Genomic DNA, 72,089 nt, shown 5'->3' with positions numbered 1-72,089 from the left:
CCTAAGAGCTAAAGGCAATATTTTATTATTCAAAACCTACTACTCCAATAACCAATTTTGATCCATTTCTTTTTATAATAATTAAATAATTAATTTGTTTCAACAACTAACGTTGTTATATTTGACACGCATGAATATTTGTAGATAAATGTCATGTATTTAGTATTTGGACCCTTTCTATAGTAATAAAATCTTTATTATTAAGCCGTAAACTATCAAAAACCAAAATGATCCCTAAGAGTCATGCTAGAGAAATGATGGGAATCTTCTAACACGAGCTTAAAACGGTTAGGACGGTGTTTGGCATTAAGGAAGATCCAAACTGTAAAATCTATCCATCAACCAAATCTTAAGAGATAGAGAACACGTCATCAAGAAAAAATATTAAATAATTAAGCTGTTGTTGAACAACACTTGCCCACCTGTCACTCACCCATTACTCTGTGATGAGGATGATTTTGCTAGGACCTACAGCTACCCTTCTACTCCATGATTCTCCAACTCATTCCATGTGATGTTGCCACCTAGATTTCACCCTCTCCACCCAACATTTATTCTCTCCCCCTCCATTCTAATTGTGAATTCTTTTTTTCTTTTTTTTTTTTTAAATGTTTTGATTATATATAGATCAAATTTCCACACTATAGTTTAAATTTTTAGGTGATATAATTTTTATCATATGATATTAGAGCATTTATAATTAGATAAATTTAAAATTTGATTATTAGTTGCTTTTACATTATTACATAAAAATATCTTTTGATATATTTTCACATATTATATTTAAAAAAATTAAACTTAAAAAAATTAGAAATAAAGATCAATTACACATCATTATGTCCTAAATATTTCATTTTTTGGTTATAGTTAATGGATTGGGTAATAGAAATTTTGAGTAAATATTTTTGTATATATGATATAGATTTATATTGAAGTAAAATATAAGATTGGCACAAATAATTAGCTTAGATTATTAAGAAAAGTATAAAGACTACAGAATTAGAAGTTAGGAAGAAATCCAAGGATGTCTCTAGTATAATCACTATCTTCCTACCCATTCAATTCTTTTCTTTGAGATTTGGCATAATCAAGTTGTTTTGATGTATACTGATTAGGAATCAATATACACACACACACACACACGAGTATATGCGATTGCATAATTAGAGAATCTGGCAATGTGAGGTTTATACACATATACTCTTCTCATTCATTTATTAATCATATTAAATAATTATTTGATATAGTATTTCTTTTCTTGAAAAATAACTCAATATATGATTCCTCGAATATTCATTTTATTTTTAACTCAATAAAATTGATTATATTTATTTATCTCATTTTACTCAAAAAAAAAAAGATAAGTTTATTATATAGACCAATTATATATTTATATTTATAAACTTGTATCAATTAGTCAGATTAACATTTTAACTATTAATTTAATTTAATATATATATATATGAACTTTTATAATATTTAAATATCTTCATACAATATACGTGAATGTATTAAATAAAGACATATGTAAAAAGTATTAAAATATCATAAAAAAGATAAATTTTAATTTTTATTAAATTATATTAAACGTTAAAATATTAAACTAAGCAAATGATTAAAGTTTAAAAATATAAATCTGTATTTAGGGGTGATTATATTTATAGAGAAAGTACGATGGACTTTCGTGTGTCGATATGGACAGGAGAGGAGCAGGAACAGGGTTAACCGAATCATGAATGCATTATTTTTTTGGTATAAAAATCTTAAGATCGTAACTTAAATTGTTTTAATTGATAAATTGGTCTTAAATTAATTGCTTAAATCGGATTGAAATTTAAATTTATAACCAATATATTTATGTCTGAATTTTTATATTCATGTAATAGTATAATTATAGTTAATTTAAATTTTAGATTCACGCCATAAGTTTAATATTTAACCAAATTTCTATTACAGTTCATTTAAACTTCTATATGTAACAAAAATATGCTTAACAGTTCTAATAAATAAATGACTTACTTCTATAAAAATACATAAAATTATTAAATATATTTTTATTTGTTTGATTAATTTATCTAATTTTAACATAGAAGTCAAAAATTAACAAATTATATCCATTATTTCAGTTAATTGTAAGAATTTAATTTAATTCACTTTAATTGGTGTCTGTTAGAGATTCTATATTGCTAAAGAATAAGAAACACAAATAATTTATAAGAGTTAAAATATAATCAACCAAATGGCTAGTTCTAGTCATTTTGATATTGATCGGATCCAATTTTATTTTTTTTTATAAAAATCATGAATTTTCTATTTATTAAAAAATAAAAAGTACAACTTAATGAATAATAAAATAAAGATCACTAGTACAAAAAAAAAAAATCTCACTTGAATAGTAAAAACTTATGTCTATATCCTTCAATCGGGTTGATAATAGCTTGGCGATCTGTGTGCTTCATGATTTATTTAAACTACAGATTAATTCCTTAGTATTTAAATGAGTCCAATTGTGAGAACATCAACAAATAAATTCTTTCTATCACCATTGTACCTTTATGAAATTTCATAACTGCATTCATTAAGAAAAACTTAAATCTCATAAAGGATGTAACCAAAAGTTCCATAAAGAAAATTAAAATCTATATTTATTGGTCAAAATAAAATGTTATAAAAGAAAAAGATCATTGTCGATTTAAAAGGTAATCGACGGTGGCTAAAAAAAAAAAATATAGAATGAAGAACAATTAAAAAAAATAATCAAATCCAATTCTACTAGTCGCTCTACACTCTTTAATTTATTTAACTCAATGTTACCAATATGTTTCAAATAAGTGTCAAGAATTTCACATCACAACTAGTGAATAAAAAAACACAAACAATAAATAAGAATTAAGATCCAATAAACTAAGTGACTAAATCTAGTCATTTTGGTATTAATTAGATTCAAGCCCAATTCTATAGTTGGATCATACACTCTTTAATTTATTTAACTCGATGTTACTAATGTGTTTCAAATAAGTGTTAAGAATCTCACATCACTAACTAGTGAATAAAAAAAAACACAAACAATAAATAAGAATTAAGATTCAATAAACTAAATGGGTAAATCTAGTCATTTTAGTATTGATTAGATTCAAGCCCAATTCTGTAATCGGATCATACACTCTTTAATTCATTCAACTCTCACTCTACTCAAATTAATTCAATTTTATAATAATTTTAATTTAAATATTAGTTTAATATGTTACTTTTTCCAGCCCCACCCAGATGAGTAGTACTATTCATTACCAAATATTCATACCAAATAAGACAAAAGTAACGATCATAATTGATGACTTCTCTAACAAGTGGGTGAATAACGGTTTTTCTTTTTCTCCTATAAATACATGAAAGAGGATATTAGATTTTATGTCTAAAAGTATCTTTACATAAATACTAATAGTTTATTTATGCTAATGTGTAATTATTGATGATTTTATAATTAAATTTTTAGTTTAAAATATATTATCCAAATTATAAATATATTGTATTATAAAAAAATAATTATATTTAGTTATTATTTTATTTTAATAAGTACTTAATATTATAATTTTATTTTAATAACTTTAAAATTTTAAAATTTTCATGAAAATAATAATAAAATAATAGATATATAATTACTAATTTTCTTATTATACTTAATTATAATTTTATTTTAATAAGCACTTAATTATTAGTATTTAATATTACAATGTATTTAATATTATGATTTTAATTGATTAGTATTTAATGTCATAATAAATTATTATATGATAAAGTTAAAGCCATATTTCTTTTTTTATTCAAATTCTAAATGATGTGACTTTATAAAATGTTGCAAAAATGGAGCCTCATCAAAAATTTGGCCTACTATATATATATATATATATCAAAATCAAATTTGAAACCTTACAAGATACTGAAACAAATACTTGTAGAATATTAATTTGTTTTTCGATATATTTCTGTTATATATATATATATATATATATATATATATATATATATATATATATTATATGAATTTTTAGATTTAAATTTTTTTGATATGTGTGTTTAATTTCTTAGATACATAGAATTTTTATTTTGACATGTGTATTTATTTTGACACATGAAATTCAAGTTTGTGTATAATTTTATAATTTTTTATATTAATTTATAAATTAATAAGTTGCATTCATAATTAAACACTGATAATCCTAAGAAATAACATATTAATAATAAATTATTTTTCTAATTATATAATGATTATTCTAAAAAATAGTATATTAATTATATTTTAATATTTTATTGACTAATAAATTAGTTTTCTAATTAGATAATAGTTTTAACTATAAAAAATAATATTTTAAATATTATATTCACTATTTAATTATATAATAATTTATAATTATAATAAAATAATAATATGAATTATATTGATAGTATTAATTTATATAATATTAGAATTAATTAATAAATATTTTTATATTATTATACTATTAAACTTTTAAAATTTTAAAAATAAACTAAGGAATCTAATAATAGTTAATTTATTATTATTTTTTAAAATATTATAAATTAATATTAAATATTAAAAATTTATTAAATTATAACTTAATTTTTTTATAATTGAAATAATAATAACAGAAATATAGTGTAATACATGAGTAAACGATTAGTTAATATTAATAATTAAAAAATTAAATAGTATATATTAGAAGTGGAGCCGCGTAAATGGTGCTATTATTGATATTATAATTAATCTAAGAGTACTAAATTTAGCTGAAAGGACCACCAAAAGAGCAAACTTGATTATCATAAGACAAAACAATTAGGAGAAGCAATTCTAGTGTACAAAAATCTTCATGCGTGCTTTTCTTCTGGAAAAACATGCCTTCTCTTTTATGAACCATTATGTTGGAGGAAGGGACCATTAGACCATATCATGTCTGCTCTTAACGTGAACCCATTTGTACCCTATTTATAGCCTCCATTGAGCTTTACGCAATCCCTAAAAAAATAAAAATGTTCCAAGTTTCTCGAGCAAGCAAAATTTGGAATCATATGTTATTATATCCTTTTGCTTCTTGCCAATTGCCATGCATGACCACTCTAGTGCACCAAATCCCTGCCTTTCTTTTTTCATTTTTTCTTAAAAGGAATTAAAAAAAAACAAAATTAGATATTGTTTGATTAATTTTATGCATATCTCGATTAGTTTATTTGCTACATAAATTTAGATTTTTAAGTTTGTTTTATGCCCTTAAAAAACTATTCTAAAGAATCATAATCCTTGTAAAGTTGTTAATGAGATTGTAATTGGTGTAATTGGCTTCTCACTTTAATAAACATTCGAAGATCTTTTGGCAAAAAAGAAAAAGAAAAGAATTGCCTCCGAGTGAATCTAACTTTTTTTTTTTCTTTCAATGGCCCATATAATCTCATGCTCTCTTTTCATGATCCTCAGAACCCTTAAGTTATGGCTACTTTAAGCTTATCTCAGTGAAGAGTAACTACCACATTAACTAACCTAACCACCATATAATCTGGCCAAAAGTTTCCAAAAGAATGATTTCTAATGAGCATAGAATGTGAAGGGAAGTAATGAGGGAGAACCCTTTTGTGATTTAGGCCACATTTGCAAGCTACAACCTCCTCCTTGTGCAATTTTTGATTTAAACGGTAGGGACCAAAATTATTGCACTGATGTGCGACAAGTCGTAACTAGGGATGGCAATGGATCCTGGACCCGACCCGGATCCGTGGATCCAGATCCGTTTTCACGGATATAGATCTTAAAATTTTGGACCCGACGGATCCGAGTCGGATCCGGATCCTAATTTGAAAGAACGGATTTGGATCCGGATCCACATATTGAATCCGGATCCGGATCCGTTTACCCGTTTAATTTATAATTTCAATATCTTTTTATATTGAATCTGATTGTCTGAGGCTCTAATAACAACTCTAATTTAAGCCCAACATCTCAAAGTTGTTTTGTATTATTGGATTAGTATAACATTTGAACCTGTACCCTTTGAGGGAGGCTTGAAAAGTATAACGTATGCGTTTTTTTATGTGAATTCTATAACTTTTGAAAAAAAAATAGGTAAAATCAGCAAGATCCGTTTAGGATCCGTTTTGGACCCGGATTCGTAGGATCCAACGGATCTGGATCTGGATCCCAACTTTTCAGACTCGACGGATCCGGATCAGATCTGGATCTAGGGTCCAAAAACGGATCTGGATTTGGATCCAGTCGGATCCGGTCCAGATCCGACCCGTTGCCATCTCTAGTTGTAACCTAACATATTTGCGAAAGTCATAAATTCTATCAGCCATTTTTTTTTTTTAAGGTTCGCCATAATATAAAATAATATTTTATAAATGAGACTTTAGTTATATTTAGTCTATCACACCATCCATGAAACAAAACTAATCATCAACTCACCTAACTAATAATTTTGATTAGAATACTTAAACTATTATAACCAATAGAATAAGATTAATTCGACTAATCAACTCAACAAATTGTAAATTCTAATTAATTTGCTATCGTTTTGTTTAAAAAATATATTTTATCAAAGGAATAAGAAATTTTAATAAAAGTCCTGACGTTTGGATTGAGCAGTTGATTAATAAAATATACAATGCTTGTTCCACTTAAGAGTTTGGTAGCCTATATAATTATCCAAAAATAAAAGGGTTTGGTAGCCATTAATTATTGAGGGTTAATTCTTACTTCCTCAGTTGAATACTTAAGAATGTTGCTGTAGTAGTGCTCTATAAACCATGATTGTTTGTCGTCTTTATAATATAAAAGATGAGATCACTTTTATCTATTATGTAACTCGCAATCTATTAGGCAATTCATTTCTAAGAATACCCTTTAATACTAAAACCATGACAAAATTCACTTCTTAAAGATCAGCTTGATACCATTGCTGTGTATTGATAATGAATAAATCTTAGATATATTGATTCTTCATTTTCTGTTCTAAGAAAAAAGAAAATGATTTGAGTTTGACTACCAAAGATTACAACAATACAATATAACAACAGTATATATATATATATTTAATCCATATATATATGAACATGTTCAAGTCATTTAGTTTCCTTTCTACAACAAAATAATGACTTGAACTCATCAAATAGAACTTGTTTACATTCAAAAGAAGAAAAGAGAATTTGTTCCCTCATTAAATCAAACTTTAATTGAATATGGACATAAGAACAGAGGTGTATTGTGAAGTAAGTTTTCGCTTTAGCTTTTAACTCCCAAGATCTTAAGTTCATTTAAATTAACTTTATGGTATATATTCTAAGATTTTGACCTGCTTTCTTACACAACTGCATAGCAGTTCCTTCCTTGCATCCCAAAATAATTAGTGAGAAACAGAAATATGCCAATTGAAATGTGAATAAATCAAATCCAAATGGGCACAAAGAGACTGATTACTGTATGGTTGATCAATGGTACTGGAAAAATTCAATGCAAAATATGTCATACTGTCATAATTACAGCAGTAGCCAACATAGATCACTCAAAAGAGTTTTTTCAGCTAAACTCCCTGTTAAGTGCTAATTTGAATGACGCTTGGCTTTCGTCATACAATTTCAACAGGACGTATGACTCTTGCAGTGGTGACTAGTTACACACTGGCTTTACTGATGGCAGGAGAAGAACAAACCCAATCATTTTTGTTCAGGTGATCCATAAAGAGTGAAACTGTATAAGGTACCCTGCTGTTCGGGTGCAGCAAAATAATTATGTATGATGACATTTTGTGGCCTTTTGGGCCCTGAGGTAGTGCAATATCTTCCGTTGGGTCACTAACATTTGCTTTTCGGATACTAATAATTGGACAGGATAATCATATTACCCCCAATTCCTGCACTACTTGTTTTGTTACCTGCAGTTCTATTTTTTGTATTTATATCCACTTACATGTCAACTCAATGTTAATCTGCTCTGTTACTTACAGTTTTGTATTTATATGCACTTGCATGTCAAGTCTATTAAATACCATATGAACAAACAATTGTCCTGCATGTATTAAGTGGCGCCTGGCAGTCCACATTGCCAGTCCAGGAACAATACCACCTGCATTGAATTGAACATGTTACTGCTAAAACCCTTTTAAGATTAGTTGATCTTCAGCATAATAAAAAGCTCAATGTGAAATGTTTTTCAATTTTTCAATTCTTAATTATAACAGTATAGTGCAACTATTACAAATTTTTATACTCCGGGTTGGGTTTCAGTATTACATATTATCACAAATAAATTTTATTATCTTGATAAAATAAATAAGTAATTCAACTGCTTCCATATCCATATCTAATACAAGCTGTAAACCTAAACAATTCTGGTGCATCTCAACCATTTTCCAAATTGATTCATTAAACCGATCTCTTCAATATATATATAATTCAAACTGGAATCAGCTCATTCGATCCAGGTCAATTCTAAATTGAAACCGAACTTTTTTTTTTTAACAGGTTAGAATCGAACTAAAATTAGAAACAAATTTTTAATTTACATATCATTTTTACCAATTTGGGCTGGTTCGAATCTGATTCCAAACCGGCCCATAGTCAGAGATACAGAGAGGGCTAGGATTTCTCTTTTTTTTCTTTTCTATTTAAAGAAAAAATAATTAATAATAACGAATTGTAGAATAGATATTGGATAGGGTAAGGCAAGTAGTAAAAGGCCACACTACTCTTAGCCTGGGCTTGAAGAATGATAATGGGCCTATAATGGACTCGAGATTACCACACTTTCTTGGTGATCGAAAGTAAATGATTGCTGGGAATTTGGATAAAATTCGATGTTTTATATAAGTAGAAAATAATATATAAATTCAAAACCTTCTGAAAAAAATAAAAAAAGGATATTTTAAATTAATCAACAATTACAAAATGATGACTCAAACGTTAATCTCCTCTGCGTATACGTAAAGAAGACAAAATTCATTGACTTTGCATGACTCAATGTAAATGTATAGCTGGCCAACCTCAGATCTGACTCTGCTCATCTTTCCATAAAACCAACGGTTTACTAATGTGCAAAGCCAAATACATGAAATATCAGCTCATAATCTTATATCATCAAAAATATCTCAACAGAATGTTGATTAAGGCTGATTTGCTATTGTTGTGTTGTGGATACCTATTTATATTAATTTTAAATTTCTATTTTAAATTTACTATTCTCTTCTATTTTTAATTTATATTTGGTGAAAGAATATATATTTCTTTTAGAATTTAGATTTTTTTAAAGCAACTGAAAAAAAAAAATTATTTTTTAATCTTGATGTATTTCTCCGTTTATATACTGAATTTATAAATAATTAATATATATTTATTAGTTCTAAATAATATAATATGTGTCAATTATCTTATATTAAAATGTAAAACAGTTATTTATATGTCTTGTTCTCCTATTCATTTTGTGAAAGAAAGTATATATATAGGGGGCAAAAAGTGACATTAAACAGGCCCTTAATAAATAGGTGGCAAAGAGCAAATTAGTCATTAGTAACATGGATTGGAAAAGCTGTAACAATAATTGAGCAAGTGATCTAGACAGGCACTTATACATACTGTTCCAAATTTACTTCTTAGTTATTGCATTTCTTTTTTTCTTCTAAGAAAAATTGAGACAGATACCCCCTGTTTCTTTTAGCATATAATTTATCTTAAAATTGACAGTTGTTCTTGGGTGACAATTAAGTTGTAAAGTCTGAGACATAATAAATTAATTAAGGGTCATGCTTGCCTTCTATCTTTTGGTAAATTTTGCATTGTCACCTTCACATTTTCTTTTCACTTTGCAACCTATTAAAAATTTATTTTAGAATTCCCTTTTTACTCTACTAAAAAAACACATAAAATCGATGGATAATTGATATATATTTATTATTTTTAAATAATAAAATATATATCAATTAATCAAATGTTTTAAAGTATTATTCTTGTATTTATTAGAGTGCATAGAGCGAGAGTTGATGGATAAGAATTTCCCTACCCTACATCCCATCTTAGCTTATCAGCTTTCTCATTTTCTCTCTCTTAAAGAGACAACTAGCAGCAGCATGGACTAGCTAACATAGACATGGCTGTACACCCGCAAAGCCATCACATGTAGTTACAACAAAATGCCCTCCTACAATAACCACATGGACTCTCCCCTTATCCTTGAATCTATCATGTGAGGGTCTTATATAAGTAACTGCCACATATATATTTGATCAACTCTGTTATCTAATTATTAGATGCATGACCTAAAGGCCCCATTCTACATTTATGCCTTTTTTTATCTCACAAAGAAGAGAGGGTGACCCCCAGAACTTTCAGAAACACAGAAGGAACTTTGCTTTGTGGGTCATCACTCTTAATGTGTTTCTCCCTTGATTCATAATTTAATATTGGGGTATATCTCTTTCAAGATTCCCTTGCCTTGGAAGTTTCCTTTCACCATCTTTATATGCTTTCTAATTAATTACCTTATGTTCACTGTTCTATATATCATCACATGATTTGAGATTCCATGTCTTGTTGCTGTGAAGGGAGGAAGTTTTTCATTTCACTTTTCACTAAAATATATGAATAATAATATAGATGGGTATCCAGCAAATATATAAACTCATGCATGGTTTCATAAGTTAGATCTAAAAAAACTATATATATAGTATGTGTGGATAATTATCCATTATTATATGCTGTCTTTTTAATCCAGAGGATAATTTTCCATTATTATATGTTGTCTTTTTAATCTTGAACAATAATGGAGGATAGATTGCAGTGGATGGGATGATTAGGGACAGAAACTATTATTTGACTTCCTTATTATATATTGATATATGAATGGAATTTTTACTTATATTATAGTTATACATAGCAACAAATAAAAAAAAATGTATATATATTAGTGTTTTATTTTTTAAAATTAAATTATTTTATATTTTAATATTAAATAAATCAATATAGATATATATATAATTATTTAGATATATATTTATCGGTCTTATGTGCAGATTAAAATATATATCTAAATTAAATAAGAATTTTTATAGGTGTGAAATTGCTCTAATTCAATAACAGCTTTAAATTATGAATTTTATATCTGAAAAATAGATGAATTATATATTATATCCTTCATTACTTATATTATGAATATGAATAGTTAACAGTCCCTCGATGAATAAATTATAAACTGCTGTTGTCATTTTATAACCCTATAATTTGATAAGTTTTTATAGAATGTATTTGTAAACTTATATTATTATGTTTGGTATAAATAAAAATTTATTTAAAATTTTATTTCATAAAATTCATGAAATTAGTTATAACTAAATGAAATACTAGAAATTTGGTAGAATTTTCAAATAGTACCTTTGATTTAAATAAAATATTGATATCTTTTATTTCAATTTTTCTTTTTTTTTCTCTTTTTATTCTATTATTTTTTTACTTTATCTCTTTTTAATACTTTAATTACAACATGATATATGTGAAGGATATTTCTTTAGAAACTAAAATATTAAATTAAATTTTATTTAAATTACAACAAAAATTCATTTAATGATTGGAATTGAGTGTCACAGTTATTATTAAATTAATTGAAATGAATTTCATATAAAGTTTGGATGATGTATAATGGAATGTGAAAATGAGATAGATAAAAGATATACTTGCTAAAATTTAATTATCAATTTTAGTTACGACTAGACAAAACAAAACACAATTGTTGAGCAAATTATTCTCTTTTTTTTTTATCAGTTAAACTGAATTTGTATTAATATCTTTTAAAATAATTATAAAGTACACAGTAGGATATTAAATGAGCCGAGCCGTTCACGAGATATTCAAAATTTAGCTCGATAAAAGCTCGTTCGAGCTTGTTCGCCAAGATGAACGAATAGAGCTTGAACTTAGTAGTACTCGGCTCATTTAAGCTTGTAAGCTGGCTCGTTAATAAGCTCGCAAGCTAACTCGTTAGAGCTCGCGAGTTGAATTTATTTTTTATATTAAAAATTTAATTTAACAATTTAGATTTTAAAATTTAAATATATATATATTTTTTATTTTATATACAATCCTTTTTAAATTATAAAATTTACAATTGCATATTTAATAAGCTTGAGTTTACTTAACAAGTTTTATTCTAAATTTGAGTTTAAGCTTAAATGCGATCTTGTATACTAACCAAGCTTGAATTTAGTTTATTTATATAGAATATCGAATTAATATACGAGTTAAACTTGAATTTAACTCGTTTATATAGTATATCAAACTAATTACAAACCGAATTAGAGCTTATTAAATATGAGTTTGAGCTGAACTCGAATTTTAAAATAAAAGAAATAATTAAATTTAAACTCGATTAATTTTATACGAACCAAATTTAAAAATTAAAAAGTTCAATTTCGCTCGACGCTTTTGCACCTTACTTGAAAGATATCATTAGTTAATAAAAAAAAATGATGAGAAAATGTCACTTATTATTTGATCCGCCACTCTATATATCATATATTATTTTATCAACAAAATAAAATGGACCATATCAATCTCCAAAAACTCTTAATCGTATTATCAAAATAAATAGCAATTTAAAAACACATCCTTAGTCAATTCTCAAAGATCAAATATTAAATTAAAGCTTTTTTGGTGTAAATTTTGACTCATGAATAGTAAGTACATTTGATATTTTAGAAAGTTCAAAATAAATATCATATGGAAGAATTTTCCAAATGTTTTCCATAACATTTTGGTCATATAAAAAGTCCTAAAACCATGGGTTATGAATAAACTAATAGCTTGGACCTTCGTTACGAAACGTGTAAAAATTAAACAGAGAACCCATTCAACAACCGGAAAGTACCCAAGAAACCACTAAAAAGGATATTCCAGCGACCCGGAGAGAGAGAGAGAGAGAGCTCTCTGTTTTTGACTGGAACCATAACTGACACGTGTAGTCAGCTACATCAGTTAAACCAGATAACTGACACTTGTCAATAGAACAAAAAAAAGAAACTAGTAAAAATAAGTCGTGTCGGACAACACTAAAATAGACACTTATTTTACGGGATAAACCAGTTATCCACTTTTGTCCACTCCTTCCGTTATTATCTAGGCATTTCTTTACACCACACGTATTTCCCTTTTGCAAATAAAAGAGACTCGTTGAAATAGCTAAACAATATTTAATAATACCAATAATTATTTCTTAAAATGAAAAAAATAAAAAATAAGTCATTATTAAAATAGCCAAAAAAATATTTAATTACCAATAACTATTCGTCTCCCATTTTAATAACTTAGTTCTTTTTCTGGCCATCTAATTCTTATATTATTTTATAAAAAATTAAAATTTAATATTTTTATATGAAAAAATATATAAATTAGTATATTTAATGTCTAATTCAAATAATAAGAATATATACGAGCGCTTATTTTCAAAAGTGGTAAATCTCATATTTAAATTATTTCTTTGTATTATATAAATTTTTATTTTTATAATAAATTTAAAAAGATAACTATCAGTTTTATAGTCACAGTATATTAGTTTTTTATTTTTTGTATTTTTTTGCAATAAAAAAAAATGATTGGTCCATATTTTTTTAACGGAAATTGAATGGGACCAAGACTGAGGATGTTAGCTCAATTGATAAAAGTGTTCTCCATCCTTATCAATCGGACTTCAATCTTTACTAAAAGTATTTTAGTTATTTATTTCAAATATATCGTATGATAATATAAAAATATAATTTCCATTGATTCTCAATTTAATCCAATTAAAAATACTTTTTCCATTTAAAAAATTTAATGGCTAAAAGATTATTTATTTTTAATAATATATACAAATGTATATAGTTAGAATGAACAAGAATTGATATTACAAAGGAGTATCGACAAAAGACAAACACATAATTCTGCATATGGATACGTTCATAATGCTACGATGGAAAAAATAGAGTAAACAGGAATCTTTAAAAAATAGTAATATTCCATCTGTAATAACAATAATTTTCCAAACTTATCAGGTTAATAGTAAAAAAGGAAAATGCTTTCTTTTAGTTTTTTGAATTTAAAATCTTAGTATTTTTCTATGAATTATAATATAACGTGGGAAACACTTAATTAAAATGAATTAATCAAAATAATATTAAATAAATATGAAAATAATAAAAATAGTAAAAGAGACGGCTGAGCATAAACTTTTCTTGTTGACGACGCCGTCTATCGCCATTTGCACAAAGCAAAGTGATACATTGCCACTTAGTTAATATATATAATAATCTTGTCATTTTACTATTTAAATACTGCATACTTATAAGATAACCTATTTTATTATTTACCTTCTACTTGTTGACATGATAAGTGTTTTAATTAAATAAAACTCTCTGGAAGTTTGTACGAGAAAGTTTAGATTGTTTTTTTTTTATTATTATTTAAATGCCATTAAATTCAACTATTTATTGATAAAAAATATATCACAATTATTGAAGGCTTTAGATAAAACACACTGGAATTTGAAGTCTAATTTAAATATTAATAGCGTTTGTTCTTTTTGAATGTGTACTAAATAAATTTCAATAAAGAAAGGACTATTTTTCGTTATTAGTGTAAAAAATTAAAATTAAAAATTTTCAAATGAGTAAATTATGTGTTTTCTATGACACTTTAGTTCCACATATATATCTAAGTGATTTTTTTATTGCATCTCAATTATATATGTACAAAGATGGGGCTGCTCACTTTCAGTACAAATCTCGCATACTTTATTAATATGGAATTCGAATAAGGTTGTAAAGAGCTGTAACTGCCCCTATAAACAAAACTTAATTTGTTGTAATTAATTAAATGAAAATGACAAAAACAAAGGACTAGTGCCTAATTCTATAAAGAAAATAAGATCATGTTAATAATTGAGAGTACAACGTGAGAATTTGCTCGAATTATTACTAGACTAAATTTATAAATATGTTCACAACTTACTTTAATTAACTAGAGTAATGCTAAAGGTAATATGAGATCAATAATTAAATCATTTACTAAAAGGGAAAATGGGATTAATATCTCATCGAAGTCCACTGATTAATCCCCTCAGACATTGCAACAATTTTTATTTAAGATTGTAATCCAAATGGGAAACCAATTAAATCATATGGGGAAGCCCAGTGTAATAATTAAAGAATAAAAAAATAGATTAAAAATCAGAAGATTTACACATTTTTATGAAGAGGACTTGAGTAAGTATACTTTAGTATCTAGAATTTATTCTGTTCCCTCTTAACATGTTTTTACTTTGGAAATGATGCGATCATTTAGATGCTTACGGGTCTCAACTTAAGATCTCTTTGTCAGCTGACGAACTGCGAAAAAGTTAAGAAAGAAAATACATTGAGCAACGGTTTCGTTATCAAATATTTCTTTTTCAGTAAAATTGGGAGGGGTTTTCCATTCTAGTATTTTATCCATCTGATTATTTTTTATTTTTTAATAATTTATTTAATTAACTTACAAATTTTAAAAATATCTTTTAGTGATAAGTTTTGAAATTTTATAATAAAATATTAATTCTACTTATTAAAATAAAAATTGATGAGTCAATAAAAAATAAAAATGTTATTTGTATTTAGATAAAAATTATATGAAAATATGCACATTATGATATTTTTAATGATTATATTATTAAATTTAAATAAATTATTATTATTGATTTATAATAATTATTATTTTAATAAATATAATTGACTTTCCACGTCATTTTCTTACCTTAAAATTTTAAAATTTATGATATATTTTATACATGCTAGTATTTTTAAAAACTCACAAGTCAACTAGCTTAACTAAAAGTGGATAGTCAATTTAATAAAAAATTAAAAACTGAAATTTTAATCAAATAGAAAGTAATTAGTTGAATAGGATAGTTTAGCCATTAATTTAGTTACAAAATATTCAATGAAATTAAAATAAATTAAAATTTTATAAGGTTAGTTAAACTATAATATTTTGGTTAAAATTTATAAAATTTATGTGTTTTGAGAAATAAAAGTTAATTTAAAAATTTATATAATAAAATTTATGTGGAATTGATTATAGCTAAATTAAATTATAATAAAATATTTAAATTTTTAAATAAATTTATATTAATAAATAAATATATTTAATAATATTAAAATATCTTCTTCAATTTTATTATTTTTATTTTATTTTATTTTATTTTTCATATTTTTTAGTAAATCATATGGGAAAGCCTAGTCTAGTAATTAAAGAATAAAAAATAAATTAAATCAGAACATTGTCAGGAGATTTACACATTTTTATGAAGAGGTCTTGAATAAGTATACTTTGGCATCTAAAATTTATTTTTAGGTTTTAACCAAAAAAAGCATAACCGAATTTCTAATTGATTTAATTACTGGTTTAGTATTTAAGAACCCACTGGACCTACCTTCCTTGCATAGTTTGATTTATTAAGATTTCTCCAATCTTCATGTCTGTTACACAGCAGATTAATGAACGGAGGCAGTAGAGAAAGTTTTAAATAAATCTATTATTTATAAATAAAATTAATAATATATTAATATGTGATACTAGTTATTAAGTTGAATATTTATATTGGTTGTTTTCTAATAAATAAATTTATCAATATAAATATTATATTTCATAAATAATATCACATGTCAATTTGTAATTAATTTTATCATGAAAAACATGATAGAATAAATATATTTAAAAATATCATATACCAAATAATGAGAGAATGTAGAGACCACCTAATTTTTATTGTGATTGGGTCCAACCAATACCAAAATGACTGAACTAGTCATTTGATTTGTTGGACTTACCATTATAAATTATTTATTTTTCCTATTTTGTAGTGATATGAGATTTCTAACACTAATCTTAAGTGCAATTGAGATTTGACTTTCAGCTCAATTGATACTTGAAATTGAAATTTTCGTGAATGAAAAAATGTAGAGCTTAATTAACAGATTTAGACTTATATCCAATCAATACTAAAATGACTATAACTAGCCATTTGATTAGTTGAATTTTTATCGTTATAAATTATTTATCATTTTAATTTTTAGTGATCTAACACATTTTGTATAATTTTATCTAATTAATTTAATATTTGATTGCATGTCATTTTACTTAAAATGATTACAAAGTTTTTTTCAGAAAGATAAATAAAATAATATGATTACAAAGTAAGAAAAAAAAAAAAGGATAATATAAACCTTATGTAATTTATTGAATAAAGAATTTGTTACAAAATAAATACATAAGAATTTTCACCATTAATGCATTTTATGTAGAATTTGTCTTCAATAATTAGAGGGGTCAGCTAATTATCTCTTTGTTGTTTTCCCCGTGAATTCAATGGTGATTTTGCTTCGTTGCTAAAGTTAGTAGGGTGAGAATTGGGTTTTAAGCCACTAATTTGTACTTCTATTCCTATAATTGCTCCGGTTATTAACATTATTCTCAAGTGTAATTTTGAGTTATTTTATCTCTCTCCCAATTATCAATATTACCAAGAAAAAGAAAAATAATTACTTCAAAATCTTAGAGCAAAATAATAGAAAAATAAAATTTTACTTTATGTATAAAAACTTATTTATTATTTTTGTAAATAAATATATTTATTAAATATTAAAAATAATATTAAATATATCTTTATTTATACATCAAATCGGATCAATTGGTTGATATATATGTATATATTTTATAGTTATTAAATAAGTTTTACTGTTTTACCAATTTCACTTTCCATTTGATACAAATATTTAACCACACACATAACTTGATGGTAAAAGCAATTTGATGATAGAAGATCTCAACACAGAATCATAGAGTTTAGAATAAGAATATTCCATGGATTCAATCAAAGAAGGTTACCCTCATCAGATCACAAACTTCACTTCATCAGGACCTCATATTTAGGCCCACAGCAATTAGACCAACAAAAGAGCAACACGTCGCCAAGTCGCAAAAACACAAAGAAGTTACCGCCTGCACCAAATCATACTCTCCCATTTTCATGTCTCATTTCTTTTCTCTCTCTTTCTTTTTTCTTTCCTTATCCCCAAAAATTTAGAAATCTGACATGGTTTAATACAATCACAAAGCCTGCCGCGTGTCAAAAACCCATCTTGCCTTGAACAATTCATTCACGTTGTGAGAGAGAGAGAGAAGAGAAGAGAGGTTTTAATGGTTTATGGTGGGTGACCGGCTATTGTCGGTACATTAATGGGATTTAACTGGCTAATCCGGTTTTGTGGTCAATATTTTATAGAAGGATATAAGGGAGGTTTAAGCCACTGTTTTCCGGTAGTTTTACTTTTTTTGTTCTAATTCTTATTCTTATAAAGGAGAAGAAAGAAAAAACAGAGAGAAAGAGAGGTTTTTGTGCATTTCTTTTACAGAAACTTTTATAGATCATATTCAAGACCAATAATGAGAATTGAATTTCAATTCTGTTGAATTGATTTCTCCGATCCTGATTCTGTTGAATTCTCAAGGAATTTGATCTTCATTTGTGAAGCAGAGTACTCGATATTTTCTTTACTGTACATAATAGCTTTGTAGATTTTTAACTGAAGAGAGGTTTTGTTTCAGGTGAGTCAAATTGAAATCCGTGGAATTTAATGTCCTTGAATTTTGCTTCTTCTTCTTCTTCTTCTTCCTATTGAATTGTGGTTAAAAGCAAAGTTGAGATCCATTTGGAATTGGGAATATAAGGAGTTGGAGTTTCGATTCAAGATCTGATCGTACAAGTTTTGTCTTGATTTGTGTTTTCTGGGAAATTGAATTTGAGAGGGAATTGGAACTTTTTATTAGAATTTATTAAATTTTGGGTTATGATTGTTGATTACTATTTTTCTTCAATATTGTACTGATTTTGGGGTTTAAGAGGTTTCAGGTGTGGGTTTCCATTTTTGGTTTTTTTAAAGAAGAAAATTGCAATTGGATTTGATGAATTACATATTGGGAGTTTAAGTTATTTGGATTTAGTTGAATTGTGTGGTTGGTGAGGATTTACGGAAGTTTTTTTCTAAATCAATTCTAACTTTGTGATTATGTTAAAGCAAAAAACAATTTCTGGATTTGGAATTTGCGCCTTGAATTGTGATTCCTGAAACACAACAATCGCAATTTGATGTGAATTTTTTTTTTTGGTGTTTAACTTGGATCATTTATGTTAGATTGATAGTTACCTTGTGTTTGATTTCTGTTTGAGAATTTTGAGATCTCTAAGTTGATCTGATGATCCCAGCAGGTCTTTTACTTTTTTTTTTTTTTAAAGTTGATTTCTTGTTGTCAGGATTTCTATTCTAATTGGGTTGAGATGAAAGTTTAGATGTTTTTCATTCCTTAGGATATTTTGGAATAGAAACATGCGTCCTTTGATCCATTTGCTTGATTATTAGGACCTATGGTATTCTACTCAGGTTGCCGTCTGGTTTTTTCTAGAATATTTTTACTTCACTTTTTCCGCCTCTGATGAAGCAATAATACATGGATCTTCGTTTCTAATGGTGGCTGGTGGGTCACTATGATAATCATTCGATTAAAGTGCCAAACCTTTTATTGGGCATGAGTTTAATGAGTTGGCCATGTCTTTTGATCCCTTCTCTTGCAAAGTTTTTCATTGTATATGTGAATTTACCAAATTGCATTAATGCATTTTTTGCTTCAGGAAGATTCTAGTAAATAATTCCTTCTCAATTCCCGTGGAATGATTAAATTGCATCTATATACTGATTTAGTTATTTCTCGTCTGAATTTGATGACAGTGGAGAAATGCAGGCAGCATAATTGTCATGTTTGTAAGATATGGTGGTGAAGAAGAGGCAAGAATATGGTTTCAATACTTTCCATGTCCCTTTCGTTCCTAGGGCTCCTAGATCAGCCAGGGTAAGTATCTAATGCAATTTCAGGTGTTCCAGCTTTACAACCTCCATTCTTTCTAAGCATTTTTTCTAACTTTGTTTGTCTTGGTTGATTCCAGCGGAGGGCTCTGCATAAAAAGAAAGTTGAAGTATGTGCATTTGAATTACTTGCTTCTTTAGCAGGCAAATTATTGCAGGAGAGTGAAAGTTCTTCTGCTTCTAGCTTTGCATCTGGAACAAATGATCAGCCTGCAATTGGTGATGTTGTTTTCAGACAGGACCAAGGTGCTGATAAACTGCCAAAAACTGAGTGCATTGATCAGGGAAGCTGTGAAGAAAGCGTTTTTCCTGACTTCACATCAGCTAACAGCGATCAAAAGTGTCTTCTGAAGGAGTCCCCACATACTGAGAGTGATTCCATTGTGGAGCGCTCTTCAGTAATCACAATTTCTGGTTCTTCAGAGAAAGCTAGTAATGATGCTAAGTCTGTGATTAGCAACAGCAAGACTTCATGTAATAATTTCCCTTGTAAAGTAGAGGGAGGCTCTCCTGTTTCTGGGGGGGATTGTTGTGTAGAAAATGGATTCAGCAGACAGCGAGATGTTCAAAGTCTGGAGACTGGAGGTTTGATTATGGATAACAAGCCCTGTTCAAAGGATTCTATGGAATTGTGTATGAAAATTCCTGCATTGGCCAATATAGATAATAATGTCAAAATGCCATCATGCAGGAATCCTGTTCCTAATGCTTCTATTTTAAAGCTTAGGAATAATATTAAATTAGGTATTAGAGATGATGATGAAAAATTTTCTAGGTGTACTAAATCTGGCACCAAGCCAAGGGCATTTAGGCATCCGTCCCGAATTGGAGACCGGAGAATAAGGAAATTATTGACATCTAAGTATTGGAAAGTTGCTCCAAAATTGAAAGATTGTGAACTTTCTAACGGTGGTAAGCAGCTGTTAAATAGTTCATTTTATTATGCCTTAGATTACTTTGACAGTATGTATATTTGTGTTTGTGTTCCTACAGAGGTAAATGCAATTATTCTGATATTTTGTGCTATCATTTTTAGATGGGGGTATGAAGCCTCTTTACCGCAAGAGGAAAATATGTTACAGTCGCGGAGCATATCAACATGACTTCTTTTATAAGAGGCGGAAACTTTCTGACCATAGCTTAGTTGTAACTTCTGATGGAGGGTTCAGTAGTGAGAGTGTTTGCAACTCACCTGAAAAAGGAGTGCATATGAACAAGAATGGCTTAGCTGCAATGTTTCATGGAGGTCTTTTTCTACCTTACTACTTGATTGCCTCTGTATTTTCTTGATGTTCAAGTCATTGATTGCTAAATGGTTAAATTTTTTATTCTCAGAAAATGGGATGTCATCTTCAACTATTGGTCATCAAGCTTCTTTCAATTCCGTGGATTCTCATGGTACTAGAGCTAGACAACTAGCACCGAGTTCGATGGATAATTGTTGATGTAATCTAATTGTGCTGTGTCATCCAGATATTCTTATAAGATTCATTTCTTTTGTACAGTGAAGTTTAGCATCAAGTCCTTCAGGATACCAGAGCTTTTTATTGAGGTCCCTGAAACCACGACTGTTGGTTCTCTGAAGGTATAGATATGGATTCTTTTCTTTATTCTGTTAAATTTAGGTTACCCCATCCTAGATAGCAATTTTCCTCTCTGAAGGGCTGGGTCCTTGGTTTTTCATGCTTGTTGGTTTCTTTACTATTTTTCTATTGATAGATTTCATGTGCATGTGTTTCTTATGTGCTAAGCACATTCAGTAAATAGGTCATTAATTGCCATTGCAATTCTAATGTTGGTTTTCTTTGGAAATTGTTGCAAAGGCTTACTGATTGCTGAATTTCTGATTCTTCGTTACTTGACTTTCTATAGAGAACTGTCATGGAGACTATGACAGCTATACTTGGAGGCGGTTTACGTGTTGGAGTGGTTTTTCATGGGAAGAAGGTTAGGGATGACAATAGAACTTTGTTACAGACTGGTATAACTTCAAAAGAGAATCTTGATTCGTTGGGTTTCACATTGGAACCTAGTCCCGGGCAAGCTCTTTTAGCTGTGTGCACCGAGGATCCTCCAGTTCCATTATCATGTGATATTTCTCAACTTGTGTCAAGGTAGTTCTTTTTCCAATTTATGGTTTCCAAAAGTTGGAATGTTTCTTGGGGCATTTTTGTGAACTTAATGTTGTGAAGCTGATGTATTTTTCTTTATTCCCAGGTCCCCAGCTGCTCCTGTTTTAGATTCAGATAATTCAGATGCCTTACCTGACCCTCCTCCATTGACTAATTCAAGGGATAACATTGATAATAATCATGAACTAGCTTCCTCCTATACTGACAAGTTAACTGACCAAACATTGTCAGATTCTAGAGCTCTGGTTGCAGTTCCACCAGTGAGTGTTGATGCACTTGCTATGGTTCCCATTAACCAGAAAACTAAACGATCTGAACTTGTACAGCGTCGAACCAGGAGGCCATTCTCCGTTTCAGAAGTAGAAGCACTAGTGCAGGCAGTTGAGGAACTTGGAACTGGAAGGTATAGTTTTATTTATGGCCCAACTTTTTGAGTTGTTTCCGTGAAGACAGAAGCCTTGAGAATGTTCTCATTTTGCAGGTGGCGGGATGTGAAGTTGCGTTCCTTTGAGAATGCAGACCATCGAACTTATGTGGATTTGAAGGTAATTTTATATCATTTTCATGGGAAACTACGTAGCATTTGTGAATGCAGGCGAATTTTTTTTAAATCTCTATGGAGTTTTGGGTTTTGATTGGGAATCAAGAAGGTTATGTCTGGAGGCAACTTGTTTGGCTCAACTTGTTGCCCATTGATAGCATATACATTTAACATAGCTACAGTATGTGAATGCTTTAGCCATTGTATATTTTGGCTGGATGAACTCCAGCTACAGGCTCACTAGGAATGTTGTGTTTTTGAGTGAAACAGCTTTTGTCACTTCAATTAGGGGCTAAGAATAACACACTTCTAGAGTGCTTTGCTTCAGTGTTCAAAGTGTATGAATAGCCACGCCATACTGTTGTTTGTTTTCTGTTTTTTTTTTTTCTTTGGAATTGTTCTGTCACTTATAGCATCAACTTGTGCAGGATAAATGGAAGACATTAGTTCACACGGCCAAGATTGCCCCACAGCAAAGAAGGGGCGAGCCGGTGCCGCAAGAGCTCTTGGACAGGGTTCTGGCTGCTCATGCATACTGGTCTCAACATCAAGCTAAGCAACATAGCAAGAATCAGGCTACTGTTTTAAAGATCACAGAGGAAGGTATTATGATGTAAAAAGGAAAGGAAAATGTCGACAGGAGCAAGGAACAAGAACTTGTACAAAAATGATTCAAATTTTATGTAATATTTCTCACACTCACACGATTCATTGCCAACCTTCCCAATGTGGAGGGATTGGCATCTGTAAATGATTCCATCCAATAAAGAACACTAACAGAAATTTACAGTGTTTTTTCAATTCATTTATTATTTGGTGTAATACATGTTGAACTGTAGAAGAATCCAATGAAATGTAGTTTTTATTATTCTTTTTTCGCGTTCACTTTTCATTGTTCTTGTTTTTATTGGCCACTTATTCTGATGCAAGTATCTGTCATTTTCGCTATTTTGAATCGAATGTCAGCTTTTCTTGTTAATGTAGTTCTCTCTCTCTAAATAATAGAACTTACTAGCTAAGTGATTTAGTAGGGTCAATATATTTATGATGCCTCATCTATTAGGAGGGGCTTTATTGATATTTTTATTTTGTTTGTGAGATTTTGAGTTTTATTTTATTATCTTTTGATATAGTAATCTACAGCTATTTGTGTAAATAACTGTTATACAGTTCATAGTTTATTAAAATTGTTTATTAATTTTAAATATATAGTTTTTTTATTAATCTTAAAAAATATGGTTTTTTTGATTGATTTTTTTATCAATCTTAAAAAATAAATGTGACAAGAGAGATGACTTGTTTAATAAAGGAGGCCATGGATAGATAGTTAAGCTTGGAAGCAAAGGTTGGTCAAAAATCAATCAATTTAGGCAGTGAGAGAGAGAGCATTTATGAGAAACTACAACTAGTAGTATTCTAAACTTTGCTCCCTTCCCTGCACTTGACCACCATGTGATTATGAGTCTTTTCTAATATTGCAACAAAGACTTTATTTGCTTTCAAAGATGGCTAAACTTGGTAGCTTTCTTGTAATTCAAGTCTCCCACTATTCTCATTACAGCAGCAACCAATCTGGATCATGTCACGTGCCTTCTACATGTTCATATCTATTCTAACAGACCTGTCTGTCAAGTTTTGTATTCTTTCTCTTTTTCACTTTTGCTTTTCTTTTCTAAAGAAAAATTTCACTTTGTTGTATTTTCCAAAATAAATTATTACAAATAGGTCCAAAATTGAGGGTTAGGAGGGGTGTGGAATCTGGATCTAACCAGGTGCATACGATCGGTGGGTCTATTCTAGGCATGTGGTAAGGTGTGGATGAGATATAATTATATGATATAAAGTCATGATTAAAGGAATAATATGAATTTTTGTTTTGTTTTTCTTTTTTTTTATCGGTTGGAGGGCTAAAAAGTTATCATTATTAAGAAACCAAAAAATTTCATGTTCTCTCATCTGAAGGTGAAAGAAAATAACTTCTAATGATGGGATTGTTACCCTCTTTTTGGTTTTCTGCAGTAAAGTTTGGAGTATAATGCTGATTCGGATTTGAGATATATACTTTTACCTTATTTATGGGTATAAATGAAACATTGCAAGATTGTATTAGGCTAGTACTTGTATGTATTTTGATAAGTCACATAAAACTTAATATGGCACAACAACTAGATTATGACCTTTCTGTCGTAACTAAGGAGAGCATTTATTGGACCAAAAGCCCATGGGCCGAACTCCACTAGCCATGGGACTCCGGTTCAGAAACAGATTAATGGAAAGAGTTGGTACGCACCCACCCACCACCTAATCATAACAGCAAAGCCTTGGATTACATGAGAAGTTGGCCACTTTCGGTTTACCCATTTTTCATCTCTGGATTAGGTGATGGCGAATGGTGATACTTTGACAAGTTAACTTTTACAAATCAAAATTTTAGCAAAAAAGAAAAAGAAAAAACATTTATTTTGAGCTATAGTTCAGTGCATCAATTTGAATTCTGATACTCACTACTAAAGGGATTTCAATTTACTACTAAATTAAAATACTAGATAGTTTATCATTATAATTGCTGATAAAGATTATAAGTTCTTCTAACTCTCGATAATTCGATAATTTATTAATTATTGTATTACTAAAGTAGAATTCTCAGTAATTTTAAATCTATGATTGCTCGATTATATAATTATCAAAATTTTAATGTCGTTTTCTTATGCTATCTTCAGTTATTGACCTTTTCTTTTGGACAAAATATCATGACATGATGATTTTGCAGGATGGACATAGCAGCTACTTGATTCTTACTCATGCTACAAATCATGATGAATAATTTGTTCTTTTTTCTAATGGGAGCAGAAAAGGAAAAGGAATTTTTGTCTATAATATAAATACTTAATTAAATTATATAATATTACCATTAAAAAGTTACGTAATTGATATTTTTCACCTGAAAGAGTTGCTATATGCAAATAGTAATTAAAGGATGTATGGTTCAGATCCATTTCAAAATAATAATAAAAAAGATTACATAATATTTCATAATTCAATTTGAGTGGCAGGTGAAGTTAGAAACAGAAAGATTTAGGAAAAGAAAGAAAGAAAGAAAGAAGAACAAAAAAAAAACAGAATATTCTAAGGTAGAAACAAGAGGGTTGGGTCCAAAATGATCCCGATTTGATTGAGTGGGCCTCATATATGCTTAAGAACAGAAATGGGTCTGAAGCTTGACCATACATTTTAAAGGACCCATCATTTTCTTCATCAGTTCATTGTACCTGCCTAATTTCAATTATCTCATGGTGTAATTGGTCAATTGGATAATCGTGGTGTCACATTTAGACTAAATAACTATGACCTTCTTTTCTATAGTTTGAATATTGTATATTTCTTCAAAGGTAAATAGTTAGACCTTGAATTCTTTTTTATCACATGTTATAAAGGAATAGCCAATATTTGGGACTTATGTACTTTTATTTATTTTGGATTGAGTCCTTAATCTTTAATTTGTTGACATTGTGTCCTCAAATTTTTATTTTCGTGAAATTTAAGTTTTTTCTTGACGGAAGATATAAATAGTATTGACTCGGTATTCTTATATGTTAAATTTTAAATAATAACGTAAATAGAATTAATATCACCAGAATAAAAAATAAAATAATTAGAGAAAATATAAAAGTACAGAAATTTAGTGTATAAAACTTAAATATTGCTCCTTTCATAAGAAGAAAAATTGCTTATATGCACATTAACAAGAGTGTAATGTACGCTCTTCACTGCCTTTTAAATTTTTTTATAGAAATAAAAATAACTCAATATCACAGAAATAGAGGGCCAATTTTGGGGTATTCCTATTATAAAACACAGGTATATTACGCCATTATTAATAGAATCACATGGCAGTGGACCGTTGTATATAATTATATATTATTAATTTGATTAAAATTAAAATTAATTTGTTTTAGTCACAGCTAAAGTTGAGATGGTCAAAATTTCCTTTTTTTTTTTCCATAAAAATACTATATTTTTAGTTTTATTAGTCTATTAATTATATAAAATAAGGTCATCTAGAATCTTTATTTTTAATATATCTAGAAGGAAAAAGCATATACGGATGAACCCATAATGACATTGACACAACCCAACAGGAGATCTTATCTTAGTGGACAAGCATGTGGTTTATATAGAAAACATATGGATATTACATTAATTATTATCAATAAGTATATTTTAATATAAAAAATAAAAAATATATATTATATGTAAAAAAATATACTCATAACAATCATTAATCGTATTTATAATTACACCGAAAGAACACTTTACTCGATAACACTGAGCCATATATCGACTTTATAAAAGTATTTTGATGAGTACGATTATTTGAATGTTAGATTTAATTTTTTACTTCACTAATTTTAGAAAAAAATAATTCAATACCTTTGTAATTAGAGGATCATAAAACTCCTAAAAAAGTATTAGTATTTATTAATTAAAACTACTTAATAACAAAAAAAAAATAGATCATCTTTAATCTAAAAGTGACCGGGGATTGGCAAAAAAATGAAACTTTCATAAAAAGCGAGAAAAATAAGAAAAAAAGAGAAGAGATGACGGGATTTTTTTTTACCACAAGCGACCTGGGCAACCATATGGTTAATACTTAATATATGGCTACTAAAGAATGATATTTACTTTTTTTTTATAAGTATTAATTAATAAAAAAAGATTTTTCTTCTTTGATCTATAACTGTAATAGTAACAACTTTTTAAATTTTAATTTCTATATTTATGTTTTTGCTATTATATTAATTAATTAATTAGTTTTATTTTATTTTCATATGAAATTTCTTGCTATATTACAAAATCTTTTTAAATAATGATTATTTATTTGATATATATATATATATATTTTTTTTTTCCTTATTTACTTATTTAAATTTATTAATGAATTTTGTGTTTTCTCTTTTTTCTATAGTTTAATTACTTTTTTTGTTGCTTTTACTAATATAAATGTAAGATTTACATTTATTTATACTTTTTATTTTTTTCTTTCCAATAATTTTTTTTATTTTCATTTATTAATTATAGAACAAATTCTAAATATTATATAATTCTATGATTTTACTTAGAAACAGCTCTAAACAAGAAAATAAAAAATTTTATTTTAATAAAAAGGTATGGAAACTATTTAATTTTTTCTTAAATCGTATTAATTTTTTTTTCTCTTTATGCTTTACTTCAATTTTATCTTTTATTTATTTTATTTTATTTTATATTACTGAAATTTAATTAATAATGAATAATCAATTATATTTGATCTACATATTTTATATTATCATAAAACTATAATTTAAGTAAGGATTTTGACTTTTTTTTTATATTTTATAGATTCTCACATTATTTATATTAGTTTTTAATATTCAAATTAAAAATTTATAAGTTGGAAATCAGAATAGTCAAAACAAACTAGAACTGGTTAAAATGAGAAGTCAGTTAAGATTGGTTTTCCCTCAGCTAGAATTAGAATTATTATTTCCAATTCCAACTCTTAAAAAATTCAATTTAATTAATTTATATTTTAAAAATATAATTGAATCGAGCTGGAATTGAAACGAGTCGGCTCTATTATCATCATGATGTTTACTTATATTTATATATATATATGATAATTATTATATATGTATTTGATATATAAATTAATATCAGTAGAGAATATATAATATAAATACTCTATTAATTATTTAATTTATATTAAAAATTATAATAATTTAAATAAAAATTAAGAAATATAATTATTGGTGGGGGCGTCAGAGGCTGTTGCCCTGTGACCAACTCGAATGACTTGCCCACTAGGGAACTCCTTTACAATCATTAAGAAAAAAATCAATGCCAATCAAATCATATATATATATAAAATATAATAAATCTATTAAATTCTGCATAAAGCCCAAACATTAAATTAATTAATTAATTAATTATTAAATATAAAAAAAGAGATGTTAAGTACCATTGATTGACATGGCACCGCATGTAATGCCAATCATCATTGCTACTTTTTAGTATTATTGTTTTATTGATCAATGATAGTTTTAAATTCATATTTTAAATAATGGTTTTATGCTGTAAATACAAGTACTCTACCATTCAATTATTAATAGATAAAGATGCACTTTATATGTATATATATATCAAAATCTTTTATTATAGAAATAATTAAATAATAAAAAAATATATTTTAAATATAAAATAAAGAGCTTAATCTATTTTATTTTATATTTTAATGAAGTACATTATTTTTTATTATTTAGCTGTCATCCTTCGAGTTATCAATTACCAAATTCCACTCTATATTTTAATTTTAATGGAAGTACATTATTTTAGTTGTCATCTTTCAAGATATCAAATCTGTTTTATTCTTCTTCTGATGGAATTCAGTTTACTTTTGTTATAATAACCTTTTAATACCTTAGCTCATGATCTGATCTAACCTCAATTTTGTCTTTTGAGCCTTGGACCATACTTGCTTTGGTGCGTTGTACTTTGTGTGACTTTACTTTTGAATGAATTTGCTCTTTGATATTAAAAAAAATAAATAAAAAAAGTACACCAAAAAAGAACAAAATTTAAATGATTAACACTTAAAAGGAATAAGTAATAAAATAAAATATAAAAAGTATATTCAATTTAAATAATTTTTTTACATTTTTATATTTTGAATATTTCTTTAAAATATATTATTATTTTTATTATACAAACTATGCTTTTTAAAATAATAAAGAAACACAATTAGAAATGATGTTAAATCAAGGATCAAAATATTTAATTTTATTTCATGGATATATGATTTGCTTTTATGTTATGTTATGTATACAACAAGATTTTGAATATGAATATGAATATGAATATGACAGAAAGCTCTAATTCACATGGGATACATGAATGGAGTAATTGCTTACTATCTGCCATTTTATCTATCTCCATTGCTAGAGAGATTTAATCTCAAATTCCTTTCTACTTCAGGAACACTATGATTCAATAGTGAGAAGGCACAAAGAAGATAGCCATGGAAGCTTTTTCTCCAACCTCCTTGTTGTTAATGGGTTGTCATTTTATATGTTATTTATGACTTTTAATTCATGAATTGGAGTTACATATATAATTAGCCATGGAGCCAAATCTCAAAAAGAAGAGGGACTAAATAATATTTTTCCAAGTTAAGAGGGATTAAAATGAAAATAATCTAAAGGATATAAAGAAAATTTCGAAAATATGAAACTTGAGGATCAAAATAGAAAAAAAAAAAATCTAAAATAAAATTGATAGCTTTTTCGGCTGGACCAAACATATTTTGAACCCATAATCTCCGTTTCCTTGTTTCATGCAATCCAATGAAAGTTTTTATTGTTTCTAAGAAAATATTAATACAATAAATATTAAAAAAAATTAATTTAAAAATAGAGCCTAATAGAAAAGGAAAACTTATAAGTTGATTATTCATTCCTTTCAAAAAAACAAGTTAATTAATTCATATTTAACAGCAAATTTTTAATTCATAATACTTTAAGAGGTTTTAAAGACCGTGTAATAACAATTGATTACTTATTAAAAGAAATTATGCAATATAATTATTATTTATAATCACCAAAAGCATTAATTACAGAATTATAAATAATTTATCATATATAAAATACAGATTTTATGTTTGACATATGACTTTTATGTTGATTATAATTTTATATTTTTAGATTACATTTTCTACTTAAATTAATATATTACTTAGTGTATTAATTTTGAAAAATAGCATTTAATAAATTTATTTTAGTAATTAATAATAATATTTAGTTTTAGAAATATTATTATATTTTTAATATTAACTTATGTAATTAATATGTTAATTAATAGAATTTTTAATTTTATGCGATGACTAGCCTTTATAAAGTATTTAAGCTATTTTATACAATTCTTTTGATTTACCATTATTTGTAGCTTATAATCAGTTTGCAACTGTAAACATTTCTTTCATTTAATGGCAGACAACAAAAAGGGCTGAGATTTTGCAGCCGCGACCCACCTAAATTCGTGATCACGCCGGCATCCTTTTCCTTTTTAGCTATCCTTTCCTTTTTGTTGCTAAAAAAGAAGCTTTTGTTTTTGATAAAAAAAAAATCCTGCAGAGCTGGACCAGAGAGCATTTTACCTCTTCACCTTCTCCGTATGCTATCTGTTCATTTTCTTTGGACAAGTAACTCTTTTGATTTATTCCCAAGTTTTTAATTTATTTTCCTTCCTTTTTTCTTGTTATGAATCTTTGAAGCTTAAAAAAGTTCAAATCTCTTTGTACCCACGTCTTGATTTTTGGTAGTATAGCTGTGATCAATATGTATGCATTGATTTTTTGACTTTTGTTGGGTTTACATTAAATTCAATCATTTTTAATAAATTTTTCTTATATATGTGGCTATTGATGGCTTAAAGATCTCATTCTTTTTTTGCTTGTTTTTGCGTATTCCTTTTGCTACTTTTAGGTTTCGGGTTTTGTTCTTTGATAAATTTGGACAACTGATACTAGTTCAGAAGCTATGCCCTGGAGGGGCAACTCTGAACTAGTGAAAGAGATAACATAACTGAAGTACCTTCTGGACTTTTGGATGTTTGATTTATTGTTGGAAGTTTGATATTCTTATGTTGGAGGTCTTGTGTAGTGGGTATACTGAATGTTAAAGAGCTGGATTTTAAATTTAGTTTGGGGTATCAGTTATTTTGGTTAAGTTGCACTAGATGGTCATGGATCAACCTTTAATAGGACTATATGGTTCTGTCAGTGGCTTGAAGCTCAATGATGAGATACTGTCTGTTTTATCAGGTCAGGAGCTTGATAATGGGTTACAATTGGACAGGGATTTTGTCAACCAAAACTATGTTAAACTTCCTCCTTATGCAACCCCTAGTTTTTCAGTCTCGTCTTCAACTGCAAGCCAAGATGGTGATTTGCATGAGGACTTTGATTTTAGTGATGTGGTTCTTAAGTACATTAGCGATATGCTTATGGAAGAAGATATAGAAGAGAAGACCTGTATGTTTCAAGAATCTTCAGCAGCACTGCAAGCAGCTGAGAAATCATTGTATGAGCTTATTGGGGAGAAGTATCCCCCTTCAATTAATTATGACTCTGCAGCTCATTTAGTTCATAACCACAGAAGGTCAGATGAAAATCATGACTTGAACTATGTTAATTGTACAAGCAGTTCAAGTAGCACTAGTGGTAGTAACTTAGTTGATCCTGGTTTGAATTCTGATTTGAGCGAGTACAAGTTCTCGAGATCTGTATCGCAATCAGCCTCCCAGTCATCCAATAGCTCTGGATACAGCATAGGTACTGCTGCTGATGGGCTAGTAGATTCTCCATTGAGTACAATTTCTGAGATATTTAGTGACAGCGAGTCTATTCTGCAGTTTAAGAAAGGATTTGAAGAAGCAAGTAAGTTTCTTCCAAATGGTAGTCTGTTTATTGATTTGGAGAGTACTGGTTTGTTTCTTAAAGACCTGAGAGAAGAAACTAAGGATGTGACAACTAGGGCTGAAGAGAATCACGAGAGTGAGTATTCTCCAGATGAATCAAGAGGAAAGAAGAATCCTCATCCTGATGGTTTGATTTTAGAGGGCAGGAGTAACAAGCAGTCTGCAGTTTATACTGAAACAACCGTCAGTTCAGAAGATTTTGACACGGTATTGCTCAACTGTGGAGAAAGTGAATCTGCTCTTCGTGTAGCCTTGCAGAATGAAAAAAATAAGGATGTCCAACAGAATGGAACAAAAGGATCAAATAGTGGAAAAGGTCGAGGTAAGAAACAAAAAGGTAAGAGTAACGTGGTGGATTTGAGAACTCTTTTGACTCTTTGTGCACAAGCTGTGGCAGCAGATGATCGGCGGAATACGAATGATTTGCTGAAGCAAATTAGACAGAATGCTTCTCCTACAGGGGATGGTATGCAGAGAATGGCCCACATTTTTGCTGATGGCCTCGAGGCACGCATGGCTGGTTCAGGAACCCAGATATACAAAGCATTTATGAGCAGGCCTACAACGGCTGCCGATGTTTTAAAAGCTCACCATCTGTTTCTTGCTGCATGTCCATTTAGGAAGCTATCCAATTTCTTCTCAAATAAAACAATCATGAATATAGCTCAAAATGCAACCACACTTCATATTATTGATTTTGGTATTCTTTATGGTTTCCAATGGCCTTGCCTTATTCAGCGTCTCTCATCCAGGCCTGGTGGACCTCCCAAGCTGCGGATTACTGGGATTGATTTTCCACATCCAGGTTTTCGACCCGCAGAAAGGGTCGAGGAGACAGGACATCGCCTATCAAACTATGCAAAAAAATTTAATGTTCCATTTGAGTTTAATGCTATAGCACAGAAGTGGGACACAGTTCAAATCGAGCAACTCAAGATTGATAAAAATGAGGTTCTTGTTGTGAACTGTCTGTACCGGTTAAGAAACTTGCTTGATGAGACTGTGGTTGTGGAGAGTCCAAGAACTAATGTTCTCAATCTTATCAGGGAGATGAATCCAGATGTTTTCATAACTGGAATTGTGAATGGAGCGTATAATGCTCCATTCTTTATTACACGATTCCGAGAGGCTGTTTTCCACTACTCTACTCTGTTTGATATGCTGGAGACTAATGTGCCTCGTGAGATTCCAGAGAGGATGCTGATTGAGAGAGAAATCTTTGGATGGGAAGCTAAGAATGTCATTGCATGCGAAGGGGCCGAGAGGATTGAGAGGCCAGAGACATACAAGCAGTGGCAGGTTCGAATATTAAGGGCTGGGTTTAGGCAGCTTCCCTTGAACAAAGAGATCTATGCAGCAGCAAAGGAGAAGGTGAATGCACTATATCATAAGGATTTTGTGATCGATGAAGATAGCCGATGGTTGCTTCAGGGCTGGAAGGGTCGGATTGTTTATGCACTCTCTTCATGGGAGCCTGATCATTGAAAATTCCTCTTGCCCTATATCAAAGTGAGGATCATAAGATTCTACTTGTGTCCAATTCCCGGTCCATGTGCCCATAAGAGCTTCTGTCATGGATTTCTCATAAATGAATTCTCAAGGTAAAGGCATTTTTCCTTGTAAAAAGTAAAGGCATCTTTGCTAATAAAAAACTAAACTTTTGTTTGTTTCTTTTCCTCACCTTGCCATTGCTCTATATATATATATATATATGTATATATAAGGGGTTTTATAACTCTTGAATCCGATAATAGTTTTACATATTCGTTCAGCAGGAGACTGGGAGTGGAGTTTTGCCTGCTGCTGTTGATTATGCTATTACAAGCCTGCAGTTTCAGTTACGAGGTAGCAGAAGCAATTGTTAATTTGTTAGGGGAAAGATTCATTGTATTCATGGCATTCAGCTTGTCTTAAATCTGGGGTGAGAATGAATTAGTCTATGTTAATTACATGCATGCAGGAAAAAAGAAAGGAGACAGGAAAAGCAAAAGAAGAACCTAAAAACTGGTTCAAGGTGGCCATGAATATTTATCAATTCAGACCTTATCAATAACATGTGTACATTGCTCTTCTTTTTTCTTTCTCTTCTTCAATTCGTCTTTTTTTTTTTTTTTTTTATAATAGAAATTGTAACATGTGGTAGTCAAATTTGCCAGTCATTTTCTTATCTGCGAAGCAAGATGATGTATCGTACCTAATCTATGTCTAGCTTATATTATTGTAGAGTTCTGTGAAATGGGGTCCCATTCTGTGAAGATTCAGAACTCTTGAAATACATGGTATAGGCTAGCATTGTCCGGTTGTATATCAGTAATTGAATTTAAAAAACCTGTGGACATGGTCGTCTGTTTTTCTGCTTACTAACTTCGCTCTGTTTGATTATACTTGGAATTAAGTGTCCGTCTATTAGTTGACATGTTCATATATTACCACCAAAGTATACATATTCTTTAAACTTACTACACTCTAATTATATCTTGACTTTGCTTGTCATTTTGTATTCATTCATGTCAGACTGGTTTAAACTAACAGGATTTCTGTTGGACACTCAGCAAATATATACGTATGTGAATGAAAGCAAAGAGTTTCCACCACTCAAATGCATGAGAGCGACCCTTTTATTTATTTATTAATGAATTGCTTAACCTTCAGCTTCTAGTTATTGTGAAAAATGATTGATTGTATTGACACCTCGATCCGGAACTATATCAGCAGCTTGTATCTACTATTTCCGAACTCGGGTTTTTAAAGGGTATCTAGAATCAGATCGGTCCCTTTACGGTTTTGAACCAGATTAAAATCTGATTAAAAATTTATATAAAAAAAATCGAAGCAGGTTCAGTTTCAAATTCAGGTTCGGATAATTCGGAAGCAGCACAGGGTGAGGGCTTGTATTATAATAGTAGTGGGGATGGGGGAATTTTTATTGGTGACCGTAGGATTCTGATGGGGCACTAGATAGATAGTCTGGCCTTTGCCAAAGTAAAAGCTGAAAATGCGGGTGACTTGGTTGGTTGGGGTCTGGCAGATTTCTAATGTGGAAATGGAATATTCATAGCACTGACGTGGTTATGGATTGGCTATATTGTAACCATTCTCTTCATCTGATTGGATATGGCATCCTCAGCATATACAACTTAATAAACTTATTTTTCTGATAACATTATTTATTGAATCCATAATTGGAACCACAGCATACTATATAATATATGTCTTTTCTATTTTTTTTTATTTTTCCTGATACTCACAGATAATCAATGCTGATACGTTCAGATTATGTTCACATGTATTTGCTTGGTGTCATGTGTATGTATTAAACAAAATTATAATAATGATAGCGTGCGTACAAACCCATATAAACCACTTTTAGATTCTTCTTTTTCTTTTTTGTTCAGGAATCAGGAATAAATTACTCCTTGGAATTCTTATATATTTGTGCCAACAATAGCACAAAAGATTTTAAAATTAAAATCTTGAAACAATAGAAACTTTAATGTTATTACATTGGACTTGATGTCATGCATTACCAAAATGCAAAGATTAAGCAATCTTAATATGAGAGTGTATTTATTATATAAATAGTCTAACAAAACTACCTACTACCATAAACTATGACAAGGTATATTTCTTTTTCCTGGTAATGTGTTAAGGGTGGAAGATTTTTTAATATGTGAGCCTTTTGAACTTGATAGTAATATAAAGAAACAGTAGATGTTTAATTGTACCGAATATTGTCTACAATTTTAATGTAGTAGTTGATATGAATATAAGACAATTATTATTTTACTTATAATGTTATAATCTTTTTTCCATATGAAGAGAAAACAAATGAAAGAAAAAAGAGCTATACAGTTTAAATTTTATGTTTTTCGATGCCCGATTAATTGAATTCTTTCTTTTTATGAATAAAATACAGCGACATACCTTTTTTTTATAACTAGAAAAAATAAAAATAAAAATTAATCATGCGTCTTCACTCGACTTCTCTTTTTTATAATTATTTCTTAACTATCATTTTTAACTAAATATGACTTTATTTTACTAGTAGTGTTGAACTTGAAACTAGTAATAAATAATTAATTATCACATTATATATCAGGTACTAAGCTACGTATTTTGTAAGTTTTAAAAGTTAAGCTAGAATTGATTAGGATCAAATTGTTAAATTTCAAATTTTTGTTAGGTCAAAATTATATTTTAATTAGTGGAGACATTAAGAAAACGTGTGTACAAATATAATATATATTAATAAAAGATGAAAATATTTTACAAAGTTGAGTGGGTCACTTGATCTCACTCAACAACATTGCTTATTATTGTTTGCAAATTGAATTAAATAATTTTTGAATTTATTTTAAGTTTTTTCTCCATGCCTAATGATATTTCACTTTTCTTGACTATATACATTAGGGGTTAAAAATAAAATAAAAAAGTATTTATTTATCCCCTATTTCAAATATATTATAAATGTATTACCATCGCAAAATGAATAAATTAAAAATTTATTTATATTTGTAATTATTTATTTATAATTTCTTTATAGTCGAACACTTTTTTAAAAAAAAATATCTTTTTATAAAATTGAGCTTAGGAGGTAAAATATGATTTTTAGTTTTTTTTAATTATTTCACAATAATAAATGATAAATAGAGAATCTAAGAAGTAAATTAGAGTTTTTAAGTTAAAAGGGTTTTAGAATTTTTAAAATAATTTAAAGAGACCCTTGTTAGTTCTTCCTCAATAAGGTTTATCCAATCTTATAAAATCTTCATCAAATAAGAAAAGATATATGATAAAACAAATACATAGAGTCTTAAAAATAAATTATTTAGGTTGTATGTCCATTATTTATAGGTGTACATGTAATAAAACTGAACTTGGCAAATTCCACATATTACAGATGGAAGAACGCAATCATCAAATCCATTGTCGTCTAGTCCGGTTAGGATACCTGGCTTTCACCCAGGCGACCCGGGTTCAAATCCCGGCAATGGAATTTTTTCTTGCTTTTGTTGGTTCCCTTTCTACATAAGTCTTTTTGTTGCATGTATTCGCCTCTTCAATAAACCCCAGTATAGGGTTTAAACAGAAAAAGGAGATGAGTGGAGCAGGAGCACCAGATTTCTTCTACAGGGAAGCTCAACGTCTTGGTTATGTAGCTCGTTCTGCATTCAAGGTAAATTCCTACCTATCCAAGTTTCAATCTTTATTGTTTCTTGCGCTTAATTTTTAATTCTGATTCATCCTTGTATCACTTCTTGCGTTTTTTTTTTCTTGTCAAGAATAGCTTCTTCAGATACAAAAGCAACACAAGTTGATAACTCCTGGCTCCTCTGTTCTTGATCTTGGTTGTGCTCCTGGTGCTTGGCTTCAGGTCTTGTACTTCTGTAAAGACACTCTTTTTATTTCATTAGTTTGCTTTTTTCGTTTTTGGGTTTTTAATTATCTTTGGTTTTGTTGATTTTTGCACTTTTCAGGTTGCTTGCCAGAGCTTGGGACCACTGAAGAATGGTGGGTCTGTTGTGGGTATTGATCTTAAGGTGTGTTTGTTACTTGGTGATTTTTGATTCGGCATTCAAACTTATAGTGTACATTTCTCAAGTTAAGAGGTTAAACCGGGACGTCTGTTTAGGACTGCTTTATAAGGTCGTGAATCATATTACGTTAGAGTTGATTGATACGTAAGAATGTGGGATATGCAGAACAGAAGGTGAAGGTTCCTAATCCATACTGTGATGCAAGGGTTAAAACTGTTTGTGCTGATGTCATGAATCTTCCCAGAGACCAAGTTAGAGCACTCTCTCTTCAGGTACATTTCAATCGACTAACTGCTCTGTTTTTACAATCATTTAAGTACAGGCAGTGAGTTTCACTGTCAGGTTTTTGCATATTATCGTTTTGAGATTGATGATTTGAAAAAGTGTCCGAAAGAGGCAATGTGAGTTAGACTTTCATTAAACTGCAGTAAGCCCTTTTTGTAGTTCTTATGCTACTTATATGATCCAGAAGGTCAAGAGGGAATGAAAGTTAAGCTTTTATTAAGCTGCAGTGAACGCTTTTTAAATGATCCATAAGGTCCTAGATTTAAGTACTTTTGTTTAGTGCAATTATTTAAGCAGAATAGTTTAGTCTCACCTGTTTGTAAAACATCTTGTTCTTGCTAAATTCTATATGCCCCTATGAGTGATTCAATTCTAAATGTTAGTTCTCAGCAATACTTGTGTTGTATATGTCCTTATGCATGCCTATGGGAGTCAAACTGTTACATATCATTAGAAAAATTCAGCACTTTCATAGACTTAAGTTAGCTGCTTCATTATGAAAATTACTACTTGTTGCGAATGATACGATCTGCTGTCAGAAAATGTATGTAGAGGTAGGAAATTTGCTTTGGCCTCTCCTAACAATTAGAAGACAATATATAGGAAACATAATTGCACTTGAGCATTGTTGCTATTTGTCTGTATTCACAGTAACTTTATCGTGTGTTGGCTTCTAACATTGTTGCCTCAGTATGTTCATCCTGTAATGTGAAGGGCATCATCTTATGAAATAATGCTATCACTCCTTTCCTTTTATGTTGTTCCTGCTGTCCAACTTTTTCTCTGTTTCATGTAGGGGTTACCAATTTTGTTTTGGTTTGTAAATTTTGCAGCAGAAAGGGTTTTCTGTGGTACTCTCTGATATGTGTCCCCCTGTTTCTGGAATCACAACTAAAGATGCAGCTTTGTCTATGGAGTTAGGGATGCAAGCACTTGATATTGCAATTGGTGGAGCAGCATCAGCTCATCCTGATGATGAGAACCAAAATGATGACTCTACTTCTGGTGAAAATGATAATGGTGTCTTGCAAGCTGGGGGCCACCTAGTAATTAAGCTTTTAGAGAGCGAGGATATCCAAGGTGGAACTATATTTTGATGAAGTTGATAAGCGATCTATTTGATAATGTGGCTTTAATAATAATGCATTTCTCTTCATTTTGGTGCGTGCTTTGCAGAGTTTACCAGGATTTGCAAGCCACTTTTCAGGAAGGCATCATGGTTGAGGCCTAAGGCTACAAGATCCTCATCAAGAGAGATTTATTTGATTTGCCAAGGGCTGAAATAGACGGGTTTTTAAAATTTTGTTGAGGGGCTTGTTTGACAACAAATTTAACAGTAACAACAAGTTTCTCATTGCACATTCTTGCCCTTTGTGCACAAAATATCACAATGCTAAAAATTTGCAGCTTTTGTTTTGTTTAGTCTAAGAAAAATGATTGTAATCCAAAAGGGTGGAAGAGAACAATATTCTTAGAACAAAATTCCTTTTCCTTTATTGAGTCCTTTTGGCTCTCAAGTATCTTAAATCTGTATAATACACACAGAAAAGAATTAAAATATATGTAAACGTGAAAGGAAAAAAGAAATACTTTACAAATCTGCCCTAGAAAGCATAAACTTACAAAATTGGCACACAGGGAAAAGAACACACACACACACACACACACACACACAATTCCCACCCATAGTGAAAGCTTACTGGCAACATCTGAAAATTTAGTATTTACATTTACAGTATATGTTTAAGCTGGTTTTTGCACAAGGTTCTTCACCGAATATGGGTTCGTCCCAGTGACCATAGACCTGTATCTTTGACTGGTGCCTGGAAATGGGAAAAAGAAAAAAGAAAAAAAAATGAGCAGCCAAGAAACAGAACAGCAGATAGTTAAGAGGGTGAATCAATCTGCTTCCATGCTTACCGGTGCTTTCATAGATGGGAAGACATTCCAAAACCGTAGGGTTTCATCCCCTGCTCCAGTTACTATTGTCTGCATTCAAAGTATTGAACTTATTCATTCATGAATAAAACAACTTATATAATGCTGTGAAAGAATCATTCCAGTACCTGACCATCTGGAGACATGGCAAGATAGAGCACTCGCAAACTATGACCGGTTAGAGTTGCAACCTATTACAATCCAGAATCATTCCAGTAAATGTGACGAAGAACTTGGACTAAGAGACTAAACAAAAGCATGTATAATAGCTTCAATTAATACCTTCGCCAACGACGGATATTTCCACACCATAATTTGATTCTGGGAGTAACCATGGGTGCTGACCAATTCATTCACATTCTTACTCCAGGCCAGATTGCATACCTGTGGAATTCGGTGGTAAGTGATGTTTGTATTTCTATGAGAAAATAACTTGTTTCAGTGAAGTTCTATTCAGTATAAGAGAATAAGCAGGAACCTGGCTCCCAGTATCGACATGGTTTAGTTGATGACCGTTGGTGGTGTTCCAAAAACGAATGCATCGATCAGCTGTTCCACCTCCAGATGCAAGAAGGCTACTCTGGTGGGGTGACCAAGCAATGGCCTTCACAGCAGCTGTATGCTCGGTCAGTTTCAGAACTGGTTGCTGAGAATGCTGGTTCCAGACCAGTAGCTGAACAGCAACAACAGCCAATTATATCACTACTTGCATTATAATTTACTCGAACACCCAAGGGTTCATAATAAATATTTACCATTAAACAGTTGCACAAAGCAAAAGCTATTGATATGAATGACAAAAATGTAATAGTTACCTGATTATCATTTCCACCAGATGCAAGTTCTCTGTCATCATGAGACCATTTTAAGCCACATACCTGTCAAATTGAACGGAATGGAAAGATTACTTTCATTTTCCTCTGAAGTAGACTTGAGCATTTGAAATGCAAGTCAAGGGTTTTGCTCAAACCGAGTTTATTCTATCCAAAATTTCCAAATAAGGCTATTCTATCCAAAATTTCCAAATAAGGCTTATACCTCGGATTTGTGACCAACAAGTTTGCTAACAAAGTCGCTTGAAACGCGAAGATCATGCTGAAGTATGTTCCTATCCCTGCTTCCTGATGATAATATGCGAGAATTCCATGCCAAGACTCCAGTTCTTGTTTGATGTCCACCCATTGTTCGCACCCTCTTACACTGAGTTCCGTCCCAAACCTGTAACAGCAATCAACATCCTTAATAATATCTACTTGTGCAGACATGAAAATATGAAGCGGAGCTGAACTTTACAGTTTAGAGCTACCTGAACTTGACCAAGACCTGTGCCGATAGATATGTATGAACCTTCTCTGGTCCATTGTACAGAGCACACACTGTCATGAGGTCCCAAATCACACAATTTTGTAACCTGAGAACAATCATACACCATTTTAGCCCTCTTTCCAATTGCAAGTTAGCAACTAGAGAGACATACATTAATTTGGATTGGGGACAAATTCAATAAAGGTTTTATTCTATCCTCTAAGAACCTAATGATAACAACTTACTTTGCTATTTGAAGCAGTCCATAAATAAACACAAGTGCCTAACCCAACAGCAAGAACATTCTGAGAGGACCAATCCACAAGATTTAAGTAGAAATCGTCTTGAAGCGATGGGGCATCTAAAACCTGCACATTTATAATAACAATAAGTATTTGAAAGTTAACCTAGCTAACCATGTACTATATCTTTTGGATTTTAAATTGGTCCCACATAAAACTGCTTGTTTACCTTATGAGGTGTCTTGGGTACTTTTCTTGGAGGCTTAGGAGGAGTGGAAACCTCACTAGAAATGCCACTGTCTTGCCCCAAGATAGAAGGAGAGTAAGGAGAATTAGGCCCAGAGAGATCAGTTCTAAACCTCAACATATTCTTGCTAGGACTACTCAGAGCAGACCCACCTTGACCGCCGCCACCACCTGCAGGAGAACAAGAAAGAAAATCAGACCCAAAAAGCTCAGATTTTAACAATCTGGAATAAGCCTCGTTGCCTCCTTCTTTAACAGGAGAACCCTTTTTCTCCAGGAGTCCAAAAGTATGCAATCTTGAAGAAGATCTGCATGGTATAAATCTATCACTACAAGTAGAAGATTTTGATGACGGTGATGATAAGCTTGATATCGCTCTTGGTGATGATGATACACTTGCTCGAAAGCCACCAGAATTAGCTGGAAATGTATCTAGTCGCAGAGAAGTTTGGTTCATTCCAGATGGGAGATTTAACCCACTCTTTCTTCTTGGTGGAGACGAAGAATCCATTTTTCTGGTATAAAGATTAAAATTTTAGCGCTTGGGATTAATGGGTTTTCTTTGGTCTTGTATAAAGATTAAAGTTTTAGCTATGGTTGGATATGGAGATCTTTGAAAAGGCCTCTCCTTTCTCTGTAAAAGCCAAGAGAGAGGGAGAGGGCTTTTCAATTATTTTTGTGTAGAAGAAGGTTTGCAACGGTCGAATTTTGAGGAGCGGGAAAGTGAGTAAGTGAGTGTGTGTAATGGGTTGGAAAAGAGAAGAAATTTGGGCTGGTTTTGAAGTTTGGTATATATAATAAGTTGTCTGTTCTTTGGGCACCATTTCTAACGGTCACTTCCATACATAGAAGTAAAGCTGAGTGTAGTACCTCTACATCTTTGAACTTGGTTACCAAAGTAGCCGTTGTTTGTTGGTTTGATAAAAAATTTCCTAGGAAATTACAGCCTCTGGCTTTTCTCTTAAAACTATATAACAAAAATAATTAAGAAAAGAAAATCTATGTCTATGTCCGTCTGAAATAGAGTGGTTTCCTCTTCCAAACCATAGGACATGCATTTGTTAATCTGTGTCTAAGAAGTTGAGTTTGAAATGGAGCACACTGGTTGGGTACTCTACAGCAAAAATAAGATTATCAAGTCCTAAGATCCAATCTCAGAGTTCAGTTTCCTTTTAGCATCAGAAAAGAGAGATCGTTACTTAGTGAGATTTGAGAAACAGCTATTTCAATGTACTGTATATAGAATCATCTTCCCATGTGAGGTTTTTATCTTAAAAATGGCTACAAGAGTATACAGTTAGATACAGCCATGATAAAATCCTTGACTTGATCTTAGCCCTCGTACAATCCAGCCACTAACAACAAGCAAAATTATGGATGACAAACAATAGCCTAGAACATCAAAAACTTCTTTTTCTTCTACCCAAGCTGGCGCAACCGTTACATGAGCAATGATTCATATCAAATAGTACCTGGATAATTACATTGAAGCTTAAATTTGCTCCCATGGTAATTTGTGTCTGATATAATGATGATTATACCTGTATGTATTAGCGTTCGAAATTGCAGAAATGGCAAATTAAAGTCCAGTCCAACCATTTGTTCAGATTGGGAACTAACTACTGCTATCTCAACAAAGAGAATCCTCAAAATGGAGTGATGATAAAAGTCATTGCGTGTAGCAAAATTGATATCTTCGAAGCCAATCTTCACCCTTCTCATAGTAATCCATCCTGCTAAATGTCTGCTGAGGGAACTGCAATGCAGCAGCATAGGTAGCAGCACCACGCCATGCATCAAGAACTGGATCCAATGCTCTAACCACCTTTATAGGTGACCCATTTGGACGAATCATTCGGATTCCAGACTCCAAGCGCTCAGACATACCAGGGTAGAGGCAGCTCCCACCAGTAATAAAGATTGAATTCGTCAATCTCTTCTCCAAATCTTCTTCCTTGGATGGCAACCGCCTTATTGAGACACCAGCCATTTCATCTAGCCCTGCCTGATCAATCCCAACTAGGTTGGGATGAAAAAGGATTTCAGGGCATCTGAACCTTTCTACACCAAGCAAAACTTGGAAATCCTCCTTGGTCAATGGACGGGGTTTTGGCATCTCATTAGCAGGTTGGGATGGTCCTACATCTGGCTTAGGAATAAATGTTGGGTCTATTTCCTGTAATAGCAAGATCAATACCCATTGTCCAAGTTGAATGAGCAGGGTGCAAGAAGAGAACTCAAAACTAATAGAGCACTGAACCAATAAGAGAAATTAAAAGAACTGACCTGAAGCCTAGAAGAAATGCGAGCAAGCTCCACTTCATCCTCATCTGGCCCCTCACCATCATCATCATTATCTTTGCTCATTAGTTTGTAAAGTTGCCAATCTTCATCTTTGGCACCAAAAGTATCCTCTCCCTTCCCTCGATCAAATGCTGCTGTTGTTAAGAGGCGCATCCTTTCCCTTTGGGCAGCATTCAATCTCTCACCACGTCCAACACCACCAGACACGTTATTTCCATTTGAGTGGTTCCCATTTGTTTTGAGTCGTTTTCTCTGCTCAACTTTCTCAGAAAGTTCCTTATATTTAGCACGCGTCTCCTCTAAATAAAGTTCTGGATTCTCTCTACGTAAGATTCAACAAAATAGAAATATCAAAACAGAGAAGTTAGCAATTCTTTGCTTTCACTAGTATCTTTTGATCATAAAGGATCTCAAAGTTCATGAACAAAGACAGCATTATTACGGAGAGATAAATGATCACAAACAAGCTCAATAATAACTCCTTTATATTCATTATGAAATTAATGACCAAGTTACAGAATGACAGGCCCACTTAATAACGAATCAAACATGAAATTTAGATGATAAGATAAAGTAGATTACGTTTATAAACAAATTTGCTAATGGCTCATGGCTCATTTATATACAAGATTCAATAATAAATCTGCTGAAGATGACTAGTAACCATGTATGAGAAAAAAAAAAAAAAACAGAACCTAAACGTATCATGCTGTGAGATATTTGCACAATACACCATTTATTGAAGGGTAACTAAATTAGAAGATATTGATGTTGAAATAGGTGCAGATAAACACAACAAAAGAAAATGTCAAAGGGCAAAACAAAGGGACTCAGAAGTCCCCTTAATTAACAACACCAATGAAGCACCTGCCCATCAGCTTCTTCCATAAATGGGTGAGGCTCTTCATCTATTTTATGTGTTGAAGGATGAGTCTTTCATGGCGAGCCCCTTATAAAATGGGCTCCCAAACTTATGTGGTTAGTGCCTTAAAACAGTTAATTAAATTAGTTAAGATTTGGATATAACTCAGCTGATGGCTTTATTCAAGCAGAGTAAAAAACTAAGCTCAAATGGCTGAGGTAACATAAAGACAGCCAAGCCACATTCGAGTTTGGCTCTCAAGAATTTGGTCAAGCTCAAGCTAACTTCAAACTTTGTTTCAAAAGCTACTAATAAGAACCCAGACAGCCAAATACTTGGTTTTAACCAGCTTGCTTACACCCCTAAGAGTAAACTCTCATGTATATATTCTCTCCTTAACAGATGAAAGATAATAAGAGAAGAATTCATGAATTTGAACCTACAAGCGCTTTTCTTCGTCCAGTTGATTCTTTCTTTCTCGTTCTAATTCTTCTTCACGACGTTTCTGCTTAGCTTGCTGCCGGCCAAGAGCTGTGGTTCTAAGAAACAACTGCTTCTTCTTTTCCTTCAGCTGTGAAGAAACATCATGAAAAGCTATGATAAGTGCACAATGAGAATATGAATGAGGTTGTGCATTTGAAAAATGACATTGCTTAAGTGATACTATGAGAGTTTTTGCCTGGATTCTGAAAACAGAATGAACAGCAACTAGATAATAGTAAGGCACTAATTCAGAAATTTTTTACAGGAGCATGCCTGCTCTGAGGTCAACTCATCATCAGGAATTTCAAGAAGGGGATATCTTTCATTTGTGGACGAATCGCTTTTCTCTTCAAGTTCAGCTTGTTCAGCCTTTGGCTCTCCTTTTGCTTTACGCAAAGACTGTGTTTTTTGCACGATTAAGGATTCTATTTCCTGCTTGGACACATAGCCAGTATCTCTAAGAAAAGATGGAATTTCATCCTCTTCCACCTGTTCAAGCTGCTGGAGAAGAAACTTCAAATCACGCAACTGATTTTCTAGATCATTTATCCTAGTTGACTTCTTTAGCACAGCCATCTCTCGCAACCGTTGACCTTGTCTCTCCTTTGCAGCTGCCTTTCTGGCAAGCTCTTCTTCTGATGGAGGTTCCTCCACTGGTGGGGGAACCCATGGGAGCTGCCAACACTTGGTTTTATCTTCAGCTTCCTTGGTCCCTTTCTGTCGGATAATTGCAACTGTTAGCACATAGGGATTTTTAAAAAAATTAAAAAATAAGATTAAATAAATAAATAATTGCAGAAAAAGGCAAGCTAGTTACCTGAAATAATCGAGCTTCTGAAGCATAATCCGGTGCAATATAACAATGCTCCATCTTCAGGTCTTCGACCTTTTCCCATGTAAATCTAGCCCTGATTGAGCATAAAAAGACAAAATTAGAAAAAGTTATACGAAATATACCTATTAGATTGAAACAGAGCCAGCTGAAAATATACTCACATGTGATGAGGATATTTAAGTGAAAGAAGTTGCTTCAGATAATCAGTGACATGAAATCCACCGATGTTAGTACGGCAGCATCCTTTATAAACTGGCTCTCCATCAATAAACTGGGTACCGAAGACATAAGTTGAAGTTAAACAAACAAAATGTAACATGCTGATCTTGGCTCATTTATCCCATTCATCACTTCTATCAGTACTAGAAACATAGAGATTGGATTCCACATGGGACTAGCATACTGAATCTATTTTGTGATTCGAACTGGCATTAGTATGAATAAACTGAAAAGTGTTTCAGCAAACATCTCCAAGAACTGATACTTCTGGGGTAAAGAAAAACCATACCACAATTAGTTCAGCAGCGAAAGTAACGTCCACCAAGCAAAATATTTGCAGCATGCAGTAAAGCAATAGCACAACCACTGCAGATGAAAACAGTAAAAGAGATGCCCCCAAAACTTAGGGATTTAGTGCTTTGGCCCAAGTACTCAGCTAGGCAATGCCCAGCCAAATTACCCCGCCTAAAAAGCACCTCAGTGAGTACCCAGCTTGCACTAGACGACAGTGTATTAAGGCTTTTCCTTTCTCCTACTTAACAAGTTCATATAGTTTTTATGCAATCGGATCTAAGAAGCATTCCAAATTCTCAAGCCAAATGCAACCTTACAAAATTATAGGTATAAGCTTGCTGTAGTTTATCAGCACTTGTAATCATGCAAAACCACCGAATGTACCAACAAACACAAAGAAATAATGATCACCAGAATATGGAAATAAAAGTTCTACATTTACCCAAGTAGATCAAAGGTTATACAGCCTACCGGAATTACATGGGTGGTTGTAAATCCTGGGCAAATAGCAAGCCCATCTTTATCACAAATCCCACGCTGTTGATTGTACTTATAGCTGAAAGCAGCATCAACACCAAATGCTGCAAAGACAACATAAGTTACACCTTAACTAGCCGAGCCACTCACATAAAACAGAAACAAAAAACTTGCCCCCTAAGGTCACAAAAGATTCTTAAAAGTTTCCAGGAGTTTGTACCTACTGATGGAACTCCATAAGTTTCAAAAAGGAGCTCTGCCATTTTACTGCGTGACTGAACTGGGTTGCATACACATTCTGTGATCAGAACAGGATGCTCAATCTGTTCTGCCATCAAATGAACAAAAACATCAAGACACAGTCTTGTGAATCTATTGACTAACCTCAAAACCCTAAGCGGACAATACTAGATCATAAACTGAAAGTATGCAGCTTATGCAGTAGAACTATGAAGAACTGTATAATATTTTCCCATGCACTTATCACCAGTAACAGCAAGCATATATTTTCAAAGAGGTCACCTCGGTCATGCCTAGGCCAAAATCAAGTTATATCTTACCAAAATGATATCAATTGCCAAAATTACTGTTGGTAATATTCCATGTCCAACTAATTTAGATTTAACCTCAAAAAATGGCTGACAAGTGGACAACCGTTCCAATAAATCGTCCAAATGATTTGACATTCAACTATATCTAATCCTCCTTGCCAATAAAGATAAAATATGCAAGCCATGAATTTTACAAGAATTGCCACAGAAGTGGAATGGAGGGTATAGCTCGCCTTTCTCAACCTAGATTGAAGAACTCCAACGTACTACCATTCTACATCAATTAAAGTATCACCAGCCTTAAGTCACAGAAAGCTTTAGCTTAAGGAATGTTATTGAACGTGCTAAACTGGTCATAAACATAAGTCTTCCCTAGTGGAAGCCCAAACATATTCATATCTCTATTTAAGTAATATTCTCATTGTACCTGTGATCCATTTGCTCCAAGCCGATCAAATCCAAAATCAAGAATCTACAAAATGAAATAACCAATTAATCAAACCAGTATTTCCACATAACAAGATTAACATGTCAGTGACCCAATGTCCCACAAGTCCTTAACCAACTTTCCCAAACTTGCCATAGCATTAAGAAATGAATAGATTAAGAAATAAAAGAAATTGGCAACACACTATATATTAAATGTCCTAAACTAGATATTACACAATTTACATAACCTAATATAAATAAATAAATAAATAAAACTTACATATTCCATAATCTCAAATTGATAAACAACATTACTATCAAACGCCGAGCGAGGTCCAGAGCGAGTACAGTCAAAGTATCTCAATAATGCAGGATCATGATCACCAACAATAGTCACAGTTTCACCTATACACATCATCACCAATAACCAGCCCATGAAATCAGGAAGCAAAAAAAAGAAAACAAAACTTCACATTATTTTCAACTATTTTCTCACCAATCAAAACAAAGTTTTGAAGTTTACCAGTGGTCTTATGGCGAGGACGTTGAATAATGTTGCGAAAAATAACACGAGGATCAGTCTCTCCAGCCCATCTAATTCAATTAAAGCACACAACCTTTCATCAACTTTGAACATTAAACACAAAACCCAAAAGAAAACATAAAGGCCAATGGTTTTTCTAAAATTAGGGTTTTCTATTTTACCCGATGCGGAAATAGGAAGCGCCATTGTCGATGACAATTGGAGTAGAAGAAGGGAAGAGATTGTAATCTGATTGTCTCTGAAATTGTGATATGAATGGCATTCTTATGTTCAGCTCCGTATGGTTTCTTGTGCTTCTTCTTCCAAGGAATACTGGAGAAGTGGGCTTGTCAAGCTTTTTGCAGGGAAGTTTGTTTTTAAGTTAAGCGATAACGGTAAAAGACCATTGCTAGGAAGTAAACCATGGTAGCAGGCATGGGAGCGGTTTGGTCAGACCGCCAAACCGGTCTACAAATAAACCATAAAAGCGACTAATTAATTTAAACGCGGCATAATTACTAATTGACTCTTAAATTTTATATCTTTAATAATTTTATTCAATAATTTAAGATTTCTAAAAAGATACATGTATTTTTAATTCATCTTTAAAAAATACTTTTTGATAATAATTTCTACAAAAAAAGTTTTTTACTAATCTCAAAATAAAATTTAATGATATACAGTTTCAAATTTAATCATAAAAGAATAAAATAGCAAGAGTTTGATCAAGTTTAAAACTACTTATATTGAAACAATATATTATTGTGTTTGATTGATTAACTTGTTTGTGCAATTCAAGTTTAAACATTAATTAGATTTAAATTAATTTAATAGTCTATATCTTATAAGAAAAATTGAATAACTCTTGAATTAACTATTTAATTACAAGTCCAATTTAATAAAAGAATTATTGTTAGTATTATTATTATTATTATTATTATTATTATTATTATAAATGAATAACAAGAAATTTAGATTTGAGACTTTGCTAAGACCCTCAAGCTAAATTTTATGAATGTCCCAATAATGTACATTCACTTATTGATTTTTAGGAGCCACATTTGTCATTTACTAATAACTAAACAAATAGAAAATTAGTTTACAGTCTTAGTGAATAATTCTTTTTTTTTTTTTTTTAAATCTTAGCTGATAAGGAAGAACCATGAAAAGAGTACAACATTTTATGAACATGATTTAAAGTTTTCATAGTAAATTGTAGAGCTGAAATGTATAATTGCAACCATGCAATGTTTAACCAAATAAAATTTCATACATCTTTTACATTTTTCTCAGCAATCTTTACTTTTATTGACTATAAATAGGAACTGGGAAATTTCTCTCTCTTACAACTGTATTATTATTTTTTTTCTATTTAAAAAATTTATTTTTGCACGTATATTTTATTTATATTTCTTTTTATTTTTCAGAGATAAATTAAGTCATAAATGATCTATTATTGAATTATAAATAAATAGTTTCGAACTTAAAGACTTTTAAATAATCATAAATAATAATATTAATAGAACACATTCAGATTGACTTTTTTATTTTTTTATTTTCACTTAAAATTTTATGAAAGAGGAGAAAAAGAAAAATAGGAAGTCTTGGATTTGCCCAAACTCATTTTGTTCAGAAAAATTTATAAAATTTATATTTTATTTATATTTAAATTGGATTTTTGACTTAATTTTTGTGAGGGTGAGTCCAACACCTTGCAAAGTTCTTTATAAGCCTAAACAATAAAAACTTTTTAAAACTAAAGTGAAGGTGATGTGAAATAAAAAGCCTTTTGAAATATAAAATATATATCCAACAATGTGAAGATTGCGGAGACAATAATATGCAAGTATAATAAGTAGGGTTATTCGGGAGGAAAGAAACCAGTTTGTGCCTAATGGAAATTGTCCTCAATTCATCCACTGAGTGTAATTGAGAGAGTAGTAGGCCTCGTATGTGGGCAGAAGATGATGAGGCAAAAAGGTTTGGCAGTAGAGGAAAGCAGCGCAGAGCAAACCAATACAAGAGGAGTCCCAATTAGAAGCCTCCTTCAGTAAATTAGCAGAAGACAGAGAGAGACCCAAATAGGAATGGCTTCCATTTACAAGGATGAGAGAGAGAGAGAGAGAGAGAGAGAGAGAGAGGTTCTATCTTCTTCCATTCCTTTGGCAAAACCAAATAGGAATTGTCGTGCAGCATTGGGTTATCATTTTCTGAGTAAAGCCAGGTTCATAATCATAGGTGTTATTCTACAAACAGTCATTTCAATGGCAGTTCAAATTTCAATAGGAGTGTTTGGACCACAAAGAAGAAGCCCCCAGGGAAATTGTACAAATATTAGAGAAGATTAATTCTTTCTTCTTTGTTATCTTGTAAATAATAGCAATTCTTATCCAAAGCAAATTCAAATACAGTTGCTGATTAGCTCTCTAAAAATGTCTACTTATTATTATTATTATTTTTTAATATTGGAATGATGCTTTACTGTCTTCAAATTTAGCCAACTCACATGAACTTCAGTAATTCTCCCATCACTTTGGAGCTTTTTATTAACAAAATCATGGGAGTGGGTGGGTTAGGACACCACCAAGCCCCCATTGGCACTTTCCTATTGGCTTCCAGTTCAACAAGTAGAAGGCTCAGCGGCTGCATCTTTTATAGGAGCCGAAGTTAAGTTATCACTGCTCTCTGTAACAAGAACAAGAACAAGGTGTGTGTATCTTAAAATGTCCTGGAAACTTCAGTCAGGGCCTTTCAGAGAAAGCATCCTTCGTGTTGTTAAGGAAAGGAAAGGAAACTATGGTGATTGGCATGATACGCAAGACAAAAGTGTCCATATTTTCTTTTATTCTTTTTATTTTTAAGGTTGTGGGTCCATGTAACCACGGCCACGAAGTTGCTTCCACCACACAATCGGATAAGTCAAACCGCAACATCTTCCCTCACAAGCTGGCGCCTATCTCAATTTAGCCTAATGACTAAATTACTATAAAAAGGCCACTCTGATAAACCCAAAACCAAAAAAAAAAAGCCAGAACAGCCATACGCTTTGATTTTAAAAAAACATTTTGTTTTTAAATAGTAAAAAAAAAAAGAGCTTGTTCTGCAAGAATGGAAGTGGATCATGAAGGATGCAGGACTCCGATCCGCCGCGAGTGTCGAATACCGGCGGCACCAGTGGCATGCCCACCTGCACCGAGGAAGAAACCAGTTCATATAAAGCAAAGAGACCCGCCAAAAGATGGGTACTTTCAACCGCCTGATCTTGAAGCTTTTTTCTTGATTACACCAAGAAGGGAAGCTTCTTGTGCTTGAAAGTCTAAAGATCTGTGAGATTGGGTGATCTTGTTACAAGTCTAATTATTCGACCCTTTTTTTCTGGTAGTATTTTGTTGTAGATAGAGGAGCCTGTGATAGTAGCTGAGTAGGGCTTTTCAGTTGAGAAATTTTATTTGCAAGGTTCATATATATATACATGCATGCCATGTGAAGAAAGTCGTCGTTTTTGTATAAAAGCTTTTACGGATCATAAAAGCTTCGTTATTAGGGGAAAAAAGTAATTCAATGATTAGAATTTTATTACACTGTGCCAAAATTTTAAATTTATTTGCCATTTTGTATCATATGGCAATGGCATGTACTTATTCTGGTTTTAGTTTTAATGGAAGTGTCGTTTCCCCCCAGGAAATCATTGATTCTACCGATCAACCATATTTTGTTCATAAAAATTATTATATTATATAGATTTTCTGTGATAAGGTACAGGAAAACAGTGGTTTTCATTTTGGATTTATACTATTGTATCCATTCTTTTTTTCACCTCTGCAAATATTTGGAGATGACTTTGTACACTGGATGAGTCACAACAACTCAAAAAGCTTGGATACATCTAACTCTGATAATTGTCCCTGGTTTAGTAGTTGTTATTCTGTTATGTAGAAATGCAGGCCCTGATTATTGGCATTGACTAGCTTAATTGATAAAAGTACTTGGTAGTTAAACTTTTTTTAACAGAAAATTTGATTAGTATACGTTAATTGTTAGCGTCAATAGGGAATAAAAATTTATTAGATGGATCATTTTGGATTTCGTATTTTTCTTATTAATTTTCATTCCATAAAAAATTAACTCTATAAAATATGTAAGAAAACCTCAAGACATTTTACCACCAAAAGCAAAAATCCTTATCAATCCAGCTAAATCTGAATCCGAATCCATCCTTGAGTCAAACCCAAAGCTTGCTTCTGTGGGAAGTGGAAGGTAAAGGGTAGGTAACCAGTTCCTATAAGCAAGGAATTATTTTTCTCACTAAACCCCTTCTCTGCACGTGTGGTTGATTCAATAAAGATTTAAATATAGAGGAAAGTGTACCCTACTACGACTTCGAGTGAAAGAGACTATTATTATGCTGTCAAACCAAAACAAAACCAACCACAATTAAGCTAATTTTCTTTTTTCATAACCATTCACTGTCACCTTCACTATGAAAATGGTCTTGAGAGAGAAATGTTATGATGCAACTCAGGGTCCTCACGAATGGAATTTGGGAAGATTTGGGCCAAGCTATATGACAAGTCCAACACAATTTCATCACTATTTAATGGTGGGTTTCTGTAAATCAATAGTCCAAATGGGTTTAAATTATTTTCACGGATAAGTCTTCTTTTTTTCTTACTGTCATCCATTTGAAGGCCCAATAAATCTAAGCCGCAGAAATCATACCTCCTTTTCCAATCTCATTTTCACCATATAATTACATAAAAAGTAAGAAATCATTATAATATCAAATAAATTATATATTATGGAAGACCTCAAAGACCAAGTCCAATAAACTATCCTCATATAACCTACTCCTCCACATTTTCTAATTTTGAATTACACAATATGCTACGGTGCTTTTCTTTCTTTTGGTAGTTTATATAAAGTTCAATGGTCATGGGTTATAATAAGTGGTACTTATTCTTTATAAAGGCGAGAGTTTAAATTCAAAATTAGAATAAACACTCTTATTATTTATTATTTGAAGTTAGTCTTAAAGTGTTGATACATGAAATGTCTGACGGAGTCCTTACATTATACAAAAGTGTTGGGCTTCAAGCCGGAGACACCAACACCCCACTTTGATTCCCTTATCTTTTTCATTTTGCAGTACTCTTTTGATCTATCAATATCCAATGCTATAATCGTATTCCTTCTCAACACTTAATGCATATGTTTTTATTATATTTAATTGAAATTTATAAAATTTATGTATTATGAATAAAATGAAAGTTAATTTAGAATTCTATATATTTAAATTTGTATAAAATTTGTTATACCTAAACTAATTTCTACCGTAATAGATAGAAATTACAATTAATTCCGCATTAGTTTATCAATGTATTCTATAACATCAAAATATCCTTTCAACTTTATCATTTTTATTTTATTTTATCTTTCCTGTATTTTTCTCCAATGAAATAAATTCTTAAACGAGTTTCAACTAAACATTAGCATTTATTATTTTCCTAGCACACACTTGGTGATGCAAGTATTGCAAACTCGAATCCTAAAGTCATTAATCTATTATTTATTGTACATTTTGAAAAGTAATACTGATCATCGGTGGACGAAACGAGAGAAATCTTAAAAAAAAATTAGGAAGATTAAAAGATGAGAAATCTTTATGGTATTGTTGAATCATTTTACTAAGGAAGGTACAATTTGTAGTACAATTAGTGATCTGAAGCCCTAGATTCTTTGGTGTCTGAAAGGTGCATTGGATGCCATATGTTCAGGTGGTTGATATGTGTCCTCTGTAATCTACTCTCTTACATGCATTTTGTTGGTAAGTCAATGCTCTAAACTGTACCATTTCTTGCAATTTCTTTTTAATCAAGGATATGGGATCCTATGCGTGCAAAACGTGATGGATGAACGTCTCATCAAAACTATCAAAGATTATCTCTTATAATTCAGCAATAATATGTTGTCTAGTTTTGCACATATATGAACTCCTTCATTTTGAATTTGAATTCGTGTCATAGCCAAGCACAAGGATTTTAACAGTCTTATACACCTTTTCTGGTCCCAAACTGTTGATATTGGGTGCTCGATATTTCATCCCTGAATCCCTCCCTTAAACTTGTTTATCCATTATTTACATTTTTTTTTCTAGGGTCAAACAAAACTCTACTTCTTCACTAGTATGTCAATGACTAGAATTGTATATGTCTCGACATATTTAAGAAAAATAAAACTGATACATAGTCAGAACGTAAGCATAATATATTTGCTCTCAGTCGGTCCAAAAAGAAAATTAAACTCTCGGCGAAAAATATAATATAAAAATTTAAAACAAACCTTAAAATAGAAAAGTTTTGGCCTTTTGAAGTCCCTTGTGAGAAAGTTTTTACTTAAGGTAGTAATGACCTATTTCTAGAACCGAACACAAACTTTTTAGTTTTTTTAACTGGATTTTTTAGTTGAATAAATTATATGTGTGGAATAATTATAAAATCTAAATTATATTCTATTGTTCTATGTAAAATATAATACGTGACATATATTTAACCCTGAAGTATAATACACCAAAGCCATTCCCCATTTTAAATCATCAACCTAACCTACATGGCTACATCAAAATGACATCTCCAAATAATTAGTACTTCAATTTTTACGGTGGTAAATACTGAATGGATTTGTGTTGTTGTGGGAACAAATTGCAAAATTCGTAGGGTTCATCAGGCCACCCTCAATCAATTATACTGTTGATCTCTTCTAAGCAGTGTTTGTATTAAATCGAGGCATGGCCTACAGGTCAAAGAAGAGAAGCCAACCTTAAATATATGGAAAATTTGTGTTCGAAAAAAGGAAGAGTGAGAGAGAGAGAGCGATCAGGTGATAAGCTTATAAGACATTTTCTTGGATAGATTAATTGCAATGGCGTCATGTGATGTGATCACATCAGATAGATTGAACAAAATGGTCACAGATCAAAAAAAAGAAACCCTAGTTGCATGCGTTGCATGGCATCATCGCCATCTCCATCAAATCCTTTATTCATTATTACATCAAAGTCCAAACTCACCCATTTACTCTGCGTTTAATTACTTGCACAATTCTCTCTCTCTCTCTAGACACTGATTTAGTTTTTATTATTATTATTTATTTTTACCATAAATACTCACATAATAATTATATAATATATGGGACTGATTTACTGCTTGATCTTAAAGAAAAGAGAGACCTTTTAATGGCAAGTTGATGGATAGAGTTGTTTTACCCTAATGAACAACAACCCCACAGTAGTTGGTGTCTTAAGTCACTCAGATATTTATATATATTCCTGCAAGTAAAAGCCAGTCTTTCTCATTTATCGATGGTTCAAGTATATATATATATATATATATTCAGATGTGATTTTCATAGGCATATGATCTAGTACGCGATTACCTAAAAATTCTTCATGATTTGCAGTCACAAAATCACCTGATTCTTCAGATTTATTGGATTGTATTTTTAGCCTGTCCGATGTCTCATCTAATGCTTTTCTTAACATGCAAATTGGGTTCTAATTGTACTTTGCCTTGTCATAGTAGAGATTTAAACTCCTGAGAGTTCAAAATTTACTATTAATTAGGGATTAATTTGTGTACTTTGTTGAATGTATATATCATGTATCTTTTATCATTTGATCAATTGAAGACTTCTCTTGTTTTCTTTTTACATGAGAAACACTTCTCCCGTTACAAGCTTGTAGTACTTATCCTCTTTTTAATTGGTTAAAAGTAACACATAAATAAAATAAGGGGAAAGTAGAACTGTTTGACGAAAAGAATTCTATGGATTCTTTTTATAATATTTTAGTATTTCTAAAGTTAAATCATTAATAATTTATATTTAAAATTATTAATATCATTAATTTAATAGTTATAGTTTATTTGTTTGGATATTAATTGTTTGTGATTCTATTTTCTGAAACATTTAGTTTAGAGAAAAAAATAAAAAGAGAAAATATAATTATATAATTTGATTTTTTAAAAATCTTATTCAACTAGGACAATTTTGGATGATGTAAATCTACTCTTTTACCATCTAAACGATAAAATCAGTTTTGCAATGTTTAGAAATTATTTAAAATTTAATTTCTAAAATTATCAACAGTGTAATGAATTTGAACACAAATCACTAATTTTGTTATTTCTAAGTGTTACAATATTATTATAAAAATTATAAGACCTCTTATATCAAAACGTTAAACTATAAGATTAAATTTTGTACTTTTTCAGATGAATTTTACAACATAAATTAAAGTGCAGGAGCTATTTAACAGAGTATTAAAAAAAACCAACCAACTCAAAAGATTTAAATTGTTAATGTATGTTTTTCCTTTCTCATGTTATTTCTTGGAATTCAGTTTAATGAAATTTCTTCTTGTTTTCAAAAAAAGAAAAAATAGCCTTGGGCTGAAAGAAAAAACATACAAATATGTGAGGATAAAATTAATAATCAGCATGAGATTAAATCGACTAACTATGTATATACAAAAGCTATCACATATGAATTTAGACTTGGTGCAGGGACAATATGATAATAAAGAAAAGGAACTAAAAGAAGAAGAAACAGTGAGGAAAAGGGAAGAGATAGCGTGTGTGTATAGAAAGAAAGAAAAAGGGGGAACTGAAAGAAGGCTAAACGAAGAGTAGACTGTGAAGAAATGGGTTTCCATTTGGAGTAAGCTATGTGCTCTAATATTGCTGTATAATACGACACAGAGATCTGCTGGGTGGAGTGAGCTCTCAGCGAGATTTCTGGGCTAGCTTTGCTTTTAGCTGCATATATTTTTGAGTTTGACATATCATTTCAATGCATCAGCTTCTTGCATATGTTTAGGCTATTTACGAAACTTTTAGTGTATAGAATAGGTCTGTCCTTTATTTATCTATTCAACAGGAAAAGAATACACAAATTAAAATCATATCATTTACATATATGTACAAACTATATTATTATTCATGTGTAATATGGTTGGATCACATTAATTGAGTTTTTTTCTTTTATAAATTTACTATATACATAATATCAAGATTCTGCAAATATTGAAACCCAATTTAAAATAATTAAACACAAGATATTTTGTTTTTGCCCAGATGATTAAACTGAGAATTAAAATCCATGCTATTTAGAAATAAGAAAGTATTTTAAAAAGGTGTAAGGGGAAAGAAAAAAAAAAAAAAAGGACACTGCTATGAAGGGTGTGGCTTTTAGCTGGAAACAGAAACAAAGATTGGTAGCTGGGAGAGTACTAGATTAATGGACTCTTATGTAAATACATGCAGACACAAAAAGAAAAACAATAATAATAATAATCACAAGAACAACTTTATTTTGGGTTTTAAAAAGGATGACAAGGTTGTAGGCCACCAGAAAAAAGCAGCTATATATATAGTACTATATGTGTAAAAAGAAGATCTCTAGCAAATCGATGAAGAAGCAATTAAAATCAAGTATTATGTCCTCTAATATATTCTCTCTTAGTTAAGGTTACGTTTTTGCTTTATCTGGGACTGAACTGACAGGGACCTATGCAAATGGACCCTTCTATTAAATCTATCACAAATGTATTACAGCAATTCAATTCCTTAATTTCGGATAATGGAGACATGTCTTTAATCTCAAATATTCCTACCTTTGAACTACAATGGGTTGTTTCTTACATTATTGGTGTGACAACTTGACCCCAGACGTAAGTGAAACTTACAATAAGGGTAAGATGTCTAAACAGAAGTTTATTACTAGCAGATAAATTTATAAGGTACGAAGGTGCAAAAATAAATTCAATTACATGTCAAAATGGAAGAGAATGTAATTAAATATTAAACATATTGGCTCTGAAAAAATCTTAAAATGTAACTATTCGAAAAGTTTTTTTAAATTTTATGAGACTCGAAATATTGAAATGAATATTTTCTTTTCATGTAATTTGGATTACATCATTATAATTAAAAAAGTTCTTTAATTGTTTTATGTGATATAGGTTCATATAGTTGTTTTTACTGGATTTAAAAGGTAAGTTTATGATTTCTAAAAATTGACCTGCCAGCTGCAATTAAAAAAATCCGAGCATGAGACTATGAATATCAAGTTCCATATATTTCAGTAGTGTTTTCCAATTATAATTGTATGTTGTGTATATTTATTTTTTGTTTGATTGGAGAATATAAATATTGGTACCAAATTCTTGTTGGTATGTCATTTTATCGACCCATGTGTGGGTCTCTTTGAGCATGAGGTTTTATATCAAGTCAGATTGGCAGCTCTTTTATGGCTTTCCCAATTGTTTCGCCAGTTAGTTGGCTAGTCATAAATTGTACCTTCCTTAATTAGGAAATCTATATACGAGTGATTTGTGAACCTTTAACTATCATCTTAGACCAATATGCATTATGAGGGACTTCTGTTGTATAATTTACTATTTATTGAACTTTTAATGAATAAAATAAAACTATTAATCATTGAAGTGAACTTAGATTCATTTGTGTAAAAAAATAAGTTCATACTATATTGATGCAAGAAAAGAATTTACAGAATAATTGAATCTTCTTTTATTCAACTAAATAATTTAACTTAATTCACAAATAGATATGGAATTTCTTTTATGTGTATGTTCCATTTTAAATAAGTAAAGGAATTCTGTTATGAGAATCCATCCAATTCAAAAGTTCATCTTATCTTACAGCAATGGAAAACAATGGGGTGCAACTTTCTCTCATTAATCAATAAAATTAACTTGATGTAATCAATTTAATTAATAGGGCCACTTGGGGGTTTTATTTTGGAGAGGTCCATCACAATAGCTATTTGTTAAAAGCATTGTCTAAATTAATTCTAAGTCTTAGATAATTATTAGTTGTCAAGTTTATTCTGAGAGGAATAGAGTACTTACATTACCTCCATTTTCTCCTTTTCGCTTTCTATTTTTCTGTCTTTCCCAAGCAAAGAAAAATCTGAAATATCCCTTAATTTTCCTCCCTATTCTGGCTTCCTCCCTTTTCCCTCCCTCTCTCATACAAAGAATTCATGAAAAATACCATGATTCTCCCAATGCATAAAAGATAAAGCTCATAAATTACATACAATTTACATTAACATCTCTAAATTCAAATTCCAAATCACCTCCAATTATGATCTTCTAGAGATGTTACAAAAGATTTAATCCCTCTTTTTACTTCTGTTCTCAAGCTCTGAGCAAATTTCCAGTGGTCCAGTAAGAACACTTGAGTTATGTAAACTTTAAAAATTCTAAATCAATAAATTGCAATCGGCTGCATTAATTTTAAAATTCTTTAAAAATGTTTATCTTACTATAGAATAATATCATATAATAAAAATTTAATATAATTATTTAAGAATTGGTGTTCGCGTGCAAAAAAATTATTATTTAAGAGATTCGAGTTCGGATAGTTAAGTCTTTTAGTAATGGAAATCAAAACCATTACCAATGAGATTGAATACTAATGCAAAACACTGTTACCAAAAATGCTTTTTTTTTTTCTTCTTTTTCTTTAGCATTATGTTTCTGCAAGAAGTGTGTCCGTACGAGGAGGATGTTTGTAGTGTGTGGGAGAGCTGGCCAAGTAACCTTCCACTTCTCCGTGTCCGACGCCTGTTTCCTTCCTCTCTCTCTCTCTCTCTCAATGTGTCCGTACACCTGCACCCACATCAATGTCACATCTCTCTAGTTTTAACTTTAAATTTGTTTTTTCGTTTCCTGCTTCAATGTGTGGTGTTGGTTTTCTATTTGGTTCACTGCAGTACCGTGCCTTTGAGGTTTGGAAGGGCTATATGGCCGGCCGCCTTCCCATTTTTTAACTGGTACCGGTACTTAACCATTTAAGACGATCTATGTAATTTATTCGAGAAACGTGTCTAACCTAATATAATCCAATAATTAATATAACCACACAGTATTCATCGCAGGTAAACTTATGTTATTTACTTGTATATGTTTTTTTCTTTCATGGCTGTGTTGCTTTGACTAAGTTGTAATGTCTTTTTCCTATCCTTAATCGCAGCAGGTGCCTGTGAAATCATTACATCAATCGAAAATAGGGTATTATGATTTGATACCTCTGTTGTCTTTTTTTTTTTTCTTAATCTTTTTAATCTTGTTTTGTTTACCATGATTAGAGGAAAAAGAAATTTTCATTAGTGACATATGAATGCCATGTGTCTTACATAATCTTATTTCTATTGGATGCTTATCTCTTTAATTTTCTATATGTTTATATAAACAACGTCCTTAGCAACTTTATGAATATGATAAAGAAAATGTATGAGTTTAAGCCTCTGATAGAATATTGATTTTGAAGAATTGCTTTTAGGGTTTTATGGCTGTTGACGCTGCTAATTTAGGAGTAGAATAATTTCAGAATTTAATCTTTGTCACTCTCATTCCTTTGAAAAGTTGCTCAAGGTTAAAGATTTTATAGTTTAAAAAGCTAGCTAATTTGGTACATCTAGTAGACAGAATGTAAAAATTAAACCTAGAATAAAGAAAAATAAATAAAATACTAATATATGCGTTTTTTTTTTATTAATTATAGTATATACTCCAAACCTAGCTAAACTATAATTTTCAACCATAAAATGGTGGCCTCCTGGCCTCCTTCGTTGTCCTGATGAGCTAAAGCTTATCTAAAATTCCATAATTACCTTTATATTTACATTGGTATTTTTGTGGGAAAGGGACCATAATTTGGTTATTTTACAGCAAGTTGAGTGAATGTTGCGTGTGCTACTAGTAAACAATTGTACACTGAATCGAAAGAGAGATTTGTGTAACACATCTCATCTTAATTCCCACTGAGTTGCATAATTGCAATCAATGTTTGTCTTTTCTTAATTCATCTAAGATCAATCAAATAACTTAGGAAAATCTTTTGAATTAAGGAGAACAATGATGTCATATATCATAAGAATATAGATCATTTACATTTTGTCGTAAACCCATCCAATATGGCCTTCTCCCTTTGAACAGAGACCCAGAAATATCTTCAACTACAATGATTTTATAAAATCCTATACAAGGGTTGACCTTTTCATTTTTAATGAACTTTATTTTATACGGTGGAGATTTCTTTAAACTCCAAGAATATATAATTGCACTCCATATTAATTATCATGTAACCTAGATTGACAAAACTAACCTTCTTTTCAATCTTATTTATTTTAAACTTGTTTTATGTATAAGAATATCACTAAACCGTTTTTTCTTATAAAAATAAAGATAGAATATGTAATTTTGTATTCCAATTTCGCTCTATATATGTCAATATTTGGTAAGTCTTCTATGCTCATGAAGTTGCAACCATTAACATGTACACAATGCTAGTGAAAGATTAACAGAAAAATACATAATAATATCTTAAATTATCTTAATTTGGAACGAAACCAACCTCTTGTTGAAATTCATAATGAATCCAATTTCTTCTCTAAACCTACGACCAGTAAGTTAATAGTTGATCGCTCTACAACTAAACTATAATGAATAACATAATATTAGATTTAGTAGAGTTCAATTTTCGTTCTCAACTCATGACTAATATGAGCTTAAAGTTTTCTTATATGTATATATATATACTTATTAATAAGAAAGTTAGAGTTTTACTAGAAATTCAAATTTCATGCAATTAAAATCATAGTCTATTATTTGCAAAGCATAGAAAAGATATTAGAAAGTATGGTTTGCCAAAGATTTCTAATGAAAGAAGCTCCTAAATATGAGAAAAATAATAAAAGAGAAGCTATAACTGAGATGGTGATGGAATTCTAAAAGAGAACCTTAAAGCTATAAGAACAACAAATCAGGAACAGTTATATACATAGAATATTATACTCTTCAAGATAAATTCAAATGCAATTGGAGTATAATTTATAAATGGGTCTAGTGGAACTGTCAAAATGAATCGAATCACGTGTGAAATAATAATTGTAATACGTGCAATAGATAAAAAGTTGGTAATTATAAATGTCTCTCATTATTGTATGAGGTCAGGATTTCAATTCTCACAGCTTTTTAATAATTCCTTTGATGTACTGAAACAATGTAATTCTCATAATGCATAGAACAAATGAATTCAGAAAAGACTAGCATATTGTAGTACTGCAGATGACCCTTAGGTAATGCAAATTTGACATTCATGTACCTTTCGATGTCCCTACTGAAATCAAATAATTATAACCTGACCATAGCTCTGAATCAAGCATGAAATGTAAAGAAAATAATTAACACAACTATTCAATTTACTTCTTCTTCTTCTTCCTTTATTTTTTTTTTTTCAATTGCAAAAACAATAGCTATATGGCACTGATAATGAATATATATATGTGTGTGTAGCATGAGAACTATTTGCTCAAACACAGCAATAGGTCAATGAAAATCGTATACTAGAGAATTAAATTAAATAAGTATTATACATATCCAATACATATAATTGTTATAAGTTAGGTAGTATTATATGAATTAGACTAGACCTAAAACTTAAAAACAGCCATAAAAACTAAAAAGGGTATAAACTAGCAAAAGAAAAACTCACACCAAGAAAATAAAGAGCTTAAAAGGGTCTAAAAACGGCAAAAGAAGGATCAAAACAAGAAAACTCTGTTGACCCTTTTGTTGAAGATCCAAACCTCATCTCATCACAGATCCAGCCCCCTTGATATATGGAGGGGTCAGTTCAGGGCCTGTCAATTCTACCCACTTGTGAAAAATGTTTGTAGAGGACGCAATCCATTATATCAAAAACAACTGCAACGTTATTACTGAGGTTAAAGAATTAAGTTTCATTTTCCTCATTCTTAAATTGGGTATTATTCTTTTGATATCTGTAGAGAAAAGAGTGACTTGGTCAGTCAGGATTTAAAGATTTCGGTAAATTTGGTACCTAGGATTACGATGTATAACTGTGTTGTGGGTACACCATCTCTCTCTACTGACATATCTCTTTAGCACCAACCAATCCTAATATCTCTTGTATTCATTATAATACCCTTTTGATGAGCTTGAAACCTCTCTCTTCTCTCTTTTTCAGTATTTATACCCTTCAAAACTCCTCAAAACTCATATCACCTTTCTCTTGAGTCTTTACTCTCTTCCTCTTCTTCACAGTTGTTTTTGCTTATAATTGGCTCCTTTTTTGTTTTCATTTTTATTTTTCTCTTTCCTTCTTTCTCCATATTCTTTTTCTCCAATCCAATCCTTTTGAGTCTTTGGTACTTGTCAGTTTATGCAACAGAGAATAATCGTATAGTATTAGAATAGCCTTTTTTTAACCAAGTGGGTCTTTCTTATTTCACATATCTAGACATGGGATTTGAGCTTTTGAAGCTATTATTTTTTCTCTAATGTGTTATAAAAACTGTCCACCGATTTGCTTTTAATTGTTTGCCTTTACTTTTGTTTCATGAAATGAGATTTAGGGTTAGGGTTAGGGTTGCGCCATTGTTTACACAAAAATTCAAGAAATGTAATTTGCTATTAGCAAAGCCAAGTCTTTCCCTTTTCCATCATCTCTTTGTGTCTGCATGGAGAGATGATGATTATTATTACTACCAAGATCTAAAAGCAAAGAGGAAAACCATTACACCAGTCACTGTTTGCTGATGGAGCATCATCAAGATTCACAAACTTTATCTAGGGCTAGTGGGTTGTTGTGGTCCCTTTTCTTTTTCTTTTTTTCTTTTTCTCTTGCTTCAATCCAATAGTCCCTTTGATATGGGAATCTTGATGATGCTGCAGCGGCAATAAATGGCTAATTTTATCTCCATTTCTAAACAGTACTATGGGCCTAAGGTGATCCATTTTGATATTAACTTCTCAAAGATGAAGGTAAAGTCATTTGGTTTTTTCTTTTTTAATTTTTTAATTATTATTAAGAAGAACAGCAGTTATACAGTCTTGATACTGCTGCTGTTTATATTCACAAATACATATTTCTTGTTTTTCTTTTTCTTTCTGGTTTATTTTATGATAGTATATATGCACTAACATTGCTAGGGTTTTGTGCTTCTTAACCCCCAACTTGCACCAGGTTTCATATTATTAACTAGATGTTGCCCCATAATCCATTTGGTAAAATGTTGGAAATCTCTCTGTTAACTGGAGTTTTTCTTTTTCATTTTTAGTTTTAAGTGCTCGCTTTTGCTCTGACTGGCTTTTTTCAGGAGGTTTTTGTACTGCCACCGCCTGGTCTCAGTAGGTATGTCTGCCTTTTGGTTAAATTCTGTACCATTACAAATCATGGAGTCTCCTTTATTTTTTTTGGATTCTTGGGTTTCTTTGCTTCTTTTTCTGGATTTGTTTCTCTTTAGATCTTGATCATAATCTTGGACACTTTATTGTTTATGCAAGGTCTCAGATCAGTGACACAAGCTCCTTGTTTTGTGCCTTTCTTTTTCTTGGTGGGGAAGTGGTATTTGATGTTTTTGGAATATGTAACAAAGTCTCATTTACAATCATTTTGCTGCTGTTGTACATTAGTAATTATGGAGGTTTGCTTGTCCCATGGCCATTTGATGAAAATCTACAGTTTTTGATGGTTGATTTTCAGATTTGGCATTTTCTTACTACCATTAATTTCTTAACCCTTTTTTTCTGAAGCTATACATGATTTAGTTTTCTGGGTTTCTTGAAAATTTGCAGCTTTTGATTGCAAAGCATTCTCTCTCTTATTCTGGTTAAATAAAAATATATGTTGGAAAAGAGAAAGGATTCTCAGCTGTATTTAGGGTTTGGAAAATTTGTGGTTTTCTTTACAGATATTATGCTGTGGAATTAAACCAAAATAATTTTTATACGTGGAGGATGGTTAAATACTTAGCTGAAAGGTTTAAAATTTGATCTATTACTGATAATATATGATTTTCTATAGGGTTCAACTGTTCAGTAAAAGCCAGAAAATTTTCATTTTTTCATCTTCCTCTATCTACATTCGTATTTTTCAAGGGATTATTGTACATATAAAAAATACACATATTTCTGTGTGTCAGATACATGTATAATCTTGAAAATCACTTTAAAGAGCCTAATTTCTTCATTTATTTAATGAACAACTTATTGAATTTATCATCCTTGAAAGAATCAGTAAAAGGAAATAACTAAATCTAAGAAAGATATGCCACAAAATGGGAATCATGTTTAATTATCATTTTTCATGTTTTTTCACATTGGACAATGATGTGTTCTATATTCAGGCAATGTGGTGATATTGATGATTTGGTGGCTGACTTGTATATAATATGCATCATAAATTTTGATTGACCTTTTATACATACATTAAATCAAGGAATATTTCAGCTTTACTTTTTCCTTTCAACTCATGATCCTTAGGAATGCCAACTGATCAAACTTGAATGATGTACAGTGCATGCTAACTTTTAACTATAAGGTTTTGCATTGAAACTGTTGTGTTCTTGGCTGCATCATGTTCATGTGCTTTATATGAGTTTCAAAGTTACTGGGTGTTTTTTTCTTCTTCTTTATATGATAGATGTTAATCTTGAAAATCTAAAGAAAGATGATATGTACGAAATGCAAGTAGTTACTGTCTTTTTTTCTTAATTATGGATTTAGTTATGATCAATGATAAAATGATCTTACTCTTCTTCCTTCTCTCCCTATGCTCCTTCTTTACAAATGTAATTTCCCTGGTAAAACAACCATATATATATATGCACATATCATTAAGAATAGTTTGGCTGTTGTTTCATTGTGAGATGCAGTTCCATATGAGCATGTTTAACTTTTAGCTTTGCAAATCAACTTAAAACCTAGTGAACATGATGATTAATGCATAATTTTCCTTATTCTATGAGATTCAATGAAAAAGAGCTTGTCATAATATAACAATTATAATGTATAATTTTTCCTTCTTTTTGTGAGATTAAGTGAGAAAAATTGTTATATATTGAAGACTGATGTATTTCTATCAGTATTGATGGTACATTTTGAATTTTTAAAAACAAGATCTCAAAGTTTCAACATGATTCAGTATTATTCAAGCTTTCATGGTTTCCATGTACTTAATATAACAAAATTCATCCATTAATTTTACTTCAAAAAAAGCATAGTATCAAATAGAAATTGTGTGTATATGTCAGGTTCTAGATTCGTGTTCTTTTGTTAGAACCATTACTTTGCATTGACCCGTATATTACAGTTGAAGGTTGAAAGCAATGTTTTTGAAATTAGAATGATTAATCTTACCAGTTTAATTGGGACCAGTTTTATCTGGTTTAGTATTAAATTTCATATACAATTTTCGAATCAATCCCAATCGAATAAATTCAATGAATAAAATAATGTGCTTATTGGTTTTTTTATTTATTTTCTCTTAAAATAAGATCATATTTTTTTATGCTTATCCAACTCAACAAGTTCCAATGTAACATAGGCATACTATGTCAGTACACATCGAGTAACTTTTAAATATATGATAAATTTATTAATAATGGAATCAAATTGATAAGAGCTATGGGAAACCACTAGACCAATTTAAATTGATGGACTTTAGCTAAAGACATCAAGATTAATCAGAGTCTTAGTTGCCAACTTAATCGTGTTTGAATAATGAATCAAATCCTATAGTTTTACCCTATTGAAAGACTTGAAACAATAAAACAAAGTCAATAAGATTAAGGGTTTTATTATGATCACTAATTACCTTTTAAATATTGATGATCCATCCATATGGATTTAATTATAATTATTAATTACCTTCTAATATTGTAGATCCATCCCTTTATAAAAGTGTCAAAGTGCCTGATAATTTTATTTTCCAGAGTCACAAATAAAAGGAAAAAAATTTTATTTTACCTTCTGTTTGAGAGTTTTTCTTTAAGGAGAGAAGAAGAAGAAAGGAAAAGTAAAATTTATTATTATTATTATTTATTTACTTTTCTTTCTCTTGTTTAGATGGGTGGAAAATAAATAGAGAAATTCATTCTTTAGTTCAAACTCTTATTTTAATCTTTATTTTATTTTCCTTTAAAAATAGAAAGAAAAAATAAACTGAAAAATAATAGTTTTTTTCTCAAACATGAAAGATTAACTTTTTAAGTTTTTTTTTTAATTTTTATCCTCTTTTATTTTTTGGCAATTCAAATAAAATATAGATGATTTTTACATTCATTCTACAGCTTAATACAATAAAAGAATGATTATTTTTATTACGAAATTCATAATCATTGCATCTCCACTAAATAAACAAACTACTAACCAAATGATGGAAAGAGATAGTCTGTCGTCAGTACCAATTAAGACATGGACATTGTCACACAAACCTTGAACTGTTACAAACAACCTCGGACTATCAGGCCCACAAAAAGGGCATAGACTTATCTTTCGGTTGAATTGATCATCAATTTGATTGGCCCAGGTTCGTTTTCTTCACTTTTTCTTTTCCTTTTCATTCTTTTCTTGATATTGTTATAATATATGTTCGGTTCAAATTTATTTAAAAAATTAAATTAAAAAAGTAAAGTTAAAAATAATATTTTAATATTATAAAATATTTAAACTTACTAATATAAAATTCATTTAAAAATTTTAATTAGAATATAGTTCAGCTACAACTAATTTTATATATTTAATTATTTTAAATATCAAATTAATTTTTATTTCAAACAAAATATAAAAATTTTAAACTTAATAAATAAATTTTATTAATTTTAACTAAATATAATATTTATAAAAATGACTAATTTGAAGTTAAAAAATAGATTAAAATTAATAAACGGCAAAGTTGAGGAGTTGAGATTCCTCAGACTTGGTAACTAAGTCACTCGTAACTCTTCTTGAGTTAGCTATGTATTATTATAAATTATGTTACTGAATTTTTAGTTTTTTAATTTAAATCTTTTTAATAAACTGTGGATTATATATTAAAAATTATATTTTTATACCCATCATAAAAATAATAATTTATTAGTATAGAGATAAAAATTTAACTCAAAATCTCTATTTATTAAAAGAATATGCTCTTACCATTCTAGCTAAATTATGAATTATTATTTTTTATTTATTGATTGAGTATGACTGTTGTGTGTAATTTCACACATATTTTTTAGTTGAATTTTAATAAATTTTGAATAAATAGTTATATTAATTAGGAAGAATTTAGATTTAATTAGGACTTTATTTAAGTTATACTATTATTCTAGTATTTTATTTACTTTTGATTTATTTAGGAATTTGTATTTAATTTTAATAAATTTTTTTTATAGGAAAAATTAGAAAAGAACCATAAATGACCATGAAAAGTTATATTATGGCTTAACATGAGCATGTTTGTACCCATGTTGCATTCTAGAAGAAGAATCAGAAAATATGGCTTGACACACGGACATGCTAGAAGCCGTGTCTGTCTCTGGATTTTGAATAGTATGACGCATGGGTATTATATGAGCGTTCTTGAAACCGTGACTATTTTGGCCCGAATCAAAGAAATTGTAAGAACACAACATAAGCGTGTGCCAAGCCTTGCCGTAAGGTGAAGAACGTGAGATGGCCATGTGCCAAAAGGTGTCGAATAAAAAAAAAATTTCTTTCACATGAAACTCAAAAATTTAGAACAAAATATAGTTTTCTTGGAGTCTTGGCTGTAAAAGGGGGATCAAGTTGTACTTACCACTCTAGCTAGATTATAAATTATTATTTTTTTAATTTATTGATTGAGAATGACCAAGGACATTAGAAGTTCAAATCTCAGCGATCCATCCTTATTAATAATTCTATATGCACTAAAGAAAAAAACAATTGAATAAGAAAAGTTTGACTACTAAATTCAAAAATGAAAAATGAACTAATAAAATTAACAAAAGTCAATTGGCTTGGATTTTAATAGCCTAATTAACATTACTAGTTTGGCAAAGTCTGAGTTTAAAAGCATGTAATTTCTAGGATATCTGTTTGTCTTTTTATAAAAATTGTGACTCTTCTATTCATTAGAAAATAAAAAATATAACTTGATCAATAATAAAAATAAAAATCACTATAATCAAGAAGTACAAAATATTTTTTTTGACTGAAATAGTAAAAACTTGTGTTTATATTATTCAATTGCGTTAGAAGAGCTCTTTTAATTTACAACTTGGCGATCTGTATATTTCACTCAATAGTTATTTTAATCACAAATTATCTTTTTGGTCTTTAAATGGGTCTGATTGTGAGAATGTCAATAAAAAAAAAAGATTCAAATCCCACAAAGAGTATAATCCAAAGCTCTATAAAGGAAATCAAAATCTCAAAAAAGAAAACAAAAAACTCTGTAAAAGAGAAATCAAGAAATCCTAATAATAAAGAAATAAAATATTAATAGATCTAAAAAATCTATATTTATTGATTAAAAAATAATGATATAAATTAAAAAAGAAGGAACCACCGTCAATCTAAAGATGATTGGTGGTGGCCAAAAGGAAAAAGATGTTGGTGAAGAACAATAAGAGAGAAAAAGAGTAGAGAGACGAATAAGATTGAAATTAGGATATTCTTTTTATAAAAAGTTTGGTAAATTAATTTGGACTAAGTGTTATTTATTTGAGACTACGACTGGTTCTTCTTTTAGGAAAAAAAATAAAATTTTGCTGATTGGTATATATTAATAAATACATCTTAATATAAAGTTGAAATTAACTTCAATTAAGGAGTATAAATAATTTCTTTTTATAATTTTTTTTTATTTAACATTTTTTAATCATATACACTATAAAAACAACACTTGTTTAGTGACTACCATATGTAGTTTCTAAATACTCACCAAATCAATACAACGACCATTTGGAGACTATAAATGCTAGTCCCTAAACAACATAGTAGTTGTATAGTATAATTCGATAAATCAATCTTACCTACATATTCATACAAATATAATTGTCTAAATATTAAACTCAATCTCTTCATTACTCCCATAAAAAAGGAGAAAAAAGTTAATTTCAAAACGTAATACCAAATCACCTCCATAAACGAAAAATCATAATTCATAACAATATAAACACAATAAAATTAAACTTACAAGAAAAAACTAAAAAATACTAAACATATTTAAAATAATTTGTGACGGGAATAAAGAAAAATATAAAATAAAAGAATTAAAATCAATTATTATCTTAAATATAACTAAAAAGTAAAAGTTGTACCTAAAAATTATTTCTTAAGCTCCATTGAAGAGAATCTAAATATACAAATTGAAAAAAACATACAAAGAAAGTTTAAAACAAAAATCCAATAAAAAAATTGAGGACAATAGATTAAGTGAGTAGTTTTCACTAATCAAATAAGCGCAAGGGTAGATACCCACAATCTTTAGCACGTTCACGATTGAGTTCATTAAGGACCAAAATATGATACATTAGTAATAAACCATAATGTAAGCGATAGGGAATGAGCCAATTAAGTCCATTTCGAGTTAGGCCATTCAGGTTTTAGGTTATTTTATGTTGAGGTATGTAATTTTTAGAAGTGTGAAATAGATATTTCTCAAAATTGTTGAGCTATTTTTTGTTCTCCTTTAAGCAGAAGTCTTAAAAGTGTAATCAAGTGGTATGATCAGTTAAGAATTTCAATATTGATATTTTATACTAATAATGCAATTATCAGATTAATTACATAAAAAGATTGCATATGAGTTCTATTAGATGTCTGAAACAAATTGCATATATATCGAATTATGCTGAAAAACACTCTATCAAACACCTACAATCTAACTATTATAATGAATACCTCAACTACTTTGAATTAAAACACATCCCATGAAATTCTTTTGATATGATAAATAAAAGTATGCAATGCTTTAAATAATTTATGCAAATTTCAAACTAGTCAAATGTCTTTCTAATAACTTCTTTCTTGTTTTTCATAATAGGTAGTTATTAGGGGATATGGATCTATCAAATACATATTTCATTGCTAGAGTAAAAAAGAATTAACATTATGATTTATTCTAGTTTGGTACTAAGACCTACAACAAGTCCTTAAAAATCGCGCCTTAAGATCATCTCCACTAATTGATTATATTAATAGCTAGAGATCAAGCCTTACAAGGTTTTGATAAATGGACACCTTATCCAGTATTTAAGTTATCCTCACTCTGACTAACCCACATAAATTATTAGACTTCTACTAACTTTTCACTTGCTCCGGTATATGCAAATGGGCCTCCCACAAACTCTCAATGGCAGACTGTGTCATCTATACAATGACAACAAGCTTTATCTTAGGTGCTTAGAGACCTTATAAGGGATATTAACTTTAAAAAAAATAAGATAAAATTATAGAACTCTTAGATGGATCAAGTACAAATTTGATGCAAGAAAATCTGTTTTTGGAAAGCAATTAGTATAAACTATACAAGAATGAAAGTAGAAGATGAAAAGATGTAATAG

General features: G+C 30.3%; 5 protein-coding genes, 1 long non-coding RNA gene and 1 other non-coding gene across 13 annotated transcripts; 5 read left to right on the top strand and 2 right to left on the bottom strand.

Annotated features, from left to right (window-relative positions):
• The first annotated feature begins 18,355 nt into the window (after window positions 1–18,355).
• LOC8258404 (telomere repeat-binding protein 3) lies at window positions 18,356–23,496 on the top strand. The gene is made up of 10 exons (XM_048375672.1): window positions 18,356–18,642; window positions 19,821–19,941; window positions 20,036–20,867; window positions 20,992–21,201; window positions 21,291–21,353; window positions 21,461–21,540; window positions 21,828–22,069; window positions 22,173–22,490; window positions 22,569–22,632; window positions 23,057–23,496. The coding sequence occupies exons 2-10, from the start codon at window positions 19,861–19,863 to the stop codon at window positions 23,243–23,245; spliced, it is 2,079 nt and encodes a 692-aa protein (XP_048231629.1). The 5' UTR covers window positions 18,356–18,642; window positions 19,821–19,860; the 3' UTR covers window positions 23,246–23,496.
• A 7,102-nt stretch (window positions 23,497–30,598) lies between these two features.
• On the top strand, window positions 30,599–34,501 carry LOC8258390 (scarecrow-like protein 14). Of its 5 annotated transcripts, none has more exons than XM_015726852.3 (3): window positions 30,599–30,834; window positions 31,148–33,742; window positions 33,917–34,501. In XM_015726852.3, the coding sequence occupies exon 2, from the start codon at window positions 31,401–31,403 to the stop codon at window positions 33,624–33,626; it is 2,226 nt and encodes a 741-aa protein (XP_015582338.1). In that variant the 5' UTR covers window positions 30,599–30,834; window positions 31,148–31,400; the 3' UTR covers window positions 33,627–33,742; window positions 33,917–34,501. The 5 variants fall into 5 exon arrangements, with proteins under 5 accessions (XP_015582338.1, XP_015582337.1, XP_048231707.1 ...); XM_015726851.3 differs by having other exon boundaries at window positions 30,599–30,864; XM_048375750.1 differs by having other exon boundaries at window positions 30,599–33,742; window positions 33,917–33,986; window positions 34,102–34,501.
• A 2,562-nt stretch (window positions 34,502–37,063) lies between these two features.
• Window positions 37,064–37,137, top strand: TRNAE-UUC. The gene has a single exon. It is a non-coding gene; the product is annotated as a tRNA-Glu (tRNA).
• LOC8258403 (ribosomal RNA large subunit methyltransferase E) lies at window positions 37,079–39,459 on the top strand. 2 transcript variants are annotated; one of them, XM_025159527.2, is made up of 6 exons: window positions 37,079–37,317; window positions 37,429–37,515; window positions 37,619–37,681; window positions 37,849–37,950; window positions 38,800–39,043; window positions 39,140–39,459. In XM_025159527.2, the coding sequence occupies exons 1-6, from the start codon at window positions 37,240–37,242 to the stop codon at window positions 39,247–39,249; spliced, it is 684 nt and encodes a 227-aa protein (XP_025015295.1). In that variant the 5' UTR covers window positions 37,079–37,239; the 3' UTR covers window positions 39,250–39,459. The 2 variants fall into 2 exon arrangements, with proteins under 2 accessions (XP_025015295.1, XP_002531569.1); XM_002531523.4 differs by having other exon boundaries at window positions 37,083–37,317; window positions 38,797–39,043.
• Window positions 39,435–42,531, bottom strand: LOC8258392 (protein FIZZY-RELATED 3). The gene is made up of 10 exons (XM_002531524.4): window positions 41,678–42,531; window positions 41,452–41,574; window positions 41,208–41,312; window positions 40,940–41,119; window positions 40,717–40,779; window positions 40,380–40,574; window positions 40,184–40,285; window positions 40,030–40,092; window positions 39,884–39,952; window positions 39,435–39,786 (listed from the first exon to the last, which is right to left on the bottom strand). The coding sequence occupies exons 1-10, from the start codon at window positions 42,203–42,205 to the stop codon at window positions 39,733–39,735; spliced, it is 1,482 nt and encodes a 493-aa protein (XP_002531570.1). The 5' UTR covers window positions 42,206–42,531; the 3' UTR covers window positions 39,435–39,732.
• A 371-nt stretch (window positions 42,532–42,902) lies between these two features.
• On the bottom strand, window positions 42,903–49,064 carry LOC8258393 (actin-related protein 5). Of its 2 annotated transcripts, XM_048375661.1 has the most exons (12): window positions 48,854–49,064; window positions 48,672–48,742; window positions 48,429–48,553; window positions 48,147–48,191; window positions 47,389–47,491; window positions 47,163–47,272; window positions 46,340–46,449; window positions 46,161–46,251; window positions 45,617–46,060; window positions 45,304–45,431; window positions 43,981–44,320; window positions 42,903–43,870 (listed from the first exon to the last, which is right to left on the bottom strand). In XM_048375661.1, the coding sequence occupies exons 1-12, from the start codon at window positions 48,952–48,954 to the stop codon at window positions 43,364–43,366; spliced, it is 2,175 nt and encodes a 724-aa protein (XP_048231618.1). In that variant the 5' UTR covers window positions 48,955–49,064; the 3' UTR covers window positions 42,903–43,363. The 2 variants fall into 2 exon arrangements, with proteins under 2 accessions (XP_048231618.1, XP_025015293.1); XM_025159525.2 differs by lacking the exons at window positions 48,672–48,742; window positions 48,854–49,064 and having other exon boundaries at window positions 47,389–47,496; window positions 48,429–48,525.
• A 14,255-nt stretch (window positions 49,065–63,319) lies between these two features.
• LOC125370348 lies at window positions 63,320–65,209 on the top strand. Its single transcript, XR_007216237.1, has 2 exons — window positions 63,320–64,539; window positions 64,836–65,209. It is a non-coding gene; the product is annotated as an uncharacterized LOC125370348 (long non-coding RNA).
• Window positions 65,210–72,089: the final 6,880 nt, after the last annotated feature.

The sequence above is a fragment of the Ricinus communis genome, chromosome 6 (assembly GCF_019578655.1).
Source record: "Ricinus communis isolate WT05 ecotype wild-type chromosome 6, ASM1957865v1, whole genome shotgun sequence".
Taxonomy (NCBI): Eukaryota; Viridiplantae; Streptophyta; class Magnoliopsida; order Malpighiales; family Euphorbiaceae; genus Ricinus; species Ricinus communis.
This window is presented reverse-complemented; position numbering and strand designations above follow the sequence as displayed.

What these genes read in the sequence shown, in the direction of transcription:
- LOC8258404 (XM_048375672.1), top strand. Translation starts at nt 19,861, where the DNA reads ATGGTGGTGAAGAAGAGGCAAGAATATGGTTTCAATACTTTCCATGTC. An exon ending in AGCTGCAATGTTTCATGGAG is followed by an intron (nt 21,202 to 21,290) that starts GTCTTTTTCTAC and finishes TTTTATTCTCAG; the next exon opens with AAAATGGGATGTCATCTTCA. An exon ending in GAGGAACTTGGAACTGGAAG is followed by an intron (nt 22,491 to 22,568) that starts GTATAGTTTTAT and finishes CTCATTTTGCAG; the next exon opens with GTGGCGGGATGTGAAGTTGC.
- LOC8258390 (XM_015726852.3), top strand. Translation starts at nt 31,401, where the DNA reads ATGGTCATGGATCAACCTTTAATAGGACTATATGGTTCTGTCAGTGGC.
- LOC8258403 (XM_002531523.4), top strand. Translation starts at nt 37,240, where the DNA reads ATGAGTGGAGCAGGAGCACCAGATTTCTTCTACAGGGAAGCTCAACGT. An exon ending in TAGCTCGTTCTGCATTCAAG is followed by an intron (nt 37,318 to 37,428) that starts GTAAATTCCTAC and finishes TGTCAAGAATAG; the next exon opens with CTTCTTCAGATACAAAAGCA. An exon ending in TTGTGGGTATTGATCTTAAG is followed by an intron (nt 37,682 to 37,848) that starts GTGTGTTTGTTA and finishes TATGCAGAACAG; the next exon opens with AAGGTGAAGGTTCCTAATCC.
- LOC8258392 (XM_002531524.4), bottom strand. Translation starts at nt 42,205, where the DNA reads ATGGATTCTTCGTCTCCACCAAGAAGAAAGAGTGGGTTAAATCTCCCA. An exon ending in CAGGTCTTGGTCAAGTTCAG is followed by an intron (nt 41,120 to 41,207) that starts GTAGCTCTAAAC and finishes TTGCTGTTACAG; the next exon opens with GTTTGGGACGGAACTCAGTG. An exon ending in TTGTTGGTCACAAATCCGAG is followed by an intron (nt 40,780 to 40,939) that starts GTATAAGCCTTA and finishes TCAATTTGACAG; the next exon opens with GTATGTGGCTTAAAATGGTC.
- LOC8258393 (XM_048375661.1), bottom strand. Translation starts at nt 48,954, where the DNA reads ATGCCATTCATATCACAATTTCAGAGACAATCAGATTACAATCTCTTC. An exon ending in GCTTCCTATTTCCGCATCGG is followed by an intron (nt 48,743 to 48,853) that starts GTAAAATAGAAA and finishes TAATTGAATTAG; the next exon opens with ATGGGCTGGAGAGACTGATC. An exon ending in CAGAAGCTCGATTATTTCAG is followed by an intron (nt 46,061 to 46,160) that starts GTAACTAGCTTG and finishes ATTATCCGACAG; the next exon opens with AAAGGGACCAAGGAAGCTGA.